We start from the raw sequence: 72,089 nt of genomic DNA on the forward strand, positions 1-72,089 counted from the left end.
AGGAATCTGGATTTTTAAGAGACACAGGTGGTGGCTGAGGCTGTGGGTTGGTGCTTTTCAACCCTGGCTGCCCACTGGAAACCCCTGACGCTCTGACGGCCTCTCATTCTGGGCCCCATCCCAGAGGGTCAAGCCTGGGCCTGGAAGAAAGCTCCCCAGGGGACTGGAGTGGGCAGCCTGGGTTGAGACCCACTGGCATAAAGAGAGGGGTTTCAAGCCTGCGGGATGCCCCTCCCCACTCTAGGATTTACCAGCCAAGTGACCCTGGGGAAGTCATTAGCCTGTCTTAGTTTCTTGCGCTGGAAAATTGAGATTGTACCTCTTCAAAGAATTATGAATATTATATAAGATGACGCATGTGAAGTGCCTAAGACCACTCCTGGCACATACTGCAAACCGGATGTGTGTCGGGATTCACTCCCAGAGCAAGTCCGAAGAAGGCCACACTTGGCCTGCAGTCCCAGAATGGAACCAGGCTTTCTGTTTAACAGAAAGAGAAATAAGGAATCTCCCAAACCTGTTATCCATAGGCTGCCTTTCTGTGTGCATACCGTCCGGGTGCTCTGACCCTCACACAGCAGCCTTCAGAATGCAGCACAGGACACGGAAGCGTCGTGATGCCACAGCCCTGACAGCAATGCTCCAGCAGCCATGGCTCTCGTTGAGACACAACGCCGGGATGCAGCGGAGCCGTTCACTCATGTAGCCCCTAAACCATGACTTAGGAAGCACTGTGTGTGCCAGAAAGGGCATCTATCAGTCGTTCCTTCATCCTTTCAACCAACATTGTTCAGTCCTCGCTCTCTGCCAGCCACCGCACTAGGTTCTGGGGGGGAAAATAATAGGCAGGAAAGAGACGGTCTGTGCCTCTGATGGGGACAGACCCATGTCCTCAACACCTGTCTAGTCCGTTCCCTTTTCAGCATCAAAGCAACCTCCACTATTTCCACCTCCATCATTTCTTTCACGGTCTTGGCAAGAGCCTCCTAATTTTTTCACCTGTCACCAGTAGCAAGCTCTTCCAATCCATTCTGGCATCAGATAAAGATTGCTTATCACATAATCCCTCAAATAAATGTTAACTGTGACTATGTGTGACAACTGAGGTACCTGATGCTATGGGACCATACCTTAGGGGGCTTCAGTCAAATAGGCCAGCAAGGCTTCTCTGAGGAAGTGACAGCCAAACTGAGAAGTCAGTGCAGACACAGGTGGGGAGGGGCTGGGGAGACTCCTCAGGCCTCACAAGCCTCACCTGTCAGCTATTCTACATCACCAGGCCCTTCTTTGCACAACTCCCTCCACCTGACGTACCTACAGCAAGCAAGTGGTGCTTAGAGCAGGCACCACTCCTCAGCCAAGGCTCCCTTCAGCGCCGTCCCTCTGGAGGTCCCTTCTGACCATACCTGCTCCCCAGTCATCCCTCTCCCGTGTCTCCGCCGGGTCTATCACCAAACCTCTGACCCACGGCAAGACCCCGAGGTGGCTGAGTCTCTCCCACTGGATGGCATGCCCCTTACAGGTGTGTCTGCTTACCCCTCTATCCAGTAGCAAATGCAATGCCAGACAGAGGTTTATCTCCAGGGATGGGCTCACATGATTGTGGAGGTTTGGCAAGTTCCAAATCTGCGGGGTAGGTGGGCAGGCTGGAGACCTAGGGCACAGCTGCTGTTGCAGCTTGAGTCCTAAGAAAGTGAGTGTGGAGGCAGAATTACCCCTCCTCTGGGAACCTCAGTCTTTTTCTCTTCAAGCCCTCACCTGATTGGACAAGGTCCACCCACATTCAGAGGATAACCTACTTTACTCAAAGTCTACTGATTTAAATGTTAATCTCATCTTAAAAATACCTTCACAGCAACACCTAGGCTGGTGTTTACCAAATATCTGGGTAGCATGGTGCAGCCAAGTTAACACAAAAAATTAACCACCGCCCCAAGTAAAAACAGCCCTTGGTGATGGTGTGTGGGTCATGAAACCTGCCTATGATGTGTTTATCTTCTCCATTCTCTACCTTTTCCTCCCTTCTTTGTCTGCTTCTCTTTCATGCCTCTCCCTTTTCCTCCCATTTTCCCCCTTTCTTTCCTTCCTGTGTGTGTGTGTCTCTCTCCCTGTGGTTTCTTCCAGGCGTCCCGGGGTCCCGTCAGCTGCAGGACACAGGAGGGGTGGAGTGAAGGAGAAAGGCCCCGCCGTGACCACACTCATCCCAGAAGAGCCTCTCTCGGCAGGAAAGGAAATTACAAGAGAAGGGATTTTCAAGGTCAGACTGCACCAGTGGAAAGTCAGCACCAGCCCCCAGGGCTGGAGGCAGCCTGTGCCCTTTCCACTAACTGTGCCAACTCTCACCAGGGGTAGGCTGAGCAGGAACAAAGGCCCTTAGAGGACAGCCGACCTCCTGCAGCCTGCACTTCCGAGAGATCCTGCTCCACCGAGCCGGCTCTACTCCTGCAGGCAGAACGTGCCCGCTGATGCTGGGAGCCGAAGGATCCCGGGGACACCAAGCGTCAGGTCAGGCGTCAGAATCCAGCGTGTTTGCTCCTCGGGGACAGCGTGCGGCCGGCTCTCAAGTGTGTGAGGGGCTGCAGGGCCGAGCTCCACTTCACAAGACTCACTCCTGCCCCACCACCTCCTGAGCAGACGCAGTCAAGCCCAATCTACCTTCCAGCAAACATTTATTAGCACTCCCTCCATGCCAGGCACTGTGCCAGGTGCGAGGGTACCATGAGCAAGCCAAGGCCCCAGGCTCAGAGCACTCACACGCCAGTGGAGGGGGCAGCACAGTGTGGCCCAGCAGGGCACACCCCACCCCCAGCCCAGGCTCCACCCAGGACTGGTCTGGGCAGCCCTGCGGACGTAGTGACTCCCTGTTCACCGACACCGTCATCCAACCTTCCTATTGACACATTAAAACACTGCAGCCCGAGAGGCAAGGTGTCCCGCCAAGACACTGCCCGGTCTCCAGCGGCCAAATCCAGCTTCCTGTCAAGCCAGCCTCTCCTTAGAAGCGGCTGAACAGCTTCAACCACTAGAGGGCACCAGCCAACCCTCGATGGATCCAAATGTGCCCACATCGCGAGGGAGCCTCAGCGCCGGGTCGCGGCTCCATGATCACAGAATACGAATACCCTTTATCTTTTCTCAAAATGAGCCTTGCAGCTGAGGCAGGCTTTACATTGGCTGCACAGACTTTACTCTTTTCAATTTTTTTTTGTGAGTACATAGCAGACGTATGTATTTATGCGGGTATGAGATATCTTGATACAGGCATATAACTCATAATAATCACATCAGGGTAAATGGGGTATCCATCCCCTCAAGCATTTATTCTTTCTCTGTGTGACAAACAATCTAATTATACTCCTTCAGTTATTTTTTAGTATGCAATAAATTATCATTGACTATAGTCACTCTGTCATGCTGTCAAATACTACATCTTATTCATTCTAACTATACTTTTGTACCTATTAACCCTCCCCACCTCCCAATCCCCCATCCCACTGCCCTTCCCAGCCTCTAGTAACCATCTATCTACTCTCTATGTCCACGAGATCTTTTTTTTTTTTTTTGAGACATAATCTCCCTCTGTCGCCCAGGCTGGAGTGCAGTGGCCTGATCTTAGCTCACTGCAACCTCCGCCTCCCAGGTTCAAGCAGTTCTCCTGCCTCAGCCTCCCTAGTAGCTGGGATTACAGGTGCCCGCCACCACGCCTGGCTAATTTTTGTATTTTTAGTAGAGATGGGGTTTCGCCATGTTGGCCAGGCTGGTTTCAACCTCCTAACTTCAGGTAATCCGCCTGCCTCGGCCTCCCAAAGTGCTGGGATTACAGGCGTGAGCCACTGCACCCAGCCAATTGTTCTGATTTTTAGATCCCACAGAACATGCAAACTTTTTCTTTCTGTGCCTGGCTGATTTCACTTAACATAATGACATCCAGTTCCATCCATGTTGTTGCAAATGACAGGATCTCATTCTTTTTTGTGGCTGAATGTTGCTCTATTGTGTATAAGAACTACATTTTCTTTCTGTTTTTCTTTTTTTCTTTTTCTTTTTTTTTTTTTTGACAGAGTGTCCCTCTGTTGCCCAGGCTGGAGTGCAGTGGTGTGATCTCAGCTCACTGCAACCTCCACCTCCCAGGTTCAAGAGATTCTTGTGCCTCAGCCTCCCGAGTAGCTGGGATTACAGGTGTGCACCACCAAGCCCAGCTAATTTTTGTATTTTTAGGAGAGACAGTGTTTCGCCATGTTGACCAGCCTGACCTCAGGTGATCTGCCCACCTAAGCCTCCCAAAGTGCTGGGATTACAGGCGTTAGCCACCCCACTCAGCCCAAGAACCACATTTTCTTTATCCATTCATGAACAGACTTTACACTTGAGCCAGTAAGTTATGGGGTGAGGGAGTCAAGCTGTCGTAATACAGAGAAAAGAGACCAAAGGTTGCCTTATTAATAAATTACCAGAAAAATGATGTAAAAGATTTTTTAAAACCTTTGCTCATTATCCTAACTAACTGCTAATGTCTAATATCAACACATAGCCACACATAGCCTCACATTATTGACAAGCCTCTGTATAGTAATGGTATCAAATAAATGCAGGACCTTGGACCAGTGCATCCCAGTGTGCATTAGAATCACCTGAGGGGTTTTTCTTTCTTTCTTTTTTATTTTTTTAAGATACAGATTCCAGGGTCACATCCACAGAGATTCTTTTTAATAGCCCTAGGTCTGTGATGGGCTCTAGAAATGTGTGTTGTCAAAAGGTTTCTGGTGTATAAAAGGGTATCAGAAATGGGGAGAGCAGACTGAATTTGAATATTTGATGACTTTTTGGTGATTTGTACCTTTGGGAATGATAAGAAGGACAACAAATCTCCAAGGTCCCCAGACATACTGAGACCATGCTCCCCTGCTTTACTACGCAGCAGCTACACTTGGCCTTTGGAAGGTGAGTGTAAGTCTCTTGGCTGAGAAGTCCCTCCTATGACTTCTAATCTCAGTGGGATTGAAGCGACAGCAAGGCCCAGCACACTGTTGGAAGGGACACTGGTTTTGGAGTCAGATCAGCCTCAACCGGTATCCTGCTCCACCACCTAACAGTTATGTGCCCTTGAGTCAAGTGTCCTTGAGTTCCCCAAGCCTCAGTTTTCTTATGTAAAATAAACACATCGCCCATCCCACCATTGTGGGGATTAAATGAGTGAAGAGCAGCTTAGTGCCCAGAGGAGTATCTGCTGCTCTCTGCACCTGACCATTATCATGATCAGCCTATGAGAAAGAAGAGGATGGCACCACACCGCCCCCTGCAGGGCGCCAGTACCCTCGGCTGTCTCAGATCTATTACAACATATTTCACATTCAACTCCAGCTGGCATATGACCAGATGGAGTCTTGCTCTGTTGCCCAGGCTGGAGGGCAGCGGCCCGATTTTGGCTCACTTCAACCTCTGCCTGCCAGGTTCAAGCAATTCTCCTGCCTCAGCCTCCTGAGTAGCTGCAACTACAGGCACGTGTCACCACGCCCGGCTAATTTTGTATTTTTAGTAGAGACAGGATTTCACCATGTCAGGCTGCTCTTGAACTCTTGACCTCAAGTGATCCGCCTGCCTTGGCCTCCCAAAGTGCTGGGATTACAGGTGTGAGCCACTGTGCCCAGCCAAAAACAGACCACCTTAATGATGACCTCCATGTTCAATCCAATGGGTCTTTAGAATCCTATAAGCCTCTTCTGTACCTCTCCTTGCAGATGCTACTGACCATCTCCTCCTTCTTTTTTTTTTTTTTTTTTTTTGAGACGGAGTCTCGCTCTGTTGCCCAGACTGGAGTGCAGTGGCTGGATCTCAGCTCACTGCAAGCTCCGCCTCCCGAGTTTATGCCATTCTCCTGCCTCAGCCTCCCGAGTAGCTGGGACTACAGGCGCCCGCCACCTCGCCCGGCTAGTTTTTTATATTTTTAGTAGAGACGGGGTTTCACCGTGTTAGCCAGGATGGTCTCGATCTCCTGACCTTGTGATCCGCCCGTCTCGGCCTCCCAAAGTGCTGGGATTACAGGCTTGAGCCACCGCGCCCGGCCTCTCCTCCTTCTTTAAGCCACCTCTGCCTTTGCTCCTAGGTATCCTAGCAGCCTTCTGAGTTCTCCTTCTCTTTCCTTCCCAACCATCTTCCTGGTGGAAGTCCTTCACCTACTCTCCTCGTCCATCAGGGTCCCCCAGGATTCTCTCCTGGGCACCCTGACCTTGTCCTTTGAGCCCTTGCTTTTTGTTTTGTTTTTATTGTTGTAGTTGTTATTGCTGTTGTTTTGAGACAGGATTCCACTCTGTTGCCCAGGCTTGAGTGCAGTGGTGCAGTCACAGCTCACTGCAGCCTTAACCTTCCAGGCTCAAGCAATTCTCACAACGCAGCCTTCAGGTGGCTGGGATCACAGATGCACACCACCACAGCCAGCTAATTCTTAAACTTTTTTTGTAAAGATAAGCTCTTGCTACGTTGCCCGCGCTTGTCTCAAATGCCTGGGCTCAAGCCATCCTCCTGCCTTGGCCTCCCAAAGTGCTGGGATTACAGGCGTGAGCCACCACACCTGGCTCCTTTGAGCTCTTTTTAAGTGATTTCATCCACTATCATGCTCTGCCAGTCCTGCAGCTGACACTGTTATCCCTGACCTTCAGTTTTACATCTCAGCTGTCTTCCAGACATCCATTAATGGGGTGTCCATTTGAACTTTAGAATCAATATATCCAAAATTAAAGGAATCATTTTCTCCTACTGTCCACAGATACATACCACCCCTTGAAAATGACTTTGTCTTCCTCCTTATTGCCAATATCAATCAACGGAGTCATCACCTAGTCCATTCCTAGACCGGAAAGCCAGCAATCATCTTTCCTATTCTTCTCCCACCATGTTTAATCCTTCCTCCAGTTCTTCTGATTTTCTCTCTCCAACATGCTCAGCCCATCCCTAATCCCGATTCAGAACCTCATGGTCTTTATCTGAACCACTGTGGCACAAAGAAGTTAAAATCCTTGGTCCAAGTGGTCCACCACCCCTCATCTTTGCCCCCTGACCTGACCCTTCGTTCACTTTCTACCACACTCTCCCTCACAGTTCTAGTAAGACTGCGTGTGGTTTCCCAAGATCAAAGAGCTCATCCATGCCCCTGTGCCCTTCCTCATGCCAGACCCTGTCCTGAAAGCACCCTTCCCGCCTGTCTTTGTGTGGTACCCTCTTACGCACTGCAGTAGGTCGGATGGTTTCCCGCCTTCCCCCGCTGCAAATGTATGTCCACCTGGAACCTGAGAATGTGAGTTGATTTGGGAAAAGGGTGTTTGCAGGTGTGATTAAATTATGGATCTCAAGATGAGCTCATCCTGGCTTATCCAGGCAGTATAAATCCAATGGCAAGGGCTGATACGAAAAGAGAACACGGGCACGCAGAAGGGAGGAGGCAAGTGAGGATGGGGGTGGAATGGGAGTGATGCTGCTGCAACCTGGAGAGCCTCTGGAGCCACCAGAAGCTGGAGGAGACAAGGACCAAAACCTCCCCTAAAGCCCTCAGAGGAAGCATGGCTGTGCCACTGCCTCAGCTTTTGACTTGTGGCCTCCAAAACTGCGAGGGGACACATCTGCATTGTTTTCAGTCTCCAGGTTTGTGGTGATTTGTTACAGCAGCTCTAGAAAACTAATATTCTAATTCTTCAGGACTCAGTTCATGAAACACCTACTCCAGAAAGCCTTCCCTTGATCTTTCCGTCATCACCCACCTCTTGCCGGCTTATACTAAGTTCCCTTCCTGTGTCTGCCTCACTCCAGAAACTCCCCAAGAGCAGTGACTGCATCCTGCCCCCATGGTAATATGGGATCCAGCACCGTTCCAGGATTTAGGAGGCACTTGCCCAGATCAACGCATGAGCATCTCAGCCCCTGTGCCCCTCATGGTCCAGGTGGGTTGCCAGGTACCTCACAGACATCACTGCATTGAGTCATCTCAGCAATCCTAGGAGGTGGGTGCCATCATCACTGCTTTACGATTGCAGAAACAGACTCAGCAACTTGCCCGAGACCATTCAGTGAGCAGAGTCAGGATGTATATCCAGATCTCTCCAACCCAGGTCCTGGCCAGCATGAGCACGACATGTTCAAAAGCCCAGCGGCAATTAGAAAAAGAGGAGAAGTTTGAGGAATTCAAATTATGAGCCCCAGAATATAGATGAAATCTTCCTGTGAAGTGCTGACTTCACCTCCCTGAGAGCCATAAAAGAACGCCCCTCAACACAGTAAGCCAAAGCTCTGCAGGGCAATGACTTCTGGATGGAGAACGCCCCTCAACACAGTAAGCCAAAGCTCTGCAGGGCGATGACTACTGGATGGAGAATGCCCCTCAATATTGTAAGCCAAAGCTCTGCAGGGCAATGACTTCTGGATGGAGAACGCCCCTCAACACAGTAAGCCAAAGCTCTGCAGGGCGATGACTTCTGGTTGGAGAACGCCCCTTAACGCAGTAAGCCAAAGCTCCTCAGTGCGATGACTTCTGGATGGAGAATGCCCCTCAGTAAAGTAAGCCAAAGCTCTGCAGGGCAATGACTTCTGGATGGTTGCTCCAGTTAACACAGTGCAAGAAGTTGTAACTGCCAGCCCAAAGGAAAAAGGCAGTGGCCGAGAATAATCAGGGCCCATAATGAACACAATTAATGGCACCTGCAACACATTTTCTAAGTGATGTTAACATCAAAATATGGAAAGAAACACCTTCAGCTATTCTGCTGCCTCCCTCGAAGTATTCTTTCTCAATCCTTATATTTACGCTCCCTCCACTTACTGCTTTTATTTTTTTAGAGACAGAGTCTCACTGTGCAGTGGTGCAATCATGGCCATTGCAGCCCCTAATTCCTAGGCTCAACTGATCCCCTCACCTCAGCCTCCTGAGTAGGTAGGACTACAGGCATGCACCACTGCCACGCCTGGCTAATTTTTAAATTTTTTATACAAACAGGGTCTCACTATGTGGCCCAGGCTGGTCTCAAGCTCCTGGGCTCAAGCCCTCCTCCTGCCTCAGCCTCCCAGAGCTAGGATTACAGGTGCAGGCCACTGCTTGGCCCTGAGTGCCTTTTAAAGTCCAAAAATAGGCCAAATGCGGTGCTCACATCTGTAATCCCAGCATTTTGGGAGGCCGAGTTGAGCGGATCACCTGAGGTCGGAAGTTTGAGACCAGCCTGGCCAACATGGTGAAACCCCGTCTCTACTAAAAATACAAAAATTAGCTGGGCGTGGTGGTGTGTGCCTGTAATCCCAGCTACTCAGGAGGCTGAGGCAGGAGAATTGCTTAAACCCAGGATTCTGAGGTTGCAGTGAGCCAAGATCATGCCAATGCACTCCAGCATGGGCAATAATAATAAAACTCCGTCTCAAAAAAAAGTCCAAAACTAAATTATAAAATATGACTAAGAGACTGCCTATAGAATTTGCTCCAAAATTGATGCCAAAATAATTCTTGAAGTCCCCATCCCAGTTTTTCTTCATTCAACAAAACTATATTGAGGCCAGGCAAGATGGTTCAGGACTATAATCCCAGCACTTTGGGAGCCTGAGGTGGGAGGATTGCTTGAGGCCAGGAGTTTGAGATGAGACCCTGTCCATACAAAAAACAAACAAACAAAAAAATTAGCCAGCACAGTGGCATGCACTTATAATCCTAGCTACTCAGGAGGCTGAGGCAGGAGGATGGCTTCAGCCCAAGGGTTCAAGGCTGCAGTGAGCTATGATCTCACCACTACACTCCAGCCTGGGCGACAGAGCAAGACCCTGTCTTAAAAACAAAAAAACAACAAACCAACCATTTTGAGCATCTCCTACTTGCAAAGTCTAGAGAGACATGCAAGAAATAAACTGTTGCACATGGGAGTAGGCAGAAGTCCTGGAGATATCCTATGGAGTGTTTGAACAAGGAGTGCTGCAAAACCCATCTTGTGCATAGGAAGATTTTTCGTCTGTGCAGTTAATTCATGCCAGTTAGGTCAACCTGAAAGTTCCCTTCACCTTTGCTCCCCACTGTCCTTCTGGGGTGGCCATTCCCACCTGGGATTTGCTCATCAGGTAGCCAGGGTGCCTTCCAGCTTCAGCTGCAGCAGTGCTTCTCAAACTCTGCAATGCACACACCAACTGGGAATGTCGTTCAAATGCAGGTTCTGATTCAGTGAGGTCAGGGGAGAGGCCTATGATTCTGCATTTTTAATGAGCTCCTGGGTGGTGAGATTCTGCTGTTCTGAGGACCACATTTCCAGTAGCAAAGAATTAGAGCACTTAGTTTTTACTTAAAACAAACCCAACTTCTGGAGGCATGAGATTCTAGTGGAGTGCGTGTAATGCTTCCAATACTTCTTCCAAAGGCTGGAGAAGGTGAAAGCACTTGAATCATTTGATAGGTTGTGGTGTTGATGAGCGACTGTGGTCGCTGCTGCTACCTTCACTGCCAGGTACTAAACCTAAAAAGAGCACTGGAAAGCAAAGAACTAAGCTGCTTCAGAGACAAGAACAGAGGGGCTAGAAATGAAAGCCCTGGGAAATCACCCCTCGTTGGATACATGTTTCTCGTGTCTCTGGGTTCCTTTGAGGCCTGGGCTTCAGATAGCAGCAGACACCTTCAGTGTGTGTCCTTGTGGTTAGAGAGATCGGAGTACTCCCCAGGAGCCCTCTCACTGCCATCTGACTGCACCAACAAGCATCTCCTGGCAGGTTCTTCCTGGTGGCATCGCTGTTGGGTTGAGAATACTACTGGTGACCAGAGTGCAGAGGAATTAGAGGTGCTGAGCGAGGAAAGTCCAGAGAAGCTGCCAGCCCAACAGGATAGCCAGTGCCACCCATGGCTGCTGCGACAGACATTGGGAGTGACTGTTGTGTGGAGACTGCTGTACTGGGACCATCGGTATGAATACTTTTTCCTTCTTCAAGCGCACATTTGTAATAGGCAGGACCAAGTCCCTTTCTACTTGGAATTGCCAGCTTGGACTCACTGTGGGTGCTCACCATGTGCCATTATCACGGGACTCATGAAAGGTAGAAAAAGGGATAATGGGGGCATAGACACGGCCGATGCCTCCTGGCAGTGATCACACACACACACACACACACACACACAAACAGACACACACACGCCACGTGCAGCAGGTGTCCCACAGAATGGCTGCCAGCCCTAATCACAGGAATCTGACCAGTCCTCCTTCACAGTGACAGGAGGAAGCCAGCCCTCCTCCTCAGCCCTGGAGGAGTTCACACAGCGAATCAACAAATGCTGAATGGGAGACTTGAGGCAGTCGCTGGCGCCTGCCCTTAGGTATCCCAGTCTCCTCGTGGTACCCCAGGGCCCTCAGGTGTGAAGTGGGGTGCTGGAGCCATGCTCCTGTGGGCCCTTCCAGAGGGAGCAGCCTGAGATCCTGCTTACTTCATAACAGAGCCCAGGAGTTGGGCTCCCTCCAGGCCTCAACTTCCCAGCACGTCAGAAGTCAGAAGTCAGTAGGGCCAGCCATGCTGGTGTTCTCCTGCTCTCAGCCAGGGCTCCTCACATTTGATGAAATCTCCAGTACTGTTCATGTGTCTAGAAAGTCAGCTTGTGTACTGCAGGCAGGGGTGGAGGGAGGGATTTGAAATTACCCAGAACTCTTTGCCTCAGTGCAATTTGTCTAAAGTTACTGTATTATTTTCTTTCCATCCATCCACTTCCCCCAAGCCCACAAATCCTCAGTTTCTAAAAGTTGGAAACCATCTTTCAGTGTTTGCAATCTACATGTCAAACCTATGTGGCCAAAGAACTAGTATTAAAAATCACGATAATGATAACCACAGTGGGCTTGTGACTGCTGTATTCTCCAGTAGAGGTCTTTAGATGTCAGGAGGCTAAACTCAGAGTAATATTTAATAAGCACTGTCTAATTTCCAGGCAGTCTTGCTGCCTAGCTTTCTTTTGATTTTGATGCTAATATTTGCATCTCTTGAGAATGGCTATGATGCTGAGGGGGTCCTGTGCTTAGAGCCCCTTTCAGCCTCACACACACTGGGAGTACACAGCTGGCCAGTAGCACTATGTGATGTCACCTGGGCACCCAAAGCCCCCATTCATTTGCCTGATTTAGGTCAATTGAACAAACTTCAGGAAGAATTACTGTGGCTTTTTCAGGGAGGCTAGAGCTTTCTCCGGGATGAGGGCAAAAAAATGAAATGAGTGGAAAAAGCATCTAATAGTGCAAACTCCACACTATCCTATAAAACACAGAAGAGCCACCGCAGGAGAGATTTGCAGGCAAAATAAAACCCTAACTGCACCATCCAGTCTTCTTTTAGGTGCCTCATCTACATTTACTTATTTCACTGGAGTGACCACCCGGTAACATAGTAGACACATTATTTCCATTTTACAGATGAGGAAACTGAGGGACAGTAGATTCAGGACGATGCCTCAAGTCTCACCCAGCTGGTGGGTGGTGGGGCTGGGATCTGAACAGGCTGGCTGGCTGGCTCCGGCAAACCTCCGCTCTTCCCTACTCTGCTCTTATTTTGTGTGGAAACTAGGTCAGGATCAGGGAACTCCTGATCACCCCCCTGAGGAGGAGCAAAGAGAAGACAGCTGTGAGGCGCCCCACTCTGGGGCAGCGTGTGTGACCCAGGCCTTCCCGCCAGGCCGAGAAGGAAGAAAGGAAATACTTCCTTCCCTATCCTGAAGCGGGGGGCGTTCCAGGTTTCGCAGGTAGTGCTGCAGCAGCGGAAGGACCCGGCGAGGCTGCGCACCTGCGCCCAAGTCTCCACTCACCCGCCTTCCCTTGCCTCCTCACCTGCACGCGGGTACTTTAGGCTCAGGGCAAGCCTTGAGCCCAGCGCCGAGACCAAACCCGGGAAATTAAACGGTGTGCATGGAATGAAATGTGGCCCGTGGAAGGTGCCTGCAGCTGGCGGTTAACACCGGCAGTAAGAGGATCAACGCCCGGGCCGCTGGCTTAAAAATGGGGGTGCGAAGTGTGCGCGCTCCCTTTTACCCATTCACGTTAGTTAATTTGGATGATAAGGGTTCGTGTTTAATCCCTTTGTGCGCGAGTGAATATCCTGAAATTGACAACCCCTGAGAGGGCACTCGCGGCTGGCAGAGTAACCTGGGAGGGTGTGGATCGTGTCCAATCTGGCGTGAAGCAGAAAAGAAACGTCGTGAGGAGACTGGAGACAGGACCGAGAGGGACACCCTAGGGGTGCGAGGTGCAGACCGAGCCCTCACACCTCCCAGGCCGCCGCAGGTGGGCCGATGGCTTCCCCGAGGCCTGGCACCCCAGTCCTGGCTCTGCGCCCTGAGGCTTCCAGGTCCCACCAACGAGAGGAGAGCCGCCTACCCACCTCCGCCAAGGTCTAACGACCCCAAGGGGGGCGCTGGGCCCTGCTATTGCCCTGCAGAGTAGAGAGAATATAGGCAGGGTCCGGGGCAGGCAGAAAAGAAAAAAATCTGAGAAGCGGTCTCAGCTGTTCCCAGATGGAAAAGATTAGAGAGGTGAGAGTTCTGTGGCTCTAGGAAGGGCCATAAAACAAAAATCGTCTGCAAGAAAGCTCACCCCACACCCACACCCCACAAGCTCAGAGCCCCCAGAGTATGGGATCCGAGGCAGCAATTGTGAGCGAGGCCCGTCCTGGGGGAGGAGGCCTCTGGCCGCGGGGCCAGGCTGCCCGCAGAGGCGCAGGCGGCCAAGAGAGTTCCCAGCCGCAGCCGCCCCCCTCCTTCCCCTTGGGCCCGTCCAGCAAATTTCCTCCCTCGTTTCTGTTCGTGCCTTCCCTCCCTCCTCCTCCCCCCGATATTTTCGCTTTCTAAAACCATAAAAAAGAGATCAACTTCCCAAACTTCACGGGGCCCTTTTCAGTGACAAATATTGATGCCCAAAGTGTCTGCGCTCTCCCGCCCCCAAACGTTAAGAAAAGACGCCCGCGAAAGGGAGACATAAAAAGTTAACAATGCTGTGAAAATATGTTTGCAGAAAATAGACAATCGTTGGATTAAACGTATTCAAGTATGAAATAATGCCTTTTTGTGTCAAAACTTGGGCGATGGGCGGGTACAAAAGTTCCCTGTGGCAGCTACTTGCTCCCTTTGTGAGCCGTGCGCTTTGGCGTCTCCACTTGGGCGCATTACTCAGAGCCCTCTAAGCGCGATTGTTTCTCCCTTTCTAATGACATTTACCGGATCAAAACATGCTGTTAATTCGATCAGAAGGCTTCACCCTCCCTGACAAAGCCACAATAATTTCTCCTGAAGTTTGTTAAATTGACCAAAATTAGGCAAATGAATAGGGGTCTGTAGGCGCCCCCTCTCGCAGGTGACGTCGCATAATGCTCGCCTGGGCCAGCTGCAGTCCCCCTTTTCTTCTCGGCCCACTCTTCTCCGTGTTGCCCCCCAATCCTCCCACCCGCCCCTTCACACACAAACACACACGCACGCCCGCCAGTCTCTCCTCCCCCACCCTCTGGCATTATTAAAATTTAACCCAATGAAACTATTCATACTTTTCAATGGACATTTTCGTATAGGATAATAGGCTACAAATTGAGCCTCTTCCCCCCGCGAAGAGGGAGCCGGGGGGGGGGGGGGGGGGGAGAAAAGAAAGCCAGCGACGTGGTCAGGGGGTAGGGGGGAGCGTCGCGTGCCAAACAGCGGCGGGAGGGGCGAGGCGAGGCGAGGCGAGGCGGGAGCCTCGTGTGCCAGCCGCAGCCCCACACCTGCCGGGATGTCCGGACAAATAAAGCGGTGTAAACAAAAAGGGGGGAGAAGGACGTGTCACCAAGTCGTGTGAGAAAAGCCTGGGAACAAACGGGGCGCCTCCGTCTCCAAGAGCTCTCCCTTGAACCCGGCGGAACAGCCTATTAAAGGCTTACTTAATTACTTTAATGACTCTGGACAGGCTTTAAAACGCACTCGGCGCTGGGACGGCGGGCTTGCTGGGATTTGTAAACAGGCGATCGTGTGAGACTCAGCGGTGGGACTAAAAGAGGCGACACTGTTTTGTGAGGGTCCTCGCCCCCCGGTGCCCGCGGCCACTGCGCCCCTGCGCTCCGCGCCCGCGACTGCTACAGGCGCTCGCTCGCTCGCCGGCCCCAGTTTACAGCCTCCTTTTCCCGCCCGGGCTGTTGCCATGCAAATATTATTCTCGGGCCGATCACGTGTCCTTTGAAGGGCCACGTGGATTAACAAAGCTGATCTGCCCCCAGCTCGCCCCCCTCGGCTGCTAAATTTTTTTTTCTTAACTTCTTTAAAACTGATCTTGAATGCATACATCCTCCAAACGCAGCTCCCCTAATCCTAAGGAATAATTCAACTCCTGAATGCACTTGGAGCCCTAGATGGCCGCTTTATAAGGCAACCCTCGGAGCTGGGAGGCTGCAGTCTACCTGGGACACTCGAGGAGGCACACGAGGCGGAAAAGTGGACGGGTGCCCCGCGCCACCGCCTCTCCCGAGGGCGCGTACTAACCAGGATGTCAGACAAGCTCAAGGAACGCAAAGTGAGTCGGCTGAGCCCAAATGGCACTTGCGCCCTGGTGGTGGAGGCGTCTGACTCACCGACCCGCCACTTGTGTGGACCGATGGCAGGGAAGTGCCTACACGGGACTTTGAGTGTGGAGGAATCTCGAGTGGTTTGGGAAGGGGGTGGGATACAGAGAGGAGGGTGCTGAATCAGGGAGACGTCCGTGCCCAGAGGCTGGTGGCCACCTCCCCAAAGGCCTGGGTAGGGTGGCTGGAAGCGGAGCGCGCAAGCGCGGGCGTAGGAGGGCAGAGCTCAACTGGCCCGAGCGTGGCGGGCCAGGAGTCCCTTCCTAGGGCGAATCTGAGCAGTGTGCGCGCCTGGAGAGGCGGTTAGCACGCAGCTGCCATAGCCGCCTCCTTGACGACTTCCCGGGCAAAGCCATCCTAAACGTACAACCCTCTGTTCGCAGAGAACCCCCGTTTCGCATAAAGTGATAGAAAAGCGGAGGAGGGACAGGATCAACCGCTGCTTGAACGAGCTGGGCAAGACGGTGCCCATGGCCCTGGCGAAGCAGGTAACGTTGGCCGTCCGGAGCCGGGTGCCAGGCTTTGGGAGGCCTCTGCGGCCACTCTGCGGAGACGCCCGAGCCTGCAGACACAGAGGGCCTCACTTGCGGGCCCCACTCAGGGAGCCTGAGCGCAGGGCGAGCCTCAGGAGGCTCTGGCGCAGATCCGCAGCCGCGCCCGCTCGCTGGTCCTCTCCAGAGCCACAGTGCCCGCCCAGCAGGCGCCGGGCCGCTGCGAGGGGCCCTTCCTCCTTTTGCAGAGTTCCGGGAAGCTGGAGAAGGCGGAGATCCTCGAGATGACCGTCCAGTACCTGAGAGCACTGCACTCCGCTGATTTTCCCCGGGGAAGGGAAAAAGGTGGGCACGGGTTAGGGAATGGGACGCCTGGGTCAGGCGCCTGTGCCACCCAGAGACCCTGGGGCTGGGAGGGGAGTGACTGAGCGTTCCCGAGAGCTCTGCTGGATCTCCACTCTCCGGGAGGGCAGGGGTCTTGCGAAGGCGCCTCTCCCGGCCCGGCGCCAGCAAGACGGCGAGGGAGAACTGGTTTCCAGAGAGGCTGGTTCCATCGCCTCCTCCCGGGTGGGGTGGGTGGGTGGGGTCAGGCTCTCAGGGAAAGGGGGCGTTTGCGCGTTCCTTGCCAGTCTCTAAGACTGCGCAGAGGGGAGGGCGGGCCTCAAATGGGAACTTTGGCCAGAAAATGTGGTGGGAGGTGCCCTGCACCCGCTCTGGGCTCCCGTGGCAAAGGGGCGCTCAGGGTGTGTCCGTCCTACGGGCTTTCTCGTTCCTCCAGCAGAACTTCTAGCGGAGTTTGCCAACTACTTCCACTATGGCTACCACGAGTGCATGAAGAACCTGGTGCATTACCTCACCACGGTGGAGCGGATGGAGACCAAGGACACCAAGTACGCGCGCATCCTTGCCTTCTTGCAGTCCAAGGCCCGTCTGGGCGCGGAGCCCGCCTTTCCGCCGCTGGGTTCGCTCCCGGAGCCGGATTTTTCCTACCAGCTGCACCCTGCGGGGCCCGAGTTCGCTGGCCACAGCCCGGGCGAGGCCGCTGTGTTCCCGCAGGGCTCTGGTGCCGGGCCTTTCCCCTGGCCGCCTGGCACGGCCCGCAGCCCCGCGCTGCCCTACCTGCCCAGCGCTTCAGTGCCGCTCGCGAGCCCAGCACAGCAGCACAGCCCCTTCCTGACGCCGGTGCAGGGCCTGGACCGGCATTACCTCAACCTGATCGGCCACGCGCACCCCAACGCCCTTAACCTGCACACGCCCCAGCACCCCCCGGTGCTCTGACGCCCACTCGCCCGCCAGATTTCTCTGCGCTTTGGGCGCTGCTTAGGAGAAATGGTGTATATATTGGACACATATTGTGTAAATATTGTACCCAAAAAAAACTGGGCGGGGGGAGGCAAAGAGCGAATGAGTCTTCTGAAGGATCTCCCCCTGGTAATAAACGTTTTCTGATAAAGACGCAATGAGAGGGATTTATTTACTATCCTCTGCTCATCCGCAACCTATCCCCTCCGCGGTGCCAAGGGCGCAAGGCTGACAGGGTTCAAGGTAACAGCCCTCAGTAATTTGGTGAGGGGCCCGCTGCGGAGTCTGAGGGAGGCGGACGTCAAATGGAGGTTCAGACAGATATTCTAGGCGTCGCTAAAGGGCGGGATTCGCGGCTCCCTGCACCTGCCCAGCGGGCATCTTGAGCATTAGCCTTAGAGAAACAGGGGAGGCGAAGAACACTGCCCTTGGCTCTCAAGAAAATGCAAATTGAAGGACCTTCCCCAAACTGACTTAGGCGAACTGTTGCCAGCTGCGACCCGGCGCGCTTCCTACCCGGAGGCAAGTGCCCGACGCGCGCACCGCACGCCCGCAGGTCTGGAATGTGGCGAAACCCGGGCCAAAGCCGGGGCGCGTGGCTGAGTTTACAGTCTTAAAAAACCTCTAAAAAAATACGGAACCAAGTACAATTCTGAGTTGCGGATTAGAAGCATCACTGCTGACAACTACTCAGCGCCAGAGGCTTCCAAGAAGCTGGCGTTGCCTTTTGCGCACAAAGCAGGCCAGCTTCGCGGGCGCTGCGCGTCTAGGCGAGAGATCCACACAGGCCGGGTTGGGAGACGCCCCTTCCCCACCCCTTAGAGGACTGTTTCCTGCCCGCCATCCTCCACCTTTCGGCCACTGGTGCAGGATGGAGACTCTGGGTTCTCCGTTTAAGTTCTCAGGCTTGGAGAGAAAAGTCCTCCTTATCCTTTCCCCAGTGTGATTTTTTTTTTTTTTTAATCTCGCTCCACCCCGAACGTGGTGAGGAAAGTTTGGAATCCAGGAAAGACTTGGCTAGTGGTCTTTTAAGGGGATTGTGATTTTCAGTTCCAGGGCATCTGTGCCCTACCCACAAAATAGCGATACATCTAAAACGGCAAGCTAAAATCCTGTTTCTCTAAGACTCAAAGGGCAAAATAGGGCTCCCCGTCGTTTTATGTAAATAGGTAAAATAAACAATGTATCCAACTGGCTAAATTTGCGTTTGTGGGTATTTAAATTTTTCTTTGAACTTTTGTGCCTCATTAATTTTAATGCCTTTTAAATAAATAATTCGAAATTAGGTAGCACGTTTTCCTCTTTGTTTCCAGAGGCCATTTCGCTGAACTGTGGTGATTTGTCTTCTCCCAGATCCGCTGGAAGACTATAAATTAACTTATTCTATTTTCTCTGGACAGGGTTTAAGAAAGCTCTGACCTAGACTGTTTGCTGAGGTCATGGAATGGGATGACCTGCAATTTGTAAACCATCAAACTTCATTATGCACAGACAGGCAAAAAAAAAAAAAAGAAGAAGAAGAAGAAGCCCTCATTACATTGCCCGTAAAGTGAAAATTACACGTATATGTTTTGCCAGGAGAAAATCTTAAACTTTAGAAACGGTCTTGCTTGTGAGAGGTTCTTGAAACAACTTGTCTATAAAATGTGAGCTCTCTCCTTTCTATGAAGTGATAGAGCTGGAGCATGGAACTGAGAGTGAGACCAGGCGGCCCTCCCGGATAACAAATATACATTGAGCAATATGGGATAAAAACAAATTATGCAGAAATGGGGAGAATGGATGGTGCCTATTATTGGAACACATGTCTTACACCCATTTTCATCACGCTGGATACAGAATATGAAGAAGGCCTTTCAGGGTTTTTTTCTCTGAGCATTAAGCCAGTCTGAATTCCCTTCGGCAGTGAAGCATTGAAGATATAGTGTTACCCTGGAAATATAAATTATTAATATATTCAGCATTTTTGTCACTTCTCAACTGTTAACCAAATTAGACAAAACTTTCTTTTGCTAAGTAGATTTTCTCTTTGGGATTAGCTTTGGGAATGCACAGGGCCACCACAGTAAAAACTGCGGTCATTTACATATAATTTTGCAAACTTCCACTGGTCCATGACAGTCTTTGTACCTCAAATGTTGGTATTCTTGATTTTTTTCCTTTCTCATTTAACTGTGGAGGATAAAACCCTGCTTTGGATTTACAATGACTTTAGGATAAAAGTCGTCCTCCCCTTTCTCTCTTTCCCCCTTTCTCTCTCTCTCTCTCCCCCTCTGTGTGTGTGTATACGTGTGTATGTTTTGTGTCTTTTTCTGAAACCTTCACCCAAAGTCCCAATTCTCCAGGCTTGGCTAAAAGTCAATCTTGGAATAGTTTGACTTTGCAAAAGATTAAAAATGTCACTACAAAATGGAATGGATTCAAATCTGATTGTGACGTGAATGTATTCTTCTTGCAGTGTCTCTGACAATACATTACCTCCAGCTTCCCAGCTATAGCCCCCACTCCTGTCTCCCTCTGTCTGAGTCTCTTATGCCCAATCCCTCCACTTTCTTTAAGTAAGTTGTATAGTAATGGTTTCCAAGAGAGGCCCAACCAAACCTAGAAATAACAAAAACCAGTGGGTTTGGGTGGAGGTAACCCATTGTGATGCTTCTGAAAGGGGCAACCTCTTTTTTCTTGAGCTTCATCCTTGAGTGGGCAAGAATAAAAATAATCATCCCCATGAAATCAAAGGTTTTCTCCAGAAGCTCAAGGAACAAAGCTGATGGCTGGTGCTTGGGGTGGGTCCCTGTGGCCCAGCAGGGCTGGAACTAGTAGCTTCCAGGCACTCCAGCCGCCCCTGCCGAAAGGGCGGTAATACAGAGCTCACTTGTTCTTCCAAGCGTTGTTGAACAAAGACAGCCCCGTGTGTCAGTGAGAACCTCTCCAGTCCAAGCTGCTGGATACCAGGAAAGGAAGGTGGAGGAGCTGCCATTGGAAGTGCCTGAGCCCACAGAGACATGGACTTCTGGGAACCTGGTAGTGGGCGTCTGCAGAGAGTAACAACAAGAAATGAAAGGCACATAGGTGTGAAGAAGAATTCGATAAATACTTGAGGAATGGCTGAATGAACTGCCTAACAGTGCTGAGCTCTTGGAGTTCTGTATCATGTCCTCCCTATCCTCAGTCGCCACCCTGTGTCATCAGAGACTAGCAAGTAATTGTACATCCACCCAGAAATCCATGGAGCACTCCACACACATTCTGAGGATTGTCAGAACGAGCAACAGTCTTGCCTTTGCGTGGACATTCTACCTTGTGGTCTGGCAGCAGGAGACCATGCCTGGCCTGCTTGGGTAGAGCAGTGAACTCTCCCTGCAGGTCCAGCTAAATGCAGAACACAACTACAGAATTTGGGTTCAGAACTAGCTTGATGGAGTTCTGCTCCTTTCACATGGAAAAGCTCCAGGTTGGGCCAAGTCAGCTTCCACCCTCTTTTCTGCTTCATTTATTATTCAGAGTATAAGTTCTGGAGTTGGACAGCCTGGATTTGCATTCCAGCTCTGCTATCTACTAGCTGTGTGACTTTGGACAAGTTGTTCAGCCTCTCAGAGTCTCTTTCATCATCGATAACACAAAGCTATCACAAGGTCATACTCCCTAGGGTTGCTATGAGGATTCACTGAGTTGGGACATCGAAGCACTCCTGAGAGTGCCTGGCCCATACGGAATGTTCAGTATATGTTAGCTATTAGAATACATTATTTTTAATCTACTCTCTCTTCCAAAGAGTTAGATATTTAGGGCTAGTTCAACCTAAAAAACAAAATGCCCAGGCAAATCATGAGAAAAGTCTTTAATCCCAGGGCTTTTTAAACCCTCAAGTCTTGCTCTGGAACAGACAATTGTCTTCATTTAGGAGAAGTCAGGATAGGGGTTTCTTTTTTTTTTTTTTTTTTTTTTTTGAGACGGAGTCTTGCTCTGCCGCCCAGGCTGGAGTGCAGTGGCCGGATCTCAGCTCACTGCAAGCTCCGCCTCCCAGGTTCCCGCCATTCTCCTGCCTCAGCCTCCCGAGTAGCTGGGACTACAGGTGCCCGCCACCTCGCCCGGCTAATTTTTTGTATTTTTTAGTAGAGACAGGGTTTCACCGTGTTAGCCAGGATGGTCTCGATCTCCTGACCTCGTGATCCGCCCGTCTCGGCCTCCCAAAGTGCTGGGATTACAGGCTTGAGCCACCGCGCCCGGCCTAGGATAGGGGTTTCTAACTTCATCCCACCATCAGCCTTGGAGTCGTGCGCCCTGCTTCAATCTGTGATTGGTTGTCAGATCCCTTCTAGTAAATTTGGAATGCTATCCCTCACAAGCTTTTATGTACAGAAATTTGGCCTCATGTTGTTGTATGACAGCTCTTGTACCTGCAGCTACACAATCCCTACAGTGTAATGCCTATTCATGTACAAATCTTGGCCACTGCAAATTTTTTTTTGGCCCATGAGGGACACAAACTAATTCAATGTTCCTTAAATACACTTTTGGTAGCACCTCAATGCTCTTCTCAGCCTCCCCCCCACTTTCCGTTTAAGTTTTCCATTCCGTTTTTCCCTTTTGCCTATTGTATTTATCACCTACCGCTCCACTCCCGAGTTTACAGTCAGCCTGAGGAGTCAACCCGAGATGCAGGTTCCAGCCCTGCTGCAGCCCCCCAGCTCCCTGGACTCTGTCCCCCAACTCCCCTCCCTTTCTTGCTTGGCCTTCAGCTCTCCTTCTCCCTGGTTTTCTGGTTCCTGAGGTCTGACTCCCCAGCACCCATGGCCTGGCCAGAGGATTGATCCATGTACATGTGTGCCCGATACTTCATGTGTGTCTGCGGTTGAGAGGGACTTTTATTCCCACTGCTCCTGGCTCCATGTGGAGGGATATTACTGGAGTGACAGTCAGCACCTCTCCGCATGACTTTCATATTCCTCAGGGATCTCACTGGAGTGTCTGGAAGCAGGACCCAGGCATGCTCCACTCAGCCCCTTTCTCTTTGGTGTCAGCCTGCCCATAGAAGGCAAGCAAGCATGCCCGACTGGCCGGTTGGAAGATGTCTAGCTCTTCCTGTGCTTGTGATGGATATGCTTAATTCTTTTTTTTTTTTTTTTTCTTGAGACAGAGTCTCACTCTGTCGCCCAGGCTGGAGTGCAGTGGCGCAATCCCGCCTCACTGCAAGCTCCGCCTCCTGGGTTCACGCCATTCTCCTGCCTCAGCCTCCCAGTAGCTGGGACTACAGGCGCCGCCACCTCGCCAGGCTAGTTTTTTGTATTTTTAGTAGATACGGGGTTTCTCACCGTCTCATCTAATTGAGACCAGGATGGTCTCAATTCCCTGACCTCGTGATCCACCTGCCTCGGCCTCCCAAAGTGCTGGGATTACAGGCGTGAGCCACCGTGCCCGGTCTGGATAAGCTTAATTCTAAGGTGAAATGTTGCAAGCCCACTGTCCCTGTAAACTGATGTCACATCCTCCTGTCAGTTGCAAAAGAGACATTTTTATCTCTGCCTGACACCTACATTTATATATCAAAGGGTTCTGAGAACAGTAGGAAGAAAAAATGGTTACTGGCTATCCTAAAAGCCCAGAACCTGGGTGCTTATCTGTGTGCAGCTAGGAATGGAGATGCACATACATGCCTGTGTACATGAGTGGTGCAGGCCCAGGAGTGCCACATACGTGTGTGCAGGGTGTATGCTTGTGTACACAAGGGTGTGCATGAAGGAACCTAGGGCCAGAGGAAAGAGCTCCCCAATGAAGAGAATTGCTAGGTTAGAGCTCAGTGGACCCAACTTACTTCTGGCTCACGTGGGAGATAAGAAGCTATCATTATGAAAGTCTGGGTACTGGTACCAAAACAGATACATAGACCAATGGAACAGAACAGAGACCTCAGAAATAACATCACACATCTACAACCATATGATCTTCAACAAACCTGACAAAAACAAGCAATGGGGAAAGGATCTCCTATTCAATAAATAGTGCTGGGAAAACTGGCTAGCCATATGCAGAACACAGAAACTGGATCCCTTCCTTACACTGTATACAAAAATTATCTCAAGATGGATTAAAGACTTAACTATAAAACCCTAAACCATAAAAACCCTAGAAGAAAACCTAGGCAATACCATTCAGGACACAGGCACGGGCAAAGACTTCATGACGAAAACACCAAAAGCAATGACAACAAAAGCCAAAATTGACAAACAGGATCTAACTAAACTGAAGAGCTTAGGCACAGCAAAAGAAACTATCATCAGCATGAACAGGGAATCTACAGAATGGGAGAAAATTTTTGCAGTCTACCCATCTGACAAAGGTCTAACGTCTAGAATTTACAAGGAACTAAAGCAAATTTACATTTAAAAAAAATCAAAAAGTGGGCAAAGGATATGAACAGACACTTCTCAAAAGAAGACATTTATGTGGCCAACAAACATATGAAAAAAGCTCATCATCACTGATCATTACAGAAATGCAAATCAAAACGACAATGAGATACCATCTCATGCCAGTCAGAATGGCGATTATTAAAAAGCCAAGAAACAATAGATGCTGGCGAGGTGTGGAGAAATAGGAACACTTTTACACTGTTGCTGGGAATGTAAATTAGTTTAACCATTGTGGAAGACAGTGTGGTGATTCCTCAAGGATCTAGAACCAGAAATACCATTTTACCCAGCAATCCCATTACTGGGTATATACCCAAAGGAGTAGAAGTCATTCAACTATAAAGACACATGCACACGTATGTTTATTGCAGCACTATTTACAATAGCAAAGTCATGGAACCAACCCAAATGCCCATCAATGACAGCCTCTATAAGAAAATGTGGTACATATATATTGTGGAATAAATACTATGCAGCCACAAAAAGGAGTGAGATCATGTCCTTTGCAGGGACACGGATGAAGCTGGAAGCCATCATCCTTAGCAAACTAACACAGGAACAGAAAACCAAACATCACATGTTCTCACTCATAAGCGGGAGTCGAATAATGAGAACACATGGACACAGGAGGGGAGCAACACACATCAGGGCCTGTTAAGGGGGTGGGAAGCAAGGGGAGGGAACTTAAAGGATTGGTCAATAGGTGCAGCAAACCACCATGGCACACACATACCTGTGTAACAAACCTGCACATTCTGCACATGTATCCCAGAACTTAAAGTATAATAATAACCATAATAATAAAGAAAGTCTGCAAATCTGTGCGATTATACTTTTGACCAACTCCCTCTATAGCAAGTAGAGCAAAACAGAAGAGTGGCAGCAAGCAGCATTATGCTGAATAGCGGCATGGGAGATGGGGGAAAGTTACTGAAATGCTAGTAAATGGGGGTGGGAAATTGAATGGAGTAGGAACTCTGGGCTGGACTATAGAGAGAGTGAGAGGAAAAAGGACCCCATGAGAATTGGAAACGTGAGGCAAAGAAAAGTCCCAGTACCTTTTCCCTTAGGCAATTGGTCAGCACACAGAGCCCTGCTGACTCTTTCAACCAGTGAAACGTTGGTCCTTATCCTCCCCAGGTGAAGGGAAATGCATAATTGTTGCAACATTGTCCCCATTCACACAAACCTGTTTCTGGAATGGCTTCAGAAACCCTAGGTATGAAACTCTGACAAAATTACATGGAATGTGTGTTCTATGTTTTCTCTGGACTTTCGTTAATTCTTATAGTCAAATAGTACCATTGCTAGAGGCATTAATTATAGCATCACTGAGAGACATGGTGATTAAGAACATAGCCCTGGAGCTAGACTGCTTGGGTTGGAGTCCAGGCGCAGCTGTTTTCTACTTGTATGACCCCCAGCGCCCAGTTTCACAGCTCTGAGCTTCAGTTTGCACCAGGTGAATGGGACAGGTGTGCCTATCCCACTGGTGGGTGGGAGGATTCAAGAAGTTAACAAAGCAGTGGCTGGATAATAGTTTCAACCCCATAGCTGTTAGCTATTAGAACTGAAATCTGGCCGAGCGCAGTGGCTCACACCTGTAATCCCAGCACTTTGGGAGACCAAGGTGGGCAGACCACCTGAGGTCAGGAGTTCGAGACCAGCCTGGCCAACACAGTGGAACCCTGTCTCTACTAAAAATATAAAAATTAGCCAGGCATGGTGGCATGCACCTGTAATCCCAGCTACTCAGGAGGCTGAGGCAGGAGAATCGTTTGAACCCAGGAGGTGGAGGTTGCAGTGACACAAGATTGTGCCACCGCACTCCAGCCTGGGCGACAGAGTGAAACTCCATCTCGGAAAAAAAAAAAAAAAAGAAATGAAATCTGTGTGAGATTTCAACATGGATGAAAACTGTATCCCTTAAAATTGGTTACCTACTTACAATATTGAATTTTTGAAAAATTGTTGATGTTGTCAATTGACTGCCTTTTTTTTTCCTTGAAGCAGTCTTAATTTTAGCATTTCTCTCTTTTTTCTTTTCTTGTTTTGTTTTCCTGGGTGATTGTCTTTAAAGCATCTCCCTCTTTGCATCAGGGAAAATATTAAGAATGGAAGAAAGGAGGCTGTGTGGCAGTGTGCCTATAATCCCAGCTGCTTGGGAGACCAAGGCGGGAGGATCACGTGAGCCCCGGAGTTCTAGACCAGCTTGGGCAATGTACAGAGACCCCATCTCTAAAAAAATTTTAAAAAGGAAGGAAGACAGAGATATTGTTTAGTGCTGGTATTACAGGCGTGAGCCAACACACCTGGCCCAGAGATCTGTTTTAGAACTTGCTAAGTATCAGGTACAAAGACAGCTCCAGAAGATCCAGGTATTAAAAGTGCAAAGCAGCCACTGGAACAGGGCAGAGATTTGTCTTAATGCTGCATTCACACAACGAACACACTGTTTGGAGAGGCCTTGATGGAGCTGGGAGAAATGAAGAGGGGGCCACCTCGCCCAAAAGAGCCTCTTTGACGCCTCTCAGGGCCTGGCACGGTGGTGGGTGCTTTCCCACGCAGTCACTGCATTTCGTCCCACAGTAACCTCTGCAGTAGGCATCATCACGCACAGCCTGCAGCTGAGGGCCAACGCAGCTTGTCCAAAGTCACATAACTATTTCATGGCAGCATCAGAACTGCAACCATAATATGTTTGCTTCCCAGTCCAGTGTGCTTTCTTCTATGCAGCAGCTGCCAAATCAGCAACATTTTCATACTCCCTTAGAATAGCAAGGTCTAAGGCTAAGTTTAGAAATACTCTTCTCTCCCGGTGTAAAGTTGTCGTCCTCCTTGACTTCAAAACTGAGCAGTTCAGTGTCCCAATGTACAGTCTTTAAAATTCAGCTTTTAAAAAAAATCACACCCCTTTCCATTAACAATTTTTTTTTACTTTTTTTTTTTAGAGATAGTGGAGCGCAGTGATGTAATCATAGCTCACTGCAGTCTTGACCTCTCTGGCTTAAGTGATCCTCCCACCTCAGTCTCCTGAATAACTGGGACTCCGGGAACATGCCCGGCTAAGTTTTTTGGTTTTGTAGAGATGGAGTCTTGCTCTGTGCCCCAGGCTGGTCTCAAACTCTTGGGCTCAAGAAATCCTCCTGCTTTGGCCTCCCAAAGTTCTGGGATTACAGGCATGAGCTATCACACCCAGCCGACATCCCTTTTAAACTGTTTACCAAAGCAATGTACGCTCACATAGAAAGGATAAAGCAGACACAAAAACACCTGTCCCACCATCCAGATATAAGCACTGTTAGCTTTTTTGATAAGCTTCCTTACAGTTTTTTTATGCACACACTAATTTAAAAATACATCTTCAATAGCTAATACACTTATATGGGACAAAATGTCAACTATACTAATGCATATGTGGTGACAAGTAAGTCTTCCTCTTATGTCTGTCCCCAGCCATCCACTGCCCATCCTAGGAAGCAGTCACTAGTATCAGTTTTTTCTGTATCCTTTAACAGATGGTCCGCACAGACACATAAACTGAGTAATTTTTAAACTCTTGGTTTTTAAAAACAGTATATTATTTTATGAATAAATACAAACACATATCTAAGTTTCCTTCTCCCCTAGAACTGACTCATCTTCTGTCTTACCGCTTTCCCGGCATGTCACACTCAGATTTGTCCAAGATGTTGAACAGCCAGTCAGAATCACCTTGAGGTAGTCCTTGCTGGTCAGTCCAGCGTGAGAGCAATCAAGTTGGGGAAGGCTTTTCCCCATAAACATCCCACCTGAGAGAGACAAGGGATCTGAAATGACACAATGCTGCGTCTGTCCCCAGCAGGGCTGCACGTGTACTGGGGTGTGAGGCGCTGGATCACAGCTCTGTGTGCAGCATCCTTCCAGCAAACTAAGTCTTTCTACGTGGTAAGGGTCACTGGCCCATTCGACTCCCTGACGATTCTGTCGACTAGAATACCTGCAGTTGCCTGAATTTGCGGAGCTCTCCCTGGCCTTTGCAGAGACTCCTCTGCCTCGAGAGTCATCCCACCACCACCCCAGCAGCCTTACCTCCCTTCTTTACATGGCGAACTCCAGTTTCCTCTTTAGGGGGTAGTCTCTGTCTGTTTTGGGAAGCTTCCTCTGATGTTCCATCTGCTCACCTCCCGATCCCCGTGAGGAACTGCTCTCTGTTCCTCTTCATCACGTGTGCACGACCCCTGCCATTCATTTAACAAATGCCTGTTAAGTGCCTGTGCGTGCCAGGACTGAGAGAACTGGAAGCAAGGCAAGCAATGTGCTGATAGCAGATAGAGGCTATTGAGGAAGGCATTAGATACAGTAAGTAATTATGAAAGTGGGACAAGTCCAAAAGAGGAACTCTGGGGCATGGGCAGAGGGGATCCACCTCAGAGGCTCTCAACGGGTCGAGTTGAGGCAGAGAAAGTTGCATTTCAGCTGATATCAGAAGAAAATGTAGGAATTAACCAGGTGAGATGAGAAAGAAAAGGAAGAAAGAGGTTTCAGGTAGAGAGAACATCATTGTGAGGTCTCCGAGGCATGCAAGAGGCCCTTTCCAGGAGCTGGTGGTTGTCTAGCACGGCCTGTGAGTTGTTGGAAGACTGGATTAGATACGCCTTTCAATCTCTGGTTTCCGTGTAGAGAAAGAACTAGAGAGGAGCAAGACCCAGACAAGGACCAGTATTTGTAGCATTTACGTGGGATTCCTCTAGAAAGAGCTGAAGCCCAATATCCACTTAGTTCAGTCTCATAATTCTGCACTATTTTTGATGGCTGACTCATCTCCGAGCTTTTTATTTATTTATTTATTTATTTATTTATTTATTTATTTGAGACGGAGTCTGGCTCTGTCACCCAGGCTGGAGTGCAGTGACCGGATCTCAGCTCACTGCAAGCTCCGCCTCCCGGGTTCACTCCATTCTCCTGCCTCAGCCTCCCGAGTAGCTGGGACTACAGGCGCCCGCCACCACGCCCGGCTAATTTTTTGTATTTTTTTAGTAGAGATGGGGTTTCACCGTGTTAGCCAGGATGGTCTCGATCTCCTGAACTCGTGATCCGCCCGTCTCGGCCTCCCAAAGTGCTGGGATTACAGGCTTGAGCCACCGTGCCCGGCCTCCGAGGTTTTTAATAGGGCACTAGATCATACTCATGTTTTCAACCCCAGAACTTAGCACAGAGTCTGGCACAGAGTATGGGCTCGAGAACTGTCCATAAAAGACCAATGTAACAATTCCTATGGTCGCTGAAGCTCTGAGATGAGGCTCTTCTTTTGTTAAACTGTGTAGAGCAAGAATGCAACACAAAACGCAGTCTCTGACTATTTCTGATAAAATGTACATTTAAGGCCAGGCACCGTGGCTCACGCCTGTCAGCCCAGCACTTTGGGAGGCCAAGGTGGGAGGATTGCTTGAGTCCAGGAGTTTGAGACCAGTCTGGGCAACATAGCAAGACTCTTATCCCCCCAAAAGAAATATATATATGTATACATATGTGTGTGTGTATATAATTAAAACAATAGCATCTTTATGACACAAATGCCAACTTCCAAACTTGAAAATAATGACAAGTATTTTCCATAGTAGTGGAAGCAACCTGAAGATCCAACCACAGGTGACTGTTTCCGGTAGCCACTGAAACTGATCCTGAGGAAGACTGTGCTTGACATGGAAATGATAACAATGACTTCAATAATAAAAAATAGACATCTATCAGAATAGGGGTCAGGCGTGGTGGCTCACGCCTGTAATCCCAACACTTTGGGAGGCCGAGGCGGACAGATCACTTGCGGTCAGGAGTTCGATACCAGCTTGGCCAACGTGGTGAAATTCTGTCTCTCCTAAAAATACAAAAATTAGCCAGGTGTGCTGGTGGCCATCTGGAATCCTAGCTATTCAGGAAGCTAAGGCAGGAGAATCACTTGAACCCAGGAGGCCGAAGCTGCAGTGAGCCAAGACTGTGCCACTGCACTCCAGCCTGGGTGACAGAGGGACTCTGTCTCAAAAAACAAAAGAATAGGCCGGGTGTGGTGGATCATGTCTGTATTCCCAACACTTTGGGAGGATCACTTGAAGACAGAAGTTCAAGACCAGTTTGGGCAACACAGCAAGATCCTGTCTCTATTTTTAAATGAATATATAAATTAATAAAATAAAACAAAACAGGCCTGATGTAAACACAGCCAAATTGCACTGCTAAGTGATGGGGATAGGATTTTGAGTGTTAGCGAACAGAATAAAGATAATGTAATGCCTCATAAAAACTGAACACTTTAAAACACCTTTTTACTATAAAATAAAACAAAGATCCAGGAAACCACACAAAGCAAATAGGGGCTTCATGATTTATCTTTTTTTTGTTTTGTTTTTTGTTTTTTGTTTTTTTTTTGTTTTTTGTTTTTTGTTTTTTTTTGTTTGAGACGGAGTCTTGCTCTGCCACCCAGGCTGGAGTGCAGTGGCCAGATCTCAGCTCACTGCAAGCTCCGCCTCCCGGGTTTACGCCATTCTCCTGCCTCAGCCTCCCGAGTAGCTGGGACTACAGGCGCCCGCCTCGTCGCCCAGCTAGTTTTTTTTTTTGTATTTTTTTTTTTAAGTAGAGACAGGGTTTCACCGTATTAGCCAGGATGGTCTCGATCTCCTGACCTCGTGATCCGCCCGTCTCGGCCTCCCAAAGTGCTGGGATTACAGGCTTGAGCCACCGCGCCCGGCCCATGATTTATCTTAAGGTGAACAGCCTTGTAACCACCACCCAGGTCAAGATAGAACTTTGCCCCTTCCCTGCCACAACCTCTTTCTCCCCAACTAGCTAACCACTATCCTGGTTTTTATAGTAATCATTTCCATGGATGTTTTTAAAACATAGTTTTAACACCCAAATGCATCCCTGGACAGTCCAGTTTTTGTCTTGCTCATTTGAAAACATTTGGCATGTTTTTCAGATCTCTTCTAATCCATACATTCCCCTTCCATCTTCGTCATTTCCTTACAATCCATCTGTTGGATCAATACATTGGCTACTTGGCCAGGACAGTCACAGAGCTCCGTATGTTCCTCTGTCTTCTCTATTCCTGCAGCTGGATCCAGAGGCCGGATCAGACTCAGGTTTCATCCGTTCTGCTAAACTAAGTGCTTTGTTTCTAAACAACTGGAATGAAGTATTAATAAGTCTTCATTTCACTTTGGCCCCTTCAGAGTTGTTCCCAGCCTCGCCTGTCTGCCCGCCTCCCACGTTCCCGTTGCATCCTGTCCTGGGCTGCCAGTCACGGACACGCTCTCCGTGCCCCCTCACACCCCTATTGGCTCTAAGAGTCGCAATGCTAATCGTTCCTCTGACTTGCACAAGAGTGACTACCTTGTCTCACTTCCTTAGGCAGAAGCTCACTGGCTTATTGAGCTGGGAGTTTCCAGTGCAGTCTATTCACTGACACTTCACCTACACAGTGAATAGACAGCGATTCTCTTTTTCACTCAAATACCCCAACCTCTTCTCCATTTGTTTCCCAAATATTACTTTCAGTCACATTGAAGGAAAAAAATTGATTTGAAAGTTTAAAACTGCTCCAGTGACCTCATTTACAATTCTGACATGCAGCTTGAGATCACCTTTTAACTTCTGAATGCACTTTTGGCCCAGAGACATTGAAAACATCACAATTATTACCCATTACTGTCATTGTCGTATCCTATGATCCAGCTGATAAGAAATGAAGTTTGATCAGGGTAGTGGATAGCTTTGAACTGCCAACCTAATAATTTAGATTTATGGAGCATTATTTTTTGAGGAATCAAAAGTACTCTGTCAATTCATTTTTCTGGAGGTGAAATAACAGATCCGAATTCTCCGAGCAGACTGAGCCAGGCAGCTAGTTCTGCCTACCATCGCACTGACACTCCATCGGCCTGGGCACCTCCCTCCCCTCTCCCCCTTGCAGTCCATCACCAAAACCTTCAGTCTTTCCACTTGTCTCCATATCCTGTGACATTCTCATAGTTCAAGCCACTATTTCTCACCTTTGCCACAGCCTCCTAACCGGCTTCCCGGGCTACATTTTTGGCTTCTCAGAATCTGTTTCCCACATAGCAGTCTGAGTGGTCTATTTAGGTGGAGTTTAGACAGTGTTTAACCTCTCATTGCTGAAGGTAAAACCCAAGCTCCTCCCCACAGCGACAGGACTGTGCTCCTCTCTTGCCCGCCTCCCTACCCTCATGGCTTTCTGCTCCCCATGTTGCTGCCTCTGCACCTGCTACCTTGGTCTCCCCCGGTGCCTCAGAGCACTAAAGGCCTTTTCAGCACAGGCCTTACAACGCCCTTCTCACTCCCCTCACCACACTCAGCGGCAGGTGTCAGCAAGGCTGTCCTGTATCACCTCCCCTTACCCACCCAAATATCTGGTGGTAGAAACCTGTTGCTTTTCTCTCCTTCAAATTACTTACCGTAATTATTTTAAACTGTCTCAAAATATGCATAATACAAAATTTGCCATTTTAATCACTTTTATGTGAACTGTTCTGTGGCATTACATTGCTGTGCAGCTGAAACAGACCCAACAGTCCCACAGACAGTTTTTTTGTTTGTTTGTTTTGTTGGTTGATTGTTTTTGATAAACATAGAAATAGACCCTTGTGGTCTTAAAGCTTAAAACTTGTATTTGTTTTATCTGAGTGTCCTCCTCAGGAAAGGACTCCCAGCCCTCTGAAAAAGTATCAAAGAACTGAAACTCACCAGATCACTACATCCAGATAATGAGACCCAGGCCCTTCATTCACCATGACTGGTTCCTTAACCCTTCCAAGTTCCTGTTTTCCCGTACATGGTTACATTTCTTCCCTGCTATATAAAGCCCTAGTTTTAGTTGATCAGGGAAATGGATTTGAGACTAAGCCCCCATCTCCTCAGCTATAGCACCCAGTCAAAGCTTCCTCCTGGTAGTACTCGCTGTCTCAGTGGTTGGCTTCCTGTGTGGTGAGCAGCAGGACCTACACCAAACCCCTGGTATTTGGTAACATAACCATCACCTCCATCCATCTCCAGAGCTTTTTCATCTTCTCTAACTGAAACTGTACCCATGAAACACTAACTCCCTATTCCCGCTTAGCCCAAACCCCCGGTAACCACCATTCTACTTCCTGTCTCTATGGATGCAACTACTCTAGGAACCTCATGTAAGAGGAAGCATATGATAGTTGTTCATTTGAACTGGATGCAGTGGCTCACACCTATAATCCCAGCACTTTGTGACGCCAAGGCAGGTGGATCGCTTGAGGTCAGGAGTTCGAGACCAGCCTGGCCAACATGGTGAAACCCCATCTCTACAAAAAATACAAATTACCTGAACATGATTGTGTGCACCTGTGGTCCCAGCTACTCGGGAGATTGAGGTGGGAAGATTGCTTGAGCCTGGGAGGTGGAGGTTGCGGTGAGCCAAGATCATGCCACTGTACTCCAGCCTGGGCAACAGAGTGAGACTTTCTCAAAAACAAAACAAAACAAAACAAAAGGTGCTCATTTGTAACTGGCTTATTTCATTTAGCATAATTTCTTTAAGATCACCCAGGTTGTAGTATGTATCTGAATTTCCTTCCTTTTCAAGGCTGAATAATATTCCATTGTATTTATATACCACATTTTGTTTATCCATTTATCCATTAATGGACACGTAGGAGGTTTCCATCTTTTTGCTATTGTGAATAATGTTGTTATAAACATGGATATACAAGTATCTGCTTGAATCTCTGCTTTTAATTCTTTTGTGTATATACCCAGAAGTGGAATTGTTGGATCATACAATAATTCCATGTTTAATTTTTTAAGGAACCCCTATACTGTTTCCCGCAATGGCTGCACCATTTTATATTCCCACCATCAATGCAGAGGGTTCCAGTTCCTCCATATCCTCACCAACACTTATTTTCTGTTTTTTTTTTTTTTTTTTAATAATAGCTATTGTAATGGGTGTGAAGTAGAGTCTATAGTCAATAGACTATAGAGTCTATAGTCTATTGTAGTTTTGACTTGTAGTTCTCTGATGCAAATCAAACATTCCATTAATGTTAAACATCTTTTCATGTGCTTATAGGCCATTGGAATATTGTTGGAGAACTGTCTATTCAATTGACATTGAATTATTGTACGATCCAGCAATTCCACTTCTGGGTATATACACAAAAGAATTAAAAGCAGAGATTCAAGTTCTTTACCTATGTTTCTTGTTGTTGGGTTGTAAGAGTTCTTCGTATATTCTGAACGTTAGCTCCTTATCAGATACATGATTTGCAAATATTGTCTTCTATTCCATGGGGTGGCTTTTCACTCTGTTGAGAGAGTACTTTGATGCATAAAAGTTTTTAATTTTGAAATCCAATTTATCTGTTTTTTTCTTCTATTGCTTGTTCTTTTGGTGTCATATTCAAAAGTAACTCATAATGTTAAGTTATATATTTATTTGAATGTTTTATTACATAAATGCCTCCTTTCATAGTCTATAAGATATACAAAGACTGAAACCTCTGTTTTGGTCACCATCATATCCCAGGACCTATCCCATGCCTGGTGACTAGTAAGTGTTTCATCATACATATTTGTAATCTGGTAAATGCATATCTTCTGATACTTTTAATTTGTGTTTAATGATACTTGATAACATATACTTATATGAAAAAACATTGATTAACAAAGATGATTGCTGTGTGATATTTAATTCTCACTGAAAATTCACACTAAATTAATTTAAATTAAACTAATTTAAATCAAGCCACATATAAAGTTTCAAGTGTTGGAGAAAAAAATTAAACGCAACAGAAATTGTATCAATGGCATATTTTAAAAACATATTAGCTTTTTTCCAAATCTTTACAGACTAAAAAATGAAATGACTAGAAACACATCTTCCAGCTTTTAGTCATTTCATTTCAGATCTGATGTAACTTCATAATATGTTTCTTCATTCTTCATTGGCAGGTATTCAAAAGTGGTATAGACCCGCTTCTTAGATCAAATGAGGGGGACAACTCCGGTACCCTGGGTTAAGTGATAGCCCAGATCAAATGCTAACTCTCCCTTTCCTCTGTGATTTCGTAAACCTGCAGGAGAAAGCTGACAAGTATTCATCTGCCTCATCATTCTTCTGTGCTTCTGGAAATTAAAATAGAAGGGACTTGTATTGTCAGCTGCAAAACAGCAGGGGGAGCTCATGAGGTTTTTAAGGCAGCTATTACTAGTCGCCCACCCCCTCCAAAAACATTGCATTGAGTATACACTTAACAGTACCAAGGAGAAACTCAGAGGGAAAAGGAAGTGCGAGTGAGCGCGTGCACACACACAACACACACACACACGCCCGCGCGCGCCTTCTAATGAGAGGTGGAAATGGACACGATCCATTGTTGAATAAAGGACGGACAAACCAACACTTAATCCAGACCTCTTCATGAAGCCGCCTCTCAGACTCTCCTTACTACCCTAACAGTCCAGTGTACCCCTGGGTACCCAAGACCCCATCACTGCTCTTGATTCTTGACCATCTTTCTCATGTGTTCAAACTAAGTTACTAGACCGCTGGCTTAAAACTATAGTGCTTACGTTTTCTAAACATGTTCTTAAATATTCAGTGAAATTGTTTTGGAGAACAACTTAAATAATATTTTAAAAATTAGGTTATAAAATGTATGAACTACAGACCTTTGTCATTGAGGAGAAAGAATGAGGGGTTCAGGGTCTGTATCCTGATTTTTAGGGACAGGGTAAGAAGTCACTTCCTGTGAGGACAGCACGGCCAGAGAGGAACAGAAGAGTATTTCCTTTGGGGAGAAATCGCAAGTGACACTGCTATTGCTTGCCATGTTGTCCTTTGAGTCTTAACCTGGGACATAAGAATCAATGGTTAGCATTAATGAGTCATCAACAGCTCTCATTCTGAGGCCTACCAGAAAGCTGAGCTGTGAAGCCGTGGATAATCACACACTGGGCCTCGGGCGGCTGATGGGGCTTGCCAGGGCCAGGGTGGGATGTGAGGTCTTACCTTTGCCCCTCCTCTATCTACACGTATGTCTGAATCACAGATGAGCATCTGAGAACGCATCTTGAAACAGCCGTCACCTCTCCTAGAGGGGCTCATTTTTGGCACTGGGAAAACAGATTTTGGTGAGTGGCCACAATGTCTCACAAACTCCCTGAAGTTCAGGGCCTTGTTTTGGTTTGTGGTCAGTGTTTCCCAAAGAATACAGCTCTCTCCTCATGTCCTTTCAGGATGAATATCAAACCTTTAAAATATTATGAGTCCTAATTGTAATGGAACAGTGGAATTGTGAAAGGAACTAGGATAAATATGTGACTATGTAGAAATAAGTTACTAGCTCTGTTTTATGCCATTGACTTTTCTATGTCTGGACACTTTTTCAAGGGCTTTATAGAAAAGCAAATTGCAAACTAATAAAGTGTTTTCAATAAACTCCATCAAATGAATGCATGCATAAATTATGCATAATTATAAATTATGATATTTAATTTTACTTAAAAGATTGTCTATTTGTTTTCCCAAACTATATGATAGTTTATTCTTTAGAAAAGCATATATTTTCAAAGAAAAACTATAGTAAAGACGGATAGTACAACAGCATTACCTGAAAAAAAACTCTTTAAAAGAATGTAAGCTTTCTCACCTCTTTAAAATGAAGTACATATTTTCCTGGAGGAGGCGCCAGAAGCTCCTTTCACCTAAATCTTCAAATTCTTTTTCTACTGCCTGATAGTGTTCGGAAATCAAATTTTTATTTATCTTAAGTAACTTTTGAAGAAAAAAAGAATAAAGGAAGCTTTACTTATTTTCTAAATACTGATTTAATTCAGTTTTAATAGGAGGAATCTGAGTATTAGTATTCCAATTTTTATTCCAATTCCAATTAGTATTCCAATTTTTATGTGAATTACATAAAATATTAAAATTACCAGAAACTCCAAATCACAGTGCTCTTGAAGAATTTAGAACAATCCAAGACAACATAGCTGTAGGATGCAGTTCATATCAATATACTGGGCAAAAATGAGATATTATGTGTTCCTTTTTCTGTAATGTCGATCCAACTAAGTGTCACAATGAGTTAAGTAGAGCTAAGTCATACCAGTTTGCTGGGACTTGATTTCCTCTTCAGTAAAATGAGGGGTTTCAATTAGATGATTCTTAGTCTTCTCCCAAGAGCTAACAGTTAGAACTGTGGCCAGGTGCAGTGGCTCAAGCCTGTAATCCCAGCACTTTGGGAGGCAGAGGTAGGCAGATCGCTTGAGCCCAGGTGTTCAAGATCAGCCTGGGCAACATGGCAAAACCCCATCTCTACAAAACGCACAAAACGTAGTGGGGTATGGTGGCTTGTGCCTGTAGTCCCAACTATTTGGAAGCTGAGGCAGGAGGGTCACTTGCGCCCAGGTCGTCGAGGCTGCAGTGAGCCATGATGGCACCACTGCACTCCAGCCTGGGCGACAGAGTGAGATCTTGTCTCAAAAAAAAAAGAAAGAAAGAAAGAAAGAAAAAAGTACTCTGGCAACACAAGCATCCACTCCCAGTAGTTCTATTAAACTACATGAAACATAAAGGATCTCCATGCTTAAGGGGCCTAGATCGCTGCCTGATTTTAGAACTAGATGGGTCATACCAGTATATAGCTAAGTCCTTCAAAGAAACTATGGTAGTGAGGGGAGAGCTGATGGAATCTGAAATGTCCCTTGGTGATAGAAACTCACTTGACAGCAACATAAACAAAGACTTAATAAAACAAGTAGTAAATTCACAGGAAGGAAGAGTAGCCCTAAAATTTACAAGCCTAATAAGTCCGACACTTGCTGGGTTGATGGCTATCTCCTCTTAACATATAGCTCAGTAACATATACAGTATCTGACAAAGATGGCCTCTGTTAGGCTCTTCTCATGTGCTAGAAGTCCTTATTATTGACCATACCAACCACCAGTTGAATAACAAACACAATGGTAATCCCAGCTCTTCAGTCCCACACTGTTGGGTCTCCCCACATACAGGTAGGAGGGCTATGCAGAGTGATTCTCCAGTGGTCAGGATTCGGTTCCAAGGATGCGCTTACCGTTCCCTTGCCACTGTGGAAATGAGGTTCAGAAAGGGACTCAAGTTCAAAGTTGTTGGCCTCTGGAAGAGCACAGGGGTCTTTCCCCATTCACCCCTCCCTTTGGGAGGGATAGATCAGGACATTGCCTTTCACTCTGGCCGCCAAGACATGTTATCATTCACTATAAGAATGAATGAAATATTTATTCTGTTGAGTTAAAAGGTGTTGAAGTAAGTTATGTCTAACTGGGTGTTCACTGATGATGACAAATGTTGAGATGTTGGGCATGCTAAGAAATGATATGACAAATAGGAATACCCTAACCCTTTAGACCACCCATTTTCAAGAGATTCTGAAGGACACGTGGACAAGATGATGAAACACAGCAAGTAAACACTTCTAACGCGCGGAAGATTCAACCCTAACTAACAAAGCGAAGCTTGTGCGAGCTACACTGGACTGATGGAATCTCCTTTCACTAAGTTTGGGCAGTGTGAACAGCGGAACCAAAGCGCATCAGGAGAATAGTTCAGCCTGTTTTCCCCAAGCTCAGTCCCAGGCCTCAAGTCTATTCCAATGTGAGAGGCCAGAGCACATGGGGCCATTTCTGAAGAACCAGAGAAAAGTGGGAACAGGAGAACCACGAAAGAGGCCGGGCTGCAGAATTGCTGTGTATGGTTGTGCACACGGGCACCACACGAATGAACCAGGACTAAGGGACGCATGGGGCTGGATGCTGCTCTTCATTATTAGATGCATGATTTGCTACTCCTGGTGTTTGCTGATATAATAATAGCTTTACAGAATGTCAAAGTCAATGGTAATCATCTTCTAAAAGTTCATTAGATATCCAATTGTTAGTTTATCTATGCCTGATTGTTTTCTTACTGATTTTTGCCTTCTGGCTGAGGAAGCTACCAGGAAGTTAAGAGTAGGACCGCACTGATTGGCACAGCGTGATCCATCCAGGATCTACTCTGATGGGAATTTGAAGAACCTGGGCATACTTTTTCACACGTGCCACATGACACTTATGTTTGCAAATAGTAAAAGATGTTTTTATTTAACCACATTTTTGTCACTAATCTTTACTTAGTACTTTATCATTACTCATCATTACTTAAACATATGACCAGTGAGAACATGTGGAAAATACATACAAGTGCAAAGAAAAAAAATCCCTAAATTTTGTCAGAATCAACTGTGAACCTTTTCATGTACCATTTTCACTCTGCTCTCTGTGTGTATACGTGTGTGTGTGAATGTATCATGTGGATTGTATTTTCATCCTAGTAGGCCAACTATGGAGACAAGGAGAATGGAAATAGAGGTTCCTTAAGAATGACAGTGATCTTGGGAGTGACCTTGGGTGTGTGACCAGGTAGGATGCAAAGAGGCTCCAACAGCATCTGTAAAGTTTGATTTCTTAGAAAAAAAAGAGCTAGACCAGGCATGGTGGCTCGTGCCTATAATTCCAGCACTTTGGGAGGCTGAGGCGGGTGGATCACTTGAGATCAGGAGTTCAAGACCATCTTGGCCAACATGGTGAAACCCCATCTCTACCAAAAATACAAAAATTATCCAATTGTGGTGGCAGGCACCTGTAGTCCCAGCTACTCGGGAGGCTGAGGCAGGAGATCCGCTTGAACCCAGGAGGCAGAGGTTGCAGTGAGCTGAGATCACGCCACTGCACTCCAGCCTGGTGACAGAGCGAGACTCCACTTAAAAACACAAGACAGAAAAACAGCTAAAGCAAATCCGGCAAAATGTTATCGTCATGGAATCTAGGCAGTAGGTGGATGAGCGCCTGTTGTATCATTCTGTATATTTTCCTGGGCATTTGAAATATTTTATAACTTCCAAAATAAGGAAAGGCTTGGATTGCCGTTCTGACAGCACATGCTGCATTCACGGCACTTTTACCATTTCTGGGCTCTCTGTTTGCTGCAGGCTCTCTGGGAATGCAGAGGCTTCTGCTTTTTCACAAATTTCTCTTTGCAAAGCTCAAGAACGTCCAATAGAGATTTCTCATCACAAAGACTGGGAACCCTCTCCTGAAAAGAAAGGTAGAATCATTTCAACAACCCCTGTTCCTTCCTTAGTAACGTAAAACGTTGATTGTCGTGAGTGCCAGAGCCTCAAAGAGCACCCAGCATAACTGTGGGAGAATAGTAAGCATTGGACCCAAAATGGTAAGGCAGGTGGTTGAAGTGACATTTTCTCTTTCCCGTTAACTATCCTGAGATGATTAATCTTCTGAAAGTTGAAAGTTTTTGTGTTTGCTTGTTGTTGTTGTTGTTGTTGTTGTTTTTAGACAGAGTCTTGCTCTGTCACCAGGCTGGAGTGCAGTGGCGTGACCTCAGCTCACTGCAACCTCTGCCTCCTGGGTTCAAGCAGTTCTCTCGCCTCAGCCTCCTTAGTAGCTGGGATTACAGGCGTGCACCACCATGCCCAGCTAATTTTTGTATTTTTAGTAGAGATGGGGTTTCACCATGTTGGCCAGGCTGGTCTTGAACTCCTGACCTCAGGTGATCCACCCACCCTGGCCTCCCAAAGTGCTGGGATTACAGGTGTCAGCCACTGTGCCCAGCCTGAAAGTTTTTTTTTTTAATGGTTCAGAGATGACAGGTGTAAATCCATGCCTTCTGGTGCCTGAAGGGCTTGTTTGAGCTGGAACGTCCTCGACACGGGAACTATCACTGTGTCGGGAGCTCACCTCCCCGTGTGTCACACAGTGTGCTCTTCCAGAGCTTCTGGAGCTGAGGTGCTCGTTAACAAGAGTATCCTGACTGGGGTCAAGACTAGTCACCTTCGGTGGCTCAAGCCTGTAATCCCAGCACTTTGGGAGGCCGAGATGGGCGGATCACAAGGTCAGGAGATCGAGACCCTCCTGGCTAACACGGTGAAACCCCGTCTCTACTAAAAAAATACAAAAAACTAGCCGGGCGAGGTGGCGGGCGCCTGTAGTCCCAGCTACTCAGGAGGCTGAGGCAGGAGAATGGCGTGAACCCAGGAGGCGGGGCTTGCAGTGAGCTGAGATCTGGCCACTGCACTCCAGCCTGGGCGGCAGAGCAAGACTCCGTCTCAAAAAAAAAAAAAAAAAAAAAAAAGACTAGTCACCTTTTTCAAATTCAGGTGATGGCACCAAATTCTTGGAGGGCTTTGGCAATTCAGCCTGGGTAATTTGTCCTTCTGGAAAACTGCTGAAATACACCAAAATGCATAAAAATCCATTCTTAAAATTTCACCAATAAAAGGAAGTGTAGAATGAGATTTTGAAATTCCATTGTGTAGTAGATTTCCATGTGGGTAGTGGAGCCTACGTTTTCCAACTTTCATGTGGGACTACAGTTTTCATTAACATCTTCTTTGGGTCCTCAAAGATTCCCTGCTGCTAGAAAGTAACAATTGTAAGGCTCCACGTAATATAGCAGAGTTTTATCTGATGGTCCAGAAGAAGAGGGGAAAAAAATTACAAAGAAAATCTTCTTGAAATTCCCAAAGACTTGACAGTCAGAAATGGAACACTCTATCAGAACTGTTGAAGGATACTGAGCAGTTGATTTAAACAGTCTTTGTGAACTTTTCAGTAAAAACAGAAGTGAGGAATTGGGTTCCCATAATCAAGTCTATTTATTGAGCCAACACAAAGTGTCACTTCTTTTCCTGTTCAAGGAAAGGCTGACCTTCTAGTACAGAAGAGAATGACCAGTGAGTGAGCAGTGCTGATGGGGTGTGAGGCAGCCTGCCCCGACCTGGCGTGCACAGAGACTGGAGAATTAGACAGCGTTCCCATCCCTGGACCCACAGCCTCAAGTGAGTGTGCAGTCTGAAAATGAGGGACAGGCAGCAGCTGCCCAGCCATCTTTTTTTTTTTTTTTTTAGACAGAGTCTCGCTCTGTCTCTCAGGCCGGAGTGCAGTGGTGTGATCTCAGCTGACTGCAACCTCCACCTCCCGGGTTCAAGTGATTCTCCTGCCTCAGCCTCCCAAGTAGCTGGGATTACAGGCGCCCACCATCACGCGCAGCTAATTTTTTGTGTTTTTCATAGAGACGAGGTTTCACCGTGCTGGCCAGGATGGTCTCAATCTCTTGACCTCATGAGCTGCCCGCCTTGGCCTCCCAAAGTGTTGGGATTACAGGTGTGAGCCACCGTGCCCGGCCCCAGCCAGCTTTTAAAAAGAAAACAAAAGCAATCCTCCTCCACTCCTCTCCAGCCCCCACGAAGGCCAGCATCTTTTCAGAAGACCAGGAAAAAACAGCCTCAGGCACTCAGTATGGGTGGGCAGGTGCCGGGCCTGGTGCTGTCACTGACGGGCAGCCCAGCAGGGTTAAAGGGGAGGTGGCCCAGCTCCTCCAGGACCCGGGAGACCTGACACAGGCACACCCAAGTGCGCTGGATAAAGAGGCTATAAAAACACGGTAGCCCCTAATGAGTTATTTTTGCGCTTGGGTGAACGAAGGGCTGCTTCAGGAGGCTAGTGACGAAAAACCTGCCTGGCTTTTGTGTGGAGAAACGGCAGGCACTTTCCATCCTTTTCTGGGGGTGGGTTCTAAAAAGACGGCCTCGGAGTCTTCACGAGAGATGTGGATTTTAAGGGCGACCTTAGGTCATACAGAACTAATCAAGCGAAAACAATAAGAAAATGAGCCTGACAGTCAGCAAGCATCTGAGGACTTTATCAAAAAGAATTAGAAATGGACAAATTCGCTGGGAGCTGCAAACGATCAAATCTGCAAGGTGGCATTGTGTGACTGGGATTAGATTATTTATTCATTGTTAATTTATTTATGTATGTATGTGCAAATGGCCTTGCTGCTGCAGATGCTAAGGGGCGTCTGAAAAGGCCGGGAGTTTTAGATCCAGGCCTAGAATATGGGTCCATTTAACTCATTCTTTCCTTAAGGCGATCAGCACTGACTTTTATCTAAGGAGATAGAGGAGGAAAAACCATATGTGCTCAGGAAACGATGCAGGACTCAAGCAGCCCTAAGGATCCACGTTTTCAGCTTCATTCAAGATTCTGGGGAAGACTCCATGCAGTTTAATGTCCAACAAATTAGCAAATGAATGCTTATGTCAATATGTGAAAAATCCCTGGTTAGTTTAAACGCCTCTGGGGAAAATGCAGGCTCTTTTTCTTTCTCTTTTTGGTTAATTTAATTTAATTTTTAAAAGAAGGTACAGCATTTCCAGCATTCTATGGAAACCCACAAAAGTTACACAAAATAAAAAGGTTTAATGGATCCTTGATCTTGTACATGCTTGAAATAGTCTCAATGCGACCACTGGAAGAAATAAGGAGATTGAATCAGCCATTCTCTGTATCTTGTTCACTATTCACTAGTGCCCTGCCCAAACTGAAAAGCAGAGCACCCATCTTCACCTCTTATACACGCCTAAGGAGTGAAAAACCAATAATTACTCTGTATGTATGACTATGTAGTTTGTAGAGGGAACCTGAGGGTGAAATCCATAATGATCTTATTTTCTCTAGGTTTAGGCAAATAATGATGAACAAAAATGGTCATTCTGTGTTCCTGCTGACCCAGCACAGTGGGGACCCTGTGTAGGACATGACCTTTGGGGGAAGGGAACACAAGAACTCAGCGTGGGGGATTCAGAAAAGAAGTCACACGTATTGAAGCCAGTAACACCAAGCCAGTGAATTCTCCTGGAGGAGAAAGACCCACTGACTCTGCAAAAGAGATATATGACAGCTGACAATCCCGGAGGAGAATCTTTCTACTAAATTGGTAAGGGATGCTAAGCAAATGATGTGACTCGGGAAACAATGCATTTCATAATATATGGCTGCCTCTCAAGGTGAATTCGAGACCTCTCTTGAATTACAAAGACCTAAGCTTTCTCCAAAAGGGGAGAAAATGAAAGAATGAAAAAAGAAAAGAAAAACCAAGGGAAACTCCTTCAAATAGAACAGCAAGATCTTCTTTCACATATTCAGTTGTTCTTGATCCTTAAAATATTTAGCACCCAAGTGCTAAATAAATAATGAAGTTCTAAAGGTGAAAAGGGAAAACGTAGAGGACTTTTCTCTACTGCTGAACATCATTAATATATTCTCCACTATTTTGAAAGTGGGTATTTTGACACTAAATACCAAACTACTTAAAGAATAAAACCTTCAAAATAATTTCTCCCCTCATAAATCACCTTGGACTTACCTAAGAGTAAAGGGATAATCAGTCTAAAGTCAATAACAGTTATAAGCCAAAGCTTCATAAAATTATGAATTCCTTAGGTGTGTTTTCAACTTTTAAATCCCATAGTTAATTTTCCTGTGCTAAAGTTTTATTTTGTTTGTGGCACATTACAATGTAGTGATATATGCCTGCTTTGAACAGGAATTTTAAAATCACTTATTCCTAGTTAGCTTTCTATTTGTAATATGGATAGCACTGCTTGAAGTAGTAACACGCCATGTTTAAGTCTTCCCCCATAATGAATAGATAAGCCTTCCTTCCCATTATTCCAAATTAATGAGCATTTTGTTTTAATACTGTGACAGAATGAAAAAAAAGGAGGAAAAGTAAAGATCTACTCCAATGTATTTTATAAAAACAACTACTTAGAAACACTGTGGTTTATGATTCCTGGTGACACAACTTGGCATTTTTTCCCCTTTCTGTTGTGCTTCATTTTATTGAGCTTCACAGATACTGAGTTTTTTCTTTTTTTCTCTTCTAGTGTTTCTTTATTATTTCCTCAGCTTTTATTTTAAGTTCCTACTCACTTGCAAATTTTTTTACAGAGTACGAATGAATGCCTGAAAGTCAAAGTATATGTACCCCAGAACAACTTGCCATTTAAAAACAAAAATGAAACTTTCAGAGTACAAATGACATTCAGGCATTCATTTGTACTCTGTAAAAAATCTGCAAATGAGTATTTTCTGAAGGGAAAGAAAGAAGCACCTTCATCATTTTGTTATTCTCTTATTATCTGTGAAGTCTGATTTATTGGAAACTACCGAGAAAGAAATTAGCAGAAATCATCACAGCAAGACTCTTTAAGGAATAGATTGTATTTAGAAAGGAATTAGCTGGGAAAAAATGTAAAATCTTTAAGTGCCAATTTTCCATTTAATTTTCACCAGCAATACCCATTTCACAAATGCTGTTTCTGAGCTTGAAATGTCAAAAGAATCAAAAATAAACGTAGCTCAAGTACTGAATTTTATCATTAAAATACTTTGTTTTCCATTGAGTGTTGGGAGATCTTTATGTTGATAACTGCTCATGCAGAACACGAGCAGCTGTTCTGGTTTTGTGGGGGCATCATAGATAGGATGCTGCTCTTTAGTGGTGGGAGAGTCAGAGCTGGTAAAGAAATTCAAAAGTTATCTTTTATAAGCCCAAACATCATAAAAAGCAACTAAAGCAAAATGCATCTGTATTTTACCATGCTCACCCTTTCCAAGTCATGCACAGGTGTTCATTTTGTCTTTATAATGAGAGCAGTAAGCAACAGCGACATGTATTGGTGCCTTAGAATATTCTAGGCATTGTGCAAAGCAATTACCATAGACTATTTCCTTTCAGACTCAAAATAACCTGTAGATAGCTATGATTATTTCCATTTTCCACAAGAGGAAACTAGTCATCAACAAGCCGAAGTAACCCTTCCCAGGTCAAATAGTGAATGGCAGAGCTGGGATTTGAACTTGTGCCAGTCTAATGGCAGAGCCCAAGCTCTTAGATACTATGTGCCTGCCTCTTTTAAGCATGGTTCACTTCTGCTTCTTGCTTTTACATGCTTAAAAATGATTCAATTCTATATTGCACAATTTCTTCTAATGAATTCGACCTCAGCATTAACAGGCCATGCAAGTGTACTTTCTGTAGGGTGGCTTGATTTGTCCCTAGAGATGTTGACAGGATTCTGTGAGGGTTTGGGTGGCCACTTCCCCCTTTCCTCTAGAAGCTCTGGCCCTTTCCTAATGGCAAGTCTGCTCACCAGCCCCCAGCTTCCTCTCTCATGGCTCCCATCCTGCCCAGACCCATCATTTTCTTTTCTCTGCCTTTTTCTGCCGTATTAGCTCTTCTCTCACCTAGTACTTAATACTGCCTGGTAATAATAATAACAAACATTGCTAGATGTGCTCAGCACTCTTCCAAAGGATTTACACGTACTAAGTAACTATAGCCTCATGACAACCCCACTGCGGAGGTACAGTCACTGATCCTCATTTACACATATGGAACGGAGACACAGATTAAGTCACTTAATGAAGGTCACACAACTACGAAATGATACAGGTCATGATCTCAGCCAATGTGTTGTGTCGTGTGATGGCACCTTGAGCAATGTGTTTGTGTGCTTATTGTCTGCCTATTTTTAGTGTGTAACACGGGAGGAGTTTCCGTGTTGCTCACCAGTGGATCTACAGTCTTTAGAAGAATGCCTAGCATGCAGTAGGTCCCAGTAAATACATGTTGACTGACTGACAGCTTCTCTCCATCTTGGCTTACCAAGGGTGTTTCCCTGATCCTTATCGAAACTGCGATAACCCAATCCCATCTTTACTTTCACAAGATGAACTGGTCATTCATAGAGTAGTGTAATCTTCAGGCCTTTTGCTCTCCCAAGTTTGAAGTTAGGGGCGGTGAGGGGACTCAAAGGTCTCTGAGATGGAAGAAACCTTAGAGACACGTTTCTCCGCCCTGCTCAGGCCTTACGAAGGTCATCCCTCCCTGCAAACTGCATCCCCTGAGCTCCTGTGTCTCTGGCTTCGAGCTGGATTTGCCAGTGAGAGACAGCAGGAAACGGAGGCCGGGGAGTTCTAGCCCGGCTGCTTCCTTGCCTTGGCACCACAGTTCTGCCAGAGGCTGCTCCATCTGTAACTACCAGTTCCTGCTGGGGGGGGGCCCCCTTCCAACTGTTGCTGACCGCTCTCCCACAGCTCCCTTGGTCTCCTTGAACAGCACTGCTCAGCTTTGCTCCTTCAGGCCTGATGGTGGCGCCTTCCCACTGTTGCTCGTTCTTGGGTACCTCAGTATCCTTTGTAGGCTTCCTCAATCCTGCTCACGTCTCTGTAAATAGCTCTTTCATTAGATATGCTTCAAAATCCCAGCTGAAAGTTCCTTCTTCCTGTCGGGTTGTTAATACAGAGACCACCTGGTCCAAATTCCCACCCAATGCAGCAATCCCCTCTGCAACATCCCCAGCCTCTATTTACCCACTTCCAGCATTACAAGGCATCTACTCCATCCATAGACTGTCCTACTATTAAATAACGTTATTCCTTTTTTGGAGGCAAAAACGTTATCCCTGTTTTGGAGGCAAAAAAGATCTGCTTCCCATGAAATCCTATTTCTGTCATCTGAAGCACACAGAATAAGCCTCCTCTTTCCTCTACCTGACAGCCCCGTAAATATTTCAACAAAGCTGTCATGACCTCCCCCAAGTCTTCTCTCCAGGCTCAATGCATTCCACTTATTTTCCACTTTACATTTCTCCATGCTCCCATTTAAGCACCCTCATGTACTTTACTCCCTCATGAAAATGAGGGAGTAAAGAAACGGGAGAATAAATTTATAATAATGGATAGGTGTGAGTGGTAGGATCAGGAAACCAGGAAGGAAGCAGAATCTCCCGATTTCTGGACTTATCCCTGAGGCTGACTTGTCAGCTTCCCATTATACCTCTTTTATTGTTATTACCGCTTAAACTCGTATCACTTCATCCATTCTCTTTTTTGCAATTTTTGTTGTGAAAATAGAATAACATAAAAGTTACCGTCTTAACCATTTTTACATGTACAGTTCAATGGCGTTAAATACATTCAAAATATTATGCAACCATCAACATTATTCATTTCCAGACCTTTTACATCATCCCAAGCAGAAACTCTGTGCCCATTAAACAACAAATTCCCATCCCCTCCTCCCTCGGTCCCTGGTCATCTCTATTCTAGGTCTCTCTCTAAGAGTTGCCTATTCTCATAAATAGAATCATACAATATTTGTCCCTTTGTGTCTGGCTTATTTCATCTAGCATAATGAGTTCAGGGCTCATCCATGTTGCAGTACGTACTAGAATTTCTTTCATTTTTAAGGCTGAATGATATTTCACTGTACGTATATACCAGTTTTGTTGATCTATTCATCTGTTGACACACACTTGGGTTGTTTTCATCTTTTTAACTCTTGTGAATAATGCTGCTGTGAACAAATATCTGCTCAAGTCCTTGCTTTCAATTCTTTTGGATATGTACCCAGAAGTGAAATTGCCAGATCATATGGTAATTCTATGTTTAACTTTTTTGAGAAGCTGCCAACTTGTTTTCCACAGTGTCAATACCATTTCTCACTCCTACCACCAATGTGCGAGGGTTTCAATCTTTCCATATCCTCAGCCAATACTTGTTTTTTTGTTTTGTTCTGTTTTTAACTGAGATAAGGTCTCACTCTGTCACCCAGGCTGGAGTGCACTGGTGCCATCTTGGTTCACTGCAGCCTCTGCCTCCTGGGCTTAAGCGATTCTCCCGATTCTCCCATCTCAGCCTCCCAAATAGCTGGGATCACAGGTGCACATGTCCATGCCCAGCTAATTTTTTTTTAGTTTTGGTGGATACAGGATTTCCTCATGTTTCCTAGGCTGGTCTCAAACTCCTGAGCTCAAGTGATCTGCCTACCTTGGCCTCCCAGAGTGCTGGAATTACAGGCGTGACCCACCAGGCCTGGCCCAACACTTCCTTTTTTAAAAAAATAGTAGTCATCCTAATAGGTGTGACATGCCCTTTAAAATTTTTTTAAAAAGGTTTATTGGGGTAACTGACATACAATAAAACAGCAATATTTAACGTGTATAATTTGATACGTTTTGACATATGTATATGCCCTTGAAACCATCATCAGAATCAAGATTATTACTACCATTTCTATTACCCCAGAAGTTTCCTCAAGCCCTTTCATAATCTCTCCCTCCTACTCCTCACCACTCCCTTTCCCAGGCAACTTCAACCAATTATTAATCCCCTAGTACTTCAGTTCCCCTTACCTCACCTGCTCATTTCCTTCCATCTGTGAAACTTGATCGCTTGGATCCAAGATGAGGGCGAAATGTATTAGCAGATACATTCAGTAACTTTTACACATACCAAGTTCCCTGCTCCCTGCAAGCCAGTCATAAGTACGAAGAACTTATGAAACTTAAGAAGTTGTTGAAAATTAAATTTGCAGTCACTGCTTATACTCCCTCTTTTCCAACCACATACAAAGAAATCAGATTTAAATTGCAATTACCTTTGAGGTAAGAATTCTTATTACGATTTTATAGACAAAGGAACTGAAGTTTGAAGAGGTTAGACAACTTGTTCAGAATCCCATAACTCAACACCAAAAGAACAAACCATAAAAGAAAACATTGATAAGCTGGACTAGATCAAAATTTAAAACATTTGCACTTAAAAGACACCAACAGGCTGGGTGCAGTGGCTCATGACTGTAATTCCCAACACTTTGGGAGGCCAAGACAGGTGGATCCCTTGAGCCCAGCAGTTCAAGACCAGCCTGGGCAACATGGTGAGACCCCCATCTCTACCAAAAATACAAAAATAGCTGCAGGTAGTGGTGCACACTTGCAGTCCCAGCTACTCCAGGGGCTGAGGTGGGAGAATTACTTGAGCCTAGAAGGTCAAGCTGTAGTGAGCTGTAATTGTGATTGTGCCATTGCACTCCAGCCTGGGTGACACAGTGAGACCCTGTCTCAAAAAAAAAAAAAAAAAAAAGACACCATTGAGAACATAAAAAGACAAGTCACAGGCTGGGATACGACATGTGCAAGTCGTATATGTGATAAAAGACTTAAATCTAGAATATATAGAGAACATTTACAATGACCAACACTTACAAAGTGTTTGCCAAATTTTTTTAATGAGCAAAAGATTTGGATAGACATTTTCCCAAAGGTAAAATATCAATGTCTAATATACAAAGGCAAGATGCTCAAAATTATTATTCAATAGGGAAATGCAAATTAAAACCAGAAGACAATACCTCTAGACACCCACTAGGATGGCTATAATGAAAAAGACAGACAATAACAAGTGTTGTTAAGGAAACAGGGAAATTGAAACCTTATGCATTGCTAGTCGGATTGTAAAATGCCACAGACACTTTGGAATGCAGTTTGGCAGTTTCCTAAAAACTTAAAACAAACTAATAATACAATCCAGCAATTCTATTTCTAAGAATCTATCAGAAAAATGAAAATCCATGTCCACACGAAGACATGCACACAAAAGTTTATAGCACCATTATTCATGCTAGTCAAACACTGGAAACAGTCTAAATAGCTATCCACTGATGAATGAATATGCAAAATATGGTACATTCCTACAATGGAATACTATTCAGCAATGAAAAGGAATGGATTTCTTCACATGCTACAACATGGATGAACTTTAAAACCACTAAGTGAAAGAAGTTAGACACTAAATACATACTGCATAATTGATTCCATTTATAGGAAATATCTAGTAAAAACAAATTTACAGAAGCAGAAAGCAGATGGAAATGTTCTAAAACTGGTTGGTGGTGGTGGTTCCACAACTCAGCAAATTTACTCAAATCACTTACAATGGGTGAATGTTATCATATGTAAGTTATACTTCAATAAACCTCCTTGTGAAATTACACAACTGATAAATGGTAGCACGAGTTGTAAAGAAAAGTTATCTACAAAGACCTATGATTAGTAAACCTACTCAAAGATGTAGGATGTAGAATATATAAGTTGTCGCTGGAGTTCCTCAACCTCCCTAAAAATTAACAAGAAGCTTATTTGGGGGGTTGTATTATGCAATCATACTTTAATTAATTCTTTCGTTAAAAGCCATTAGTTATTTTATAGCCTTTTACTGTGTTTTAGATTTTTCACAGTTTTACTTCAGTCTATTATATTCCCTGAAGACTTTGTTAAATATATACAGTGGATGTATTTTTGTGATCTTAGTTTAAATTTGCTTTGTATGAATTCTTACAGTTGAAAACATTCAAGTATAGAATAAACCATTACTGCGAATATGCTCATAGGACAGAAGAACAATCTCTCTGAGCTTTGAGGATGCCCAGATGACTGGTGACTGTGCTAATTGCATCAGTCATGTATTCATACAGGTTCTTTCTATGAATTAGTGGTCACTAGTTATGAGGCATTAGGCTTCATGGATATAGACAGACTATTCCACTTAAGTGATCTGGCAGAAGCTTAGTTTTCTACCACAACATCCACCTTCCCTGCCTCCGTCCCTTCCTAGCTGGTCAGAAAAGCTATTCAGAATAAAGACTACATTTCCTAGTCATCTTTGAAGCTAGGTTTATCCGCCTGACTAAATTCCACCAGTAAGATAAAAGCAGAAGTAGAAGTGTGAGGTTTTTTTTATTGTTTGTATTTTGTTTTTTGAGACAGAGTTTCATTCTTGCTGACTAGGCTGGAGTGCAATGGCACAATCTTGGCTCAGAATCTCTGCCTCCCGGGTTCAAGTGAGTCTCCTGCCACAGCCTCCCGAGTAGCTGAGTTTACAGGTATGCGCCACCACGCCCAGCTAATTTTGTATTTTTAGTAGAGACGGGGTTTCTCCATATTGGTCAGGCTGGTCTCGAACTCCAGACCTCAGGTGATCCACCCGCCTAAGTCTCCCAAAGTGCTGGGATTACAGGCGTGAGCCATCATGTCCGGCCTAAGCAGAAGTGTTTGCAAGTGCCCTGAGAATCATGCTTAAAGGAAACAGACTCAGGTAGAAGGAACCCCTTTCCACCCTTCCACCTTTTCCCCTTCTTCAGGCCTGCCACAAGAACGTGAAGGCCAGAGCTCCAGCAGCTGTTAGAACCACAATGTGACCCTGAAGGCAGGAAACTTAGCTTTGGAAGGTAGACAGCCTGGATAATACCCTGGAGCCACCACGTCAGCATGGGTTGCTGCCTCCATTCTTCTCTTATGGAACAGAAAAACACGCTTCTGTCCTGTTTAAGACATTGGAGCCAAGTTACTTTTACTTACACAGAGCCTCATTCTATGTGACACAAGATCTAACAGAAAAAGATCCAATGGAATCCTTTCTCTAAGAAATGAGCAGAGAGAGGACAGCAAGGCAGTGAATTTCTTTCTTTCTTTCTTTTTTTTTTGAGAGAGTTTTTGCTCTTGTCGCCCAGGCTGGAATGCAATGGCACAATCTCGGTTCACTGCAACCTCCACCTCCTGGGTTCAAATGATTCTCCTGCCTCAGCCTTCCAGCCTCCCAAGTAGCTGGGATTACAGGCATGCACCACCACGTCTGACTAATTTTTTTGTATTTAGTAGAGACGGGGTTTCACCATGTTGGTCAGGCTGGTCTCGAACTCCTGACTTCAGGTGATCCACCCGCCTCAGCCTCCCAAAGTGCTGGGATTACAGGCATGAGCCACCGCGCCTGGCCGGAAGTGAAGTTCTACAGCAGCATGTCTGTGAGGCCTCAGCACAGAGGTCCGGTCACTCAGTAGCCACGGTTAACGACTACACCTGCTATGCTGGAAACCACCTCAATAATGAGATTCGTAGAACTATACTTAGTAACTGCTCCCTAGTGATGCAGCAAAAGGTAAATACACACACATCAGATGTTTACATCCTAAATCTGATTTATTTCTTCCAACATAAAGATTGGAGAATTATTGTAAAGTGAAAGCTAAGTCCATCAAGGAGTTCCTGAAATGCTGATTTGATCAGAAGAAGCTTCTTAAAATTCTCAAACTCTGCAGTTTCTTAAAATTCTTAAAAATACAGTACTTGTTGACCATATATAAGATGAATTATCTAGCTTCTCTGTCTTTTCTCTAAATTATGTACCACTCAGACTTAGACTCCCCAAGACCTATGTGTGCTAGGCCTCTCAAGTGTTAGTTAATGAACATAATATAGTAGCTATCTTAGTGCTGTGTGCAGATAAATGTTTCATGATTTTTTTGTGTGAGAAAAATGTGATTTTTTTTTTTTTTTTTTTTTTTTGAGGCAGGACCTCGCTCTGTCACCCAGGCTGTAGTGCAGTGCTGTGATCTCAGCTCACTGCAGCCTCAACCTCCTGAGCTCAAGTGATCCTCCCACAGCTTCCTGAGTAGCTGGGACTACAGGCTTGTGCCACCACACCTGGCTAATTTATTTTATTTGAATTGTGTAGAGATAGGGTCTCACTATATTGCTCAGGCTGGTCTTCAACTCTTGGCCTTAAGTGATTCTCCTGCCTTGGCCTCCCCGAGGGCTGGGATTATAGGCATGAGCCACCATGTCCAGCCTAAATGTGATGACTTTTAGACCTACGATAATAGTTTGCTGGTGGTAGTACAGGGCAGATAATGCATGTGCCAGTATCGTCAGTGAGCAATTGCTGCAAAGCACAGATTAGTTCACTGGCGGAATACAGTGTGGATTGGTAGTTTGGGCTCCAGTGCAGATGTATTGCCAATTTTAGGCCTAGAGATCTAACAAAAGTACTTAGATGCACACAAACATTAATTCCTGCCCTCATATCATACGGCCAGCTCTCAAGATGATGCCAAAGAAAGACAAGAAGTGTACGTGGTCAACATGGAAGTTTAATCTGGACCTTACCCATTCAATAGAAGACGGAACTTTAGATTCTGGAAATTTTGAATGTTACTAAAAGGTTAAAATCAACGGAAAATGAAAATCTCACAGACGTTAACAGTGAATGCTTCAAAAATAAAATCACAGTTGTTTCTGAGAAACAATTTTCTAAAAGGTCCTTTAAATGCTTCATCAAGAAATACCTTAGGGAGAACAATCTTTGTAATTGGACTTGAATGGCTGCATCCTGCAAGGAGCCTCACGGATCTCACTGCGTCCCGATCAGTCACAGTGAAGATGGGTGAGTCTGAGGAGCAGGTAAAGCTTCCTTCCCAGGGCTTTGATTACCAATACAACAAATCGAGCATACATGAGAAAGAAATATCTAGAAATTGACTTTCAGTTTATTGATGAATAAAAACATTGTACTCTTTAAAAAATTAATACCTGAAATTAATCTTCCTTAGAAGCCTCACCTTTCTTGAGTCTCAAATTTCTTCCCTGTTCCAGAAAGAAGATGGACAGTATGACCTCTGCGGTCCCCTTTAGTGCTAGCTTGCTGAGGATATGAATTCTCTTCTGGAAGTAACCAAAAAATAAAAATATAAATTAAAATAGTGCATATACACTAAGTAAACACATTGTCTTCAGACATGCTGAAACGGAAATGTTCTGGGAATAAACCAACATCCTTCAGGATGTATGTAGTAAGTCAACGATTTGGCTACTGAGACAAATGACCTTTCCCTTAAGATTTCAAGTCACTAGTTATTTTAGACCTTTGAAGTTGAAAGTACTACGTTAAAACTAAAAATACAAGTTACTGTGGAAATCAAAGGGGGACTTGGCATGTAAGTAGTTGTCCAGTCTTAATACTTTTAATAGACCTTCTTGGTACAGATACCCTTGGCTATCTGCCCCGGCTGAGACAGCCACACTCCAAGCTTATCCTACTGGGTGACTAAATGCAATCCTGTGGGAAATACAGTGGTCACAAGGTCCTTCTGCTTGTGGCTTGTCTAAACTTCCTCCCTACAGTTTAATGCACAGTATGTGGTCATCCTGGCTAGTAAGCCTAACCTGCCCAGATGGAAACAACCCAGCATGGATTAGAAATTAGAAAGTGTGACTGCAAGCCCCTGGGCCGACAGGCCAAAGGAGTGGTTTACTTTGACATTCTGAGAGCCCAGAGTCCTCTCACAAGGTACATGGTACGTTCCCGGACTCCTAAACCTTTCCGAAATCCATTCGGTTCATCAGGAACTAACGGAGCAGTCATGACAAAGGTTACGTAGTAAGAAGTAGAAAAGGTATACTATGACTCACACCAAATAGGCTGTGATTTTCCTAGTAAGTAACATTGCTCCTTGCACATTAAATTATCCCATATTAATTTGTATGTCCATTTTTTTTTATTGCTGAAGTCATACGGGCAAATTCTGAAATGGGCGAATCTCTAGGAACAGAGACGAAATCACTGGCCTGTGGCTGGGGCAGGGGGATTGACTGTAAAGGCTGGGGGAGGTGTTCTTCTTGATTTTGAAAGTAGTTTACATTTATCAAATCCATTCAACTGTGTACCTAAAAGGGATGAATTTTATTGTATGTAAATTATACCTCCATACACCTGAGTTCAATTTTTTAAAAATCATATGTCAAAAAACACAAACCAGATAATCATAGTTGATCCAATTCTCTGGGTATTTTAAATACCCCATACACACAAAAAAACTCTGGCTAGAATCAGCATCTCGGCTGCTGACATAAGTATTAGACCAGAAGGACACCAGATAAATAACGCCTAACATTTGCAACCAGTGCTCTCATGAAGTCTCACTTAGCTAAAACAATATTTTACCATCCACTACATGGAATATATTCAGCAGTGGGTCACGTAAGAAATTAGGCCAGAACACTAGATCACAGTTATCTGGGACTCTAATGTGGAATTAGCTTAGTCTCTAAAACTCTTAACATTTATTACCCTAAAATTCTGTCACAATTCTGGATGCATTAATAAAATGCTTGTTTATTTCTTTAGGCACTTTGATGAATGCCTCAATAGCATTTTCTTTTTTTTTTTTTTTTTTTTTTTTTTTTGAGACGGAGTCTCTAGCTGGGGCTACAGGCGCCCGCCACCTCGCCCGGCTAGTTTTTTTTTTTTTTGTATTTTTTAGTAGAGACGGGGTTTCACCGGGTTAGCCAGGATGGTCTCGATCTCCTGACCTTGTGATCCGCCCGTCTCGGCCTCCCAAAGTGCTGGGATTACAGGCTTGAGCCACCAGGCCCGGCAATAGCATTTTCTTAATTGAATTATGATCAATCACTAATAATTTTTTCTATGTATAATACTTCAAAACTTTTCAGTCTGCCTCAGTAGATTTTCCCCCAAGCTTTGCAATGCCAGCACTGCTAAACTTACAAATCTGAACTTACTGACTGGCTAAATTTATTAACAGGTTTCAGCGTTCATATGATATAAAATGCTCTAAAAGAATTAGCATACGATTGTAGCATTTCATTCCTTACACTGAAAAGACAATTTTTATTACTAAAATCAAATATCTAAAATTATTTTCCTAGATAATATCTAAAACTCTTTTCTTACACTAAGAAATGCATTTTACATCTTAACCCAGTATAGACACACACACACACACACACATACACTGAGAAAAAAAGGTTTCATTAAAAAAAAATCCTTACTATATGAGGTGCACTCCAACATTCTGTTCTATTTTGCTTTTTTCTTAAATGCTGGTGGTGACACATTAAATTGATTTTATGACCTACTAATGGATTCCAGCCCACTATTCAAAAAGCACTGTTTTAGGCCTTTGCATATGTTAGTGTCTCTGCTTGGAATATCGTTCACTTTTTTCCTCTCCTGGCCAACTCTTACCTGTCTGTCAAGATCCAGTTTAGAGTGTCTATCAATCTCCTGCCCCCTGGATTAGCACCCCTCTGTGTTCCCACAGCACCTCTGATATACCTGACACTCTATGTCAATCTCTTCACCGGTTTGTTGCCTCCTCTTGACAGTGAGACTCTAGAGGATGGTGATGGAGTTGCTCATCCATGGGTCCTCCCTGCCTAGGAGACAGTGCCCAGCATAGGGCAGACCTTCAATGAATAGCAGCTTAATGAGTAACTCATCTAGTCCAGTTTTCATCGGGGTAGATTGAGATGTCCAAGATTACAAAGTCTGGCTATCTCCTGAGGGAACTCCTACACTTTTCAGTAGCAGAGCCACCCAGAGGTGTCTAGCTTTAGGCCAGAGCACTTCTCTCCCCATTATGGTTTAGAGCAGCAATTTTCAAATCTTTTAATCTAAGAATTCTTTTACACTCTTAAAATTAATCAGGACCCCAATCAGCACTGATTTATGTAGGAGATAGTTATTTATATATAATTATTTACTGAGAAATCCAGAACACATACATTCATTCTAACTATCAATGTTTACCAATATAAAAACTGAGAAATATTTAAAATGTAAAATTACACAGCACACTTTTCAGTAGTGTCATCACGCGTCACTTCTGCACACTGCACTCCATGCTCATCAGAACGAGAGTGCAAATAACATCTTAGTAGTATCACAAAATAGGTTTGACCCCACAGGTCCCTGACAGGGTCTCAAGGACTCCAAAAAGTCCTCAGACCATACTTTGAGAACTGCTGGTTCCGAGCGTTTAAGCTATAGACACTACTGCTTATGGGGCTCAATAAAAAAAAGACCTCTGCTTTTATCACCTGAGTCTGGAACTGAGAGATAAGTATTATGTGGGTCAGCTTTATTATTGACAGAGCTCTTGGATAATATGGCATAATTGCATGGTAATAATGATCTTCTGAATATTGTCCCTCAAATTTATCACCTAGTCACAGTGCTAAAAACTGCAGCTCTCCCCCTAGAGGCAGCCTCCTGTAAAACTTTTGAGCCAGAAGAATAGTCCAGAACGCAAGCAGCCTGTGGGCAGTGGCTCCCTGGGCAGAGAAAGGGGCTGGGCTATGCTCTCCCACAGTGCAAATCAGAAATGTCACTCTTCTACTCCTGGGAGGAGAAAATAAGGAAGCAGAAGAGAGAAGCCAAGAATGTTAGGCTAGCGGGGCTCCCTCGACAAGGAAAAGAACATCAGGAATGGATAATAACGAGCTAGGCGCGATGGCTCACGTCTGTAATCCCAGCACTTTGGGAGGCCAAGGTGGGGGTATCACTTGAGGTCAGGGCTGGCCAACATGGTGAAACCCCATCTCTACTAAAAATACAAAAATTAGCCGGGCGTGGTGGCAGGCGCCCATAGTTCCAGCTACTTGAGAGGTTGTAGCAGGAAAATCGCTTGATCCTGGGAGGCAGAGGTTGCAGTGAGCCGAGGTCACACCACTGCACTCCAGCCTGGGTGACAGACCAAGACTCCGCATCAAAAAAAAAAAAAAAAAAAGATAATCACTATTACCCCATATGGCACTGAGCAGCAAGTCTGCTGTGTTACCTAAAATTACATATTTTAGCAGAGTACCAATTTTGTGAAATTTTCCTGTCACTAAAAAAAAAACCTACATAATTTGTGAACCTCTTTGTAAGAGTGAATACACGATACACTGAGGTATTACTTACACTCACAGAAATTGGTATCACATTTTAATACAGTAACATTCCCATATGTGAATGTCTGCTTGGACCACTGTTCACCTTTCTTCTCCTGGTTCATTCTTGCCTTCACCTGCAAGTGCTATGCTAACATGATAAATAATTTTCTAAAAAATCTCAGATACTTGTCATCTATGTTAGGAATAATGTGTCTTCTTAAAGTAACTCCAGGTTGAAGAACTTCTACTTATAGGCATCAACTCAACAAAGACAAATCCTGGAATGGGGATGGAAATGATGGCTCATGTCTTAGCAAACTACCAGTACATCTACTAGAACTGGGTACTTCTTTAACCAATATGAGCACAGCAAAGGTCAGAACTAGGTTGTTTTTCATAGTCAAGAGCACATTCTCCCAAGTTTTCTGTTCCTCAAATACTACATACAAGATTGAGCAGCATTACACGTAAACCATATCCCTTGAGCATATACATTCATGACATAGAGAGACACTAAATTAAAGTGTCTGATGAGTATTGTGAAGTCTTTCTTGCCAAAGAGAATGATTTTGTTGAATAGATACTCTTGGCCTTGGCCTAGAGAAGTACTAAACTATTCCTGAGTTTTCCCAGCTGTCTCACACTTACAGTGTTTCAGATAGCAAAACTTATGTAATTTCCATCCCAATAAATATATCTTAAAGGGAAGAGCGGTCAGTGACATTAAATTACAGCACAGCTTGGATGTCAATGCCACAGGAAAGAGAAGAGATGGGAAAAGAAATTGTTATCACTGACAAGGTTTTAAAAAGTAAAATTTCCCATGTACTTTAGACAAACATCAATCTTTGGGCAACCAGAACGAACTTAAGACATGCTGATCCAAAGGCCATAGTCCAAATCTTTTTATAGATTCCTCAGAAAAATAACTTAGGATAGATAAAAGTTGTCAGTGTTTTTTGGAAAAAATAAAGTTATGGTGATTTTTAAATGAAGCAATGAGATGAAAATAAAAGACTAAAACTCTTTAGAATAATGATTTATGAGTAAACCAAGGCAAAGCTTCATTTCAACTTGGAATAAAAATGATTATGAAGCTAAAATCCAAGAAATTTAACTCTAGGTTTCATACTACTTTTTAACATTTTCCTCTGCCAAATAAACAAAGGTTATTTTTTTCCCTCTTCCCTTTCCTTTCCCCTTTTGAGGGGTGATCTTTACGAAATGAAATGTCCTCTAAAGCTTACCTCCATTCTTTCCCGTCTTCTAACACAAGGAGTTTTACCAAATGTGGCTCACTCAGTTATTTTCTTCTGCCCAATCCCAGTACCTGGGTGTGTTTGCTCAGGTTTCAAGCTACTGCTAAATTTTTCAGTTTCTTTCAGTGCTCCCACCTACTGGAAGTAGAAGTTCCTTAGCAGCGATAATATTAATTAAATAAAGCAAAACTCCACTGTTTAATAACTGCATATATAATTTCCTACCCAAGTACAAATTTCAAAGTTAAGTGTCTTCACCGAATAAACTGAGAAACCCTAGACAGTGGGAAGATACAAGCATGCCTCATGTTGCCAAAGAAAATAAGAAAGACCTGACAAACTACTGGCTAAGCATGAGACAGACACATAGATAGAATCAATGTGCTTTTTCTCATGCAAAGAAAAAAATTAGATGCAAACTTTACATTTAAAACTGCATTGTTCCCCTTTAATCTGGCCACCATCCGAGTGGTGATCTGGATGTTAGAGAAGAGATGAATGGGAGACACTGGCAGGGATTGAAGCTTGGGGATGAATGTGGAAATGTAGAATGGATGTTTCTTTTTTTTGGCTTTGAGTTGACTGTTGTTTCTGTCTGTTTTTTAGAACTGATCCGAGAGGACAGGGAAGTCAGTGTGGGCGGCTCTAAGGAGCCTCCCTCTCTACAGCTGCGGCTCAGAGGATTATGACGCCTCATCCACAAGGCAACATTGCACAAGTAGCCTTTGAACAAAAGTCATGGATACTATTAATGATATGGTAATCCTTAATCGAGCTACCTCCCAGTAGTGATTATACTGACATGGGAAGAATATCTAAGTCGTGGAGGCAGCCCACAACAACACTGTGTCATTGTTCACCCCGGGCTCGACCAGGACTAACTTTTACCAGCATCTCTAACGTCACCTTTCCCTTGATGCCTCCCCACCACCCCCGGCCCCAGCTCCCACTCCCACCCCATCATAGCAAAGAGGTAGCAAAGAAAACCCTGATCCTAAATCTGTTTTTAGATTTGTTTTTGCAAGTTCCCACACACATTTAGTGTCGTCTCAAAATTCACGCTGTCAACTGTCTCCAGGAATCATTTCCATCTGAGAACAAGACCACACAAAGGTTAGTTCGGTGGGTCTCAGCGAAGATGTTTTAATTGTCCGACAATAGATTCTTCCATCATTTGACTTGCAAATCCTCTCCTCTTGCTCTCAGATAACATGTTCAGAATTAGACCATTTGTCAATAAATTTCCCGAAACTCCTTAATTATGATACTGACATACAAGTGGTTTGCCATTTGACAAGACTCAATTACAATCCAGCAGGGAAAATCTTACGGCTCACCATACTGTGGGACTCCCCAAAAGGCCAAACTTAATGTACTCATAGATGAGTCCCCTTAACATAAGGAAAGTGACCTTCATAAAGACGGAATATATCTATGATTTTTATGTAATTATATGTGTGGGATAAACATGTTCAAATGACTTGTGGTAAATGTACTCATGAAGCTAAAGAAACTATACCCTAACTACTACCCTGACCTAATTATTCTTTTTCCATAGCTCATTCACATTTTTAAATAATGCCATTTCTCTGCCATTCAAAACAAATCTAAACAAAACCTATAACTAATATAATTTTATGGATGCTCTCCCATGTTATGAGACCACGTAGATGATCTTTGTAAACCCCATAATAAGCCGTGCCAGCACACAGTGAAATTGGGATGTGAAAAAAGTCTGCTTTTTCTAACAAACATCTCTGGAGGAGATCATTGTTCTAAATCAGCTTTTCATTATTCTTTGCTAAAAAAAAAAAAAAAAACTGTTGGAAAATACACATTTTTTAGCAGAACTGCCATCTTTAATGAATGTGAGATGTATACATTTTATCCAATATGACTATAAAGAACAAACAATAATTGTAGACTTATAACATTAGTAGAGGCCACAGCCATAAACAGGTTCATATTGAACACTGGGATAATTTATCAAATATTTTAGAGCCACGAAACTAATGTACTGACTTCTATGTTAAAATTAATAATTAACTGGTTTCCGTTTGAAGGCTGGATTTGGGCAAAGATGGTAAGTGCAGAAACTTTCCCTCTTCATTTTACATACACTTTATATTTGGATATTTACGATAACCCTTTATTGCTTTTCTAACTTAAAAGATAATAAAGCCGCAGGCGGTGGCTCACGCCTGTAATCCCAGCACTTTGGGAGGCCAAGGAGGGCGGATCACGAGGTCAGGAGATCGAGACCAATCTGGCTAATATGGTGAAACCCCGTCTCTACTAAAAATACGAAAAATTAGCCGGGCGTGGTGGCAGCGCCTTTAGTCCCAGCTACTCAGGAGGCTGAGGCAGGAGAATGGCGTGAACCCAGGAGGCGGAGCTTGCAGTGAGCTGAGATTGCGCCACTGCACTCCAGCCTGGGCGACACAGCGAGACTCCGTCTCAAAAAAAAAAAAAAAAAAAGATAACAAGAATAAGTGACAAAAACACACAAAATGCTTGAAACGTCTGAATATCTTATCGTCTCTAAGTGGTTTTATTTTCTGAATTTATTCATATGAAAGTGCCACTGTGGCAACTTCACAGTCCCAGCAAAGTACAGAGTAAAAGTGCTGAGATTCTGGTTTATGTAAAAATTGGCTACACAAATTAATATATCACGTCAAATAAAAGCATAGAAGCTTTAACCTCATCTCATTTATCTACATACATCTTCCACTGCTGAGGGGAAGCACAGCTGATCATCACCTCACCTAAAAATTATTAAGCATAATTTTCTTTTCTTTTTTTCTTTTTTTTTTTTGACGGAGTCTCACTCTGTCACCCAGGCTGGAGTACAGTGGCGCGATCTCGGCTCACTGCAAGCTCCGCCTCCCGGGTTCACACCATTCTCCTGCCTCAGCCTCCCGAGTATCTGAGACTACAGGTGCATGCCACCACACCCACCTAATTTTTTGTATTTTTATCATAATTTTCATTACCTGGAACGTATAATGAGAAAAGTATTGGCTTTAGAGCCAAGCAAGCTAGGCCTCGCCATGGAAATGTTTTGTTCTGGCCTGGCACAGTGGCTCACACCTGTAATCCCAGCACTTTCGGAGGCCAAGGCAGGCATATCACCTGAGGTCAGCAGTTTCAGACCAGCCTAGATAATACAAAAATTAGCCAGGCGTGGTGGTGCGCACCTGTAGTCCCAGCTATTCGGGAGGCTGAGGCAGGAGAATGGCATGAACCCAGGATGCAGAGGTTGCAGTGAGCCAAGATCACACCACTGCACTCCAGCCTGGGGAACACAGCGAGACTCTGTCTCAAAAAAAAAAAACAAAAACAAATTTTTTTCTGGATTCTATGTAGTTCAAAGATACGCAACTATTTGCTTAAAGAAAGTAATAAATAAACACTTAAAATTCATATTTAATCTGGATGAGCTATTTCATTATAATATTCTGGCTTCGCTGGGTAATTGTCTAGCCTCCTGCAAACATTAGGCAAAATGATTCATAATCAACTGTCTTCAATTTGTTAGTTAAATTAAACTTGTGAGGAAAATTCAAGTTTTCTACCACATTGTATAGATAGAGAAACAAAGGCACAGAGACCTTAGGAACTGATTTACTTGGGACAAAAGACTGAATCAATTTCTTTCTTCCATCATGCTGCCTACTCTAATTTTAAAATTTGCTGTCTAATTCAAGGCTGTCCCATAGGAATACACTAAAAACTACATTCACAATTTTAAATTTGCTAATAGCACACTAAAAAAGATGCTTTTAAGTGGAATTAATTTTAATGATATATTTTATGTGGCCCAATATATCTAAAATATAATCATTTCAATATGTAATCAATATAAAAATCATTGATTTTAATATTCTTTTTTTAATACTAAGTCTAAATTGAATTCAGAATTAAAAAAATAATAAGTAACCAGAAAACATAAGTGAGTTGCCTATAAAAGCTAAACCTTGCATTGAGAGCCACATTTCAAGTGTAACCTTACTTGTTGGCACAGTAATGGTTAGCAGAGGCACAATTGCTTGTCCTGACTGTCCAGAAGGCAGGGTGGTACTGAGTATGTGGGCTCCGGGTAGGTGCAGTCTGGATTTACACCCTGGCTCCGCCACTGCTAACTGGAGGACGATGGGCAAGTTGCTTTCTGTGTCCCAGCTTTCTCATATGTGAGGCAGGGCTGTCGTAAGAATGAAATGAGTTAGTATTTAGTGCCTGACAAGTAGTAGGCATTACATGTTAGCTATTGGTACTGCTGTTGTCAGAGAATGCACAAGAGTGCACAAGAGCTAATTATTATTTGTACCCTCCCCCCAATTAAATTTGTAAGAAACTAGACACGCTAGGTCTATAACAGTGTTTGTCATGTGTTAAATTGTGGCCCCAAATGACACGTCAAAGTCCTTATCCCCAGCACCTCAGAATATGCCTTCATTTGAAAATAGGGTAGTTAGAGATGTCACTAGTTAAGACACAGTCATACTGGAGTAGGTTGAGCCCTCAATCTGAGAAAACTGGTGTCTTTATGAGAGCAAGGAAATTTGGACACAGAGACAGAGACACGCAGTGTGCCATATGACAGCAGAGGCAAAGATGAGAGGGGCACAGCCACAGAATAAGGCTCACAGGGATTACCAGTCACCCTGAGAAGTAAGGACAGGGGAGGGAAGGATTCCTGAGTCTCAGAGGGAGCATGCCCCAGCTCACACCTTGATTTTGAACTTCCAGCCTCGGGAACTGTGCGAGAAGACATTCCTGTCATTTTAAGCCACCCAGTTTGTGGTGCCCCATGATGGTGGCCCTCGGAAAGTAATACAGAGTTCTTCACCCAGAAGGAGGCACTCTGTCTCACCAACAGCCATGGTCCTGGATGACTGACAACCTGGAGATTGCAGACCTCCAAGGAATTAGAGCAGGCTCTATAAAGTCTGGGTAGCCCCATCTTCCAAAGGCTGCTTCTCCAGTCCACACACACACTTTGGAAGGAGAATCCTGCTCTTGGACATGGTATTCCTGGTGGGACAGCTGCCTAGAAAATGAATGAGGTAAGTCACAAACCCAGCGAAATAATTCCATTGGTTTCTTGGTGATGAAACTAGTGTGAGCATGTCACAAAGCCTACCATTTGTTCTTAATGGACTTTGTCATCTTTTGCCATAGTTTTTTCAAATACTTATTATGGTCAAAACATTAATTTTCATTCAGTTTTTTATTTGTTTCTTTGTTTTAGAGACGGGGTCTCATGTGGTCACTCCGGCCGGAGTGCAGTAGCATAGTCATAGCTCACCGCAGCCTCAAACTGCGGGGCTCAAGTGATCCTCCTGCCTCAGCCTCCTGAGTTTAATTCAGTTTTTTAAAAAGTTTTAGTATTTATGTGTATCCTTAAAAACTGGGGCACTAAAGGTAGGACTTACAAAGAAGTGAAATAAAAATAGTCTAAAGTGATATGGATTTTTATATTGTTAATACTCCTGGAACTGTTAACCATTCTATATACTCTTTTCTATAGTTCTTCTTTCTCCTCAATTTGAGTTATGTTTCTTTTCCATTTCCATTTATATGTATAAGAAATGAAGTTCTCGATCATTTATGCAGATTTTGTGACAAAATTACAAAAAAAATTCTCTAAAAGAAACATTTATTTTCACAATTCAGGAATGCTTGACTGTAAACACAAGTACTCATAAATGTTTATTGTATTGATTTTAATTTGATGATTATAAAATAGACTCTAAAAATGAATTTATTACTTTAATGTTATTGCTTGTTAATTCTTCTTATTTACCAGGAAGACACATGCTTCTGTTACAGCATCTTCTTAAGTCATACTAAGTGGCTGCCTCAAATCTCCATTAATATTGATAAGAATATACACTGCTTCAAGCAGAATTTTACACTTAGAGAGAACCTTGGAGATCTTTTGAGCTAAACTTTTCATTTTACAGATGAGAAAACCTGAGCAAAGGGATAACAAAGATTTGACGAAGGGCATGTCATTATTAAATGAAAAGCCAAGCTATAACTCTTGTTATCCAAGTCTCCTAACACCCAGTTCAGGGGCCTTTACACCACACCACCAAGCAATGAATATCATCCTTCTCTCTGGCAGATGAGATGGACAGTTAGCAATCCATCAGTGAACTCAAGCGGAATTGAGGAAAATGGTCTTTACCATTAAATTAAATAACGCATGTCAAGCTCTTAGCAGGGCATGGGGCACATAATAAACGCTTATTAAAGGGAACGATTATTTCTGTTGTTGTATAATTCAGAAATGCAATGTGAAATAGTGGAAACTCTTGTAGACTTTCAAATCAGATGGACCTAAGTTTAGCTGGCAGTGTGCGCTCACTGACTTATGTAACCTGCGCAACTCACTTAATCTTTCTATGTATCTGTTTTCTCACAGGCAAAAATGGAATAATAATGAGTTTGGGTATGTAAAATATCAGATAAGTAGAGGCATTTATTAATGTTAACAATGAAATTACAATCTGTCATTTTATGTGTTGAGTCAATAATATAAAGAACTCAAAGAGATGTGACCTGTCATTTACATTTATCTGAAATGAGGGGAAAAGGCCAGGCTCATGTCAGCTCTGTGGTTAGTGCCCTACCTCTCTCTTTCCACCCTGCCCCTTTCCTTTGGCACCGACACTTGGACCTCAGTGCCTCTACCCTGCTGCCTTCTGGAAGTTCAGGAAACTCCCTTCATAACAACTTGCTTGCATTTATCTTTCCCTACAGGCCCCATATTTAAACAAACAAACAGGCTGGGCGCGGTGGCCCATGCCTGCAATCCCAGCACTTTAGGAGGCCGAGGTGGGCAGATTACCCGAGGTCAAGAGTTCAAGACCAGACTGGGCAACATGGTAAAATTCCGTCTCTACTAAAAACATAAAAAACTTACCTGGGCGTCATGGCTCGTGCCTGTAATCCCAGCTACTCGGGAGGCTAAGGCAGCAGAATCGCTGGAACCTGGAAGGCAGAGGTTACAGTAAGCCGAGATCGTGCCACTGCAGTCCAGCCTGGGCGACAGAGCAAGACTGTCTCAAAAAACAAACAAATAAACAAAACAAAACAAAACAAACAACCCCTGCCCCCTGCTTCATTTCATTCTCTCAGGCACCTGATCTTGACCTCCTAAAATAAAGGCTAATACTTAGATGAATAAATTATTCAACTAAAGTAGCATTCCCATGTTCTGTGGAATGCTAGCCTCTAAGATCCTCCATGAAAGAAGGTCAAGTAAGCTTGGGAAATGCTACGGAATAATTGCACGGTAGGAGATGCTCACCTTTAGGTAAGGCCTACTGGTAGCTCCTCAGCACTCCTGGTTCTCTTTCACTTCGAGGGCTTCCTACTGCCAGCACCTGCGACTCTGAGGACATTCTCTGACTTGCAGCATGCTCTTCTCATGCCCTTTAGGCCAAACCAGGTTGGTAACTTCCACCCTGCTATCAAGAACTAACAGAAAACATGGGTGGGTTTCGTGGCTAAAGAGATAATCGTGAGATTTGGAGGATGGTCCAGGAGGCATATGGGATGAAGATAGTTATATTCTGAAACTGCTCTGGGAAAAAAAGTATCTTTAGGAAGAAGCAGCCCATCTGTCAATAGCTTCAGCCCAACTCATCAGATGCCTGGACTGCCACATACCTTAAATTTAGTATTCAAGGAATAAAATGGTCAATACGGATCAGAATGTTAAATACTTAAGCCTTGAACTACTCTATAAAATCCATGAAAAGATTTTAGAAAAGAGTAAAAATTTGGGTTCCCAGATAGAAAAATACAGATTGAGAGTATTTCAGAAAGCATTCTTGCTCTGCCTTTAACACAACCATCGGCAATGGGTGTGTACTCTCCTGTCCAGGCAGACTCCTCTGGGAAGAAAGTAGAAAGATGTCTCGTAATGGGAGTCCCTTGGGAGGCAAGTGAGGGGGGTAAAAGCTCAGTGTGTGGGGGAGTGTTTAGTGCAACTGGGGACTAAATACCAGTCATCTCCAGGACTTGACTTTTGTCACTTACTGCAATTTTCTTCCCAACTCTGCAAACACAGTTCACATGCCTCGTTTGTCACCTCAATCACACATTATCCTCCCATGTCCAATATTCAAGTTCTAAGACATTAAATAGTTTCAAATGCATTGCCGTAGTTCATCATGTAAAAATTCTACCTTTTTGTTAACAATGTTTTTTCAAAAATCCTTCGTCACTTAGAAAATATTAATAAGTAAGATACCAGGCAATAAAGAGAAAATTTAAATAATCCTAGTACTTTTAGGGGTACATTCTCTGTATTAAAAACAAGAATAAAAAAATTACGAAGACATGAGAAAATGTGGAAAAGGAGTGCTAAGAATCCAACATGGCCATGAACTGGGGGTCTCTGACATTTCCATCTTCATCAAGGGGATTCTGTCAAGTAGTAAGTCAAACTCTTCATCAGTAATCTCCACACCAAACCTGAAACAAATAGCAGTTAGCATCAGTCACCCCCCAAGTTCACATTTGGGTCACCCATATCCACAATACCCTAAGCATATGGCTGCCATTAAAGCTTTGTGACTGCTGCAGTCCTCAAGATCAAGAGCACCACGTGAATATCAGAGGTTAATCAGGGCTTTCATCACTTCAGCTTTTCTCAAAGAAAGAGATTCTACCACAGAACCCCTGCATCGGTGGAGCACAGAAATAGAAACACCGGCATGCTGAATTGTGTGCGATTGTCCTCTATAAAAAGTTATTCATTACACTAAAACACTGGTATTGCTTAAACAAGTTAACTCTGAAAAGCCTTTCAATTGGGCTGCTTAGCATGAAAGAAAAGGTGGAGAAAAAAATGCCTTTCGAAAAACAGCTTCCTAATACTCTTGCAAAGCATTTCATAATGGCTTTAAAGACATTTTGCATACAAATATTTTAAAAGTGGCAGTGTTTATTCATCAGCAAGAAAGTGTTTTCATCTCTCAAGAACAATCAAAACATAATCCGTGAATCACTGGCATAAATAAGAATGACTTAAGCAATAATAATGAACAAGGCATTCATTCATCATTTTGCAAAGCTGATAAAACCCAGCTGACTTTTGGAAAAGAGGGGAATATATTTTCTTTTGACGACGCAATGACAGAATAACATCAAAAAGGTTCTTTTTCCATTTTCATTATTACTTCCTTAAAAATTATAAAAAGGCAAAATATTTATATGGTCTGCAGAGAAACCAGAGTATACTTTCTTAGTAATTATAAAACAACACATATACATCATCAAAACAATGTGACAAACAAAAATGGCTTTTTTTCCTAACCTGCAAATAAGTTATCACATATTTGTATTTCAGAAGTACTTGAATTTAAATAGCATCTCAGGGACTTTGCAGTTGGGTATCCTTTTTTTCATTTGTATAAAATTAGAAAAAGAAAGGGTAATTTAATGTTATACCTGTACAGTGTTTATCTTACTGCCTTTTATTCTCTTTATCATTTCTTTGCAATGAAGTTACCAGGACTAATGGAAAAATCCTTGGTATTCTGCATCAGAAATGAAAATTAATTCTCAGGTTTTACTTGGATTTAAACTCTTAAACTCAGTACTTTAAAAGGAAACAAATATTTTGTATAGGCATATTGGAGAAAAAAAAAAAAGATTAAAAGTCAAGAAATCCGAATCTAGTTTACATCCACCATTCCATAACTATGTAATCATGGAAAATCACTCAACTTTTACATTTCAGTTATAAAAGTGGTCTCAATGGTCTTTTAGTGCTCTGTATCTTACTGAGTGGTTATGTGATAGTGAGATAATGGTAACAAAAGTGCCTGGAAAAACATCACATATATATTGTGTATTACTATTTTTGATGTAGAAAACAGGTTAAAAAAGGCCTCAAACATACTAAAAAAGATTGTTCAAACCTAACAGTAACACAAGCCCTTTTTCTCAAGCCTGTCTTGGTGAGTGGCAATATGGTGTAGTGGAGACAGCGCGAGCTTTGGGTTAATTGGACCAACGTTTGAATCCCACCTCTGTCATTTAGTAGCTATGTATGGCCTTGGGCAATTTCCTTAATTCCCTGAGCCTCGGTTTTCATCTGTATAATAAGAAAGGCTATTTTGAAAATCGATTAAGTAAATAAATATGCATATACTCTCTTTAATGTAAAATGTATTTTTTTAACAGTGAAACTACCTTCACTGTATTGGATAAAATGAGGCTTTCCCTAACCACCAAAATTAGTCTCCCACCTCAGTGTCCAGTCTCTATCTTATCACACTGCTATTATTATCTTATCTCTCTTACCACTGTCTGAAATTATTTTATTGGTTTACTGCCTACTTGGTTATTGTCCGTCTTTTGTCTCCACTTCTTGTGTAAACTCCATGAAAACAGGTTTAGTACAACTGGGGACTCATACCAGTCATCTCCAGGACTTGACTTCACCATTCCATTCGCCTGTTCACCATTGTATCCCTAGAATCTGTAACGGCAACCAGAAGGTACTCAATATATATTTAGTCAATGAACAAATGACTAACTCATTTCTATTGTAAGGGTATATGTACTTGAGAAAAGAGGAATTTTTATTATGTGAAATAAGGCATATGTTAATTAGTTTAAGCCATTACACAATATATACACATTCTAAAACACGTTGTATATGATAAATATATACAATTTTATGTCAACTTAAAAAAGAATAAACAAATAATAACAACATAAAGAGGAGCTTTTATGTATTTATTTGTATATATTCCTGGGGTACAAGTGCAAATTTGCTGCATGGATATATTGCGTTGTGGTAACGTCAGGGCCTTCAGTGCATCACTGGAACAACACACGCTGTATCCACCAAGTAACCCCCAATCCTCCACCCTGCCTCCCACCCCCTCAGTCCCCACCCTCTGAGTCTTCACTGTCCATCATTCCACATGCTACATCCATGTGGACACATTTTTTTAGCTCCCACTTATTAGTGAAAACGTGTGGTATCTGTCTTTCTGTGTCTGAGTTGTTTCACTTAAGCTAATGGCCTCCAGGTTCATTCATGTTGCTGCAAAAGACATGATTTCATTCTTTTTTTAAAAGCTGAATAGTATTCCACTGTGTATGTATATCATATTTTCTTTATCTAATCCTCTGTTGATGGACACTTAGGTTGATTCCATATCTTTATTATTGTGAATAGTGCTGCCATAAACATACCAGTAGAGAATGTGTGCTTTGAAGAGACTGAAAAAGGTTTGAAATAAGCACAGTGGAGAGTGGAATATAGAGTTGACTAATAAAACATAGTGGGGATTGACAAGAAATTGACAGGAAATACTAGGAATCCAGGTAAAGCTGGTGACAATGAATTTACAGTAATGTAAGCCTACTCAGTAGTATGATTTTCCCCAGCAGCACTGAGCAGCCTGGGTGCAGGTGAAGACAAGATGAGCAGCTGGGCACATCTAGGTTTGAGAATGCGTCAAAAGACAACAAAGCAAGGGAGTCTAGAATACTGACCAAAAAATGACTCATGGAAAAATAGAATCTAAACTGTGCTCCAGCTCAGAGAGGGAAGAGAGAACATGTGTGCAGGGATAGAACTGGGAAACAGCAGGAAGGTCAGTGGACTAGAACAGATAGGAGATAATAGTCAGGAATGGGCTCAATTCATGATTTCTTAGGTGTTGTTATTTTGGATATCACAGTTCATCTCAGACTTCCAAGAGAGTTTACATTCTAAGTAACCCCAAAGACCTCCTTCACTTAGAAGGTAAATATAATAGCAAAAACTAAAATGTACTGAGAATTTCATATGTTCTTAGCACTATGCCAGACATTTTACATGCATTGACCCCATTTAACCCTACCAATATCAATTATTATCATTCCCAACACTGTTCTAATAGTGTCAGTGAGATCTCTGAGGTGACTGCGGGCGAAGAAAGTTAAAGGGAAAGAGTCTGGAAATCGCACTAAAGAGCGAGGCAAATAAGCAGCTTCCTCCCGAAAAAGGAAGTAATGTCCTGGACAAAAAGCCAGTTTGTGATTAAACTAGATTATAGTATTTAAAAGGGTGGAGGATGGAGAAGAGTTTGTGCCTCATGGGTTGGGAATTCTGAAGGGTACAGTTGGAGGATTTTACAACAAGGGGAAGCGTAAGAGTTTGGAGGAGTGAACAAAAAACCCAGATGAACATTAGGGTAAGAGAATTCTGAAAGGGTATATAGGCTAGACAATTGCGGGGTGGAGGTTACATTATAGGTAGTATAACAAGGAAAATTAGTATGACACCAGATGGATTAAGATTATAAAAGAAACCTCAAACGTAACTATCTAGGCCATATTTTTAGCTCATCACTCACCGTCTCTACAGGTAGAGGTAAGTAGCTTAAGTTTTCAGCTATAATGATAATAGCAAACATTTATTGACTGCTTACTACATACCATACACATTATCTGTATTTCTATAATCCTTACAACAACACTATGAGGTAAATGTACTATATATTATCTCCGTTGTACAGTGAAACCTTACATAGTTATTACTTGGTAGAGCTTGAATTTGAAACTTGCCAACTGTTTCTGGAAACCGCCAGATGACCATTTTATTATTCTCACTGCTTGAGCAGGGCTGCCATTTCTCTTCCTATAATTCTCTTTACCATGTTGCACACTTTTCTAGCAGATTTCTCCACAATCCTTCCACAGCAACTTAAATATTAATGTACGATAAGATTATGACAAAGTCAATACACTCAAAGCTAACCTTTAGACAATACTCTATAAGT

The 72,089-nt window shown here is 44.4% G+C and overlaps 1 protein-coding gene and 1 long non-coding RNA gene across 2 annotated transcripts in view; one reads left to right on the plus strand and one right to left on the minus strand.

The window, feature by feature from the left end:
* The first annotated feature begins 15,482 nt into the window (after positions 1 to 15,482).
* HELT (helt bHLH transcription factor) lies at positions 15,483 to 19,016 on the plus strand. The gene is made up of 4 exons (XM_033213308.1): positions 15,483 to 15,641; positions 15,942 to 16,046; positions 16,175 to 16,394; positions 16,828 to 19,016. The coding sequence occupies exons 1-4, from the start codon at positions 15,483 to 15,485 to the stop codon at positions 17,325 to 17,327; spliced, it is 984 nt and encodes a 327-aa protein (XP_033069199.1). The 3' UTR covers positions 17,328 to 19,016.
* A 50,709-nt stretch (positions 19,017 to 69,725) lies between these two features.
* LOC117084872 overlaps positions 69,726 to 72,089 on the minus strand; it is a 5,056-nt gene continuing 2,692 nt past the window's right edge. Inside the window, exon 3 of the long non-coding RNA XR_004437724.1 lies at positions 69,726 to 69,790. This is a non-coding gene — a long non-coding RNA (uncharacterized LOC117084872). The remainder of the gene's footprint in view (positions 69,791 to 72,089) is intronic.

The sequence above is a fragment of the Trachypithecus francoisi genome, unplaced genomic scaffold (assembly GCF_009764315.1).
Source record: "Trachypithecus francoisi isolate TF-2019V2 unplaced genomic scaffold, Tfra_2.0 Lachesis_group1, whole genome shotgun sequence".
Lineage (NCBI taxonomy): Eukaryota > Metazoa > Chordata > Mammalia > Primates > Cercopithecidae > Trachypithecus > Trachypithecus francoisi.

Excerpts from the sequence above, each read along its gene's own strand:
- HELT (XM_033213308.1), top strand. The coding sequence starts at position 15,483 with ATGTCAGACAAGCTCAAGGAACGCAAAGTGAGTCGGCTGAGCCCAAAT. Across the intron at positions 16,047-16,174 it reads CCATGGCCCTGGCGAAGCAG|GGCGAGCCTCAGGAGGCTCT; the intron begins GTAACGTTGGCC and ends GCCTGAGCGCAG. Across the intron at positions 16,395-16,827 it reads TCCCCGGGGAAGGGAAAAAG|CAGAACTTCTAGCGGAGTTT; the intron begins GTGGGCACGGGT and ends TCGTTCCTCCAG.